Consider the following 72,089-nt stretch of genomic DNA (forward strand, 5'->3'; position numbering starts at 1 on the left):
GATGTCACAGGGGGGCTGTATAGTCTGGATGTCACAGGGGGACATATAGTCTGGATGTTACGGGGGGCCGTATAGTCTGGATGTCACAGGGGGGCCGTATAGTCTGGATGTCACAGGGGGTGCCGTATAATCTGGATTACATTACACAGGGGGTGCCGTATAGTCTGGATGTCACAGGGGGGGGCCAGTCTGGATGTCACAGGGGGGCACCAGATATAAGAAGGACTATTGGGGACACAGATATAAGGAGGACTGATGGGGACACAGATGTAAGGAGGACTCTGCTGATGGGGACACAGATGTGAGGAAGGCTCCGCTGGGGACACCTGATGGCATCTGGTGGCAGGCGACGTGGCAGGTGACACTCAGGGCTCCCACTGATTCTGCATTATGGTGAGTTGAATGATTTAATTTTATATTACAATGTAATAATAAAAATAATGCGCTTCAATCATCCTGACACCATAACAATCATGGTGCCGGGATGATTGAAGCGCTAACACCAGGTGTTTGGAGTATCTTTATCTGCTGATTGTTAAACTCTGGTATACACATTTCTATTGTGGTGTAGGATCGGGGGCTGCTGTCCCTCCATCCCTGTCCCCCCCCTCCCCGTCCCCCCCTTTCCCCCTTTTCCTCTCCATCCCTCATTCATCTCAGACTCCAACCACACCCCATTTGAGCCACGCCCATTTAAGCCACGCCCACTTCTGCAGGTAAACTACGCCCATTTATTTAAACTATTTCATGCCCACAAATGCATGCCCCGCCCCCCGGTTATAATGTGACTCCGCCTACAGTCAAAAAAGTGTCCCTAAAAATATTTACAATGTTGGCAACTATGCTATACTGTCTAAGTCAGTAGCCTAATTTTAATTACTATGGTTTATTTTTTACCTCTCCTATGTCTTAAAACATGAATTATAAAACATCATATTAAATAAATCTGTACACACACATATATCTTGCTGTTTTTTTTTTTATAAGTATCCCCCAACATATAAATGAGAGTTCTTGGCCCACATCATGCAAATATCAAGATAAATAACATAACGTATCTTATAAAGCATCAATATCATAAATTCTTAGCAAAAATGTCATACTCATTACATTACACCTCCCCACTTTTTTTTTTCCTCAAAAAAAGATAAAACTACCGTATTTGTTTATGACGATTGAACATTTTCTCAAAGTGAAACTCTACTCACAAAAATGTGATAAAATAAGGTTCATTAGCAAGAAAAATTCATTCCACATTAATTATTATGCTGCCATTTTACTGAAGCCCAGAACCTTTGATCAGCAGTAGAATTTCAGGCTGTCAGCGGACTGGCCTCTAGATTTTAATCAGTGCAAAAAAAATAGAGCACAACTGAGCCTGTGCTGAGCAGGGTGGAAAAGTGGATTTTAAACAGTATAGGCACTTATTTTTTACTGTGTTTCATAGCTACACCTGCAAAAGGGGTCAGCCTCACGTGACCCAGCAGGACTTCATTTTCTGACCAAAGTTCCACTTTAAGGTGTTCACAATAATAATACTTATATTATATATTACAATCAAAACAACGGTAATTCTCTACATACAGAGTATCACATACATTTGTGAAGGAATGTGATGTAAATAATAATAATAATAATCTGAAAATGTCTATTTTCTTATGTGCATACATATTTTTCTCCTTACTCATTATATAAGTATACAGATTAGCTCTGTTCCTATATTTTCTCAAGATGGCGGGTACCCCCTGCATCCCACACATCAGAAGAACGCGGAACTGAAGATAAAACCAAAGACAGCCAGACCTCGTTATGAAGATTCTCCATTTTCTTTTTCTATCTTAACCAATGAGATGTACCTATTAGACTAACATAGCAATGACGTATTTGTGTGTATAAAACATTAGCACCGCCTTGAATAAATTAGAAGTGTAAGAAGTAACGGAGCTGAGCGTGTCTCAGAGTGTTTACTTTATATGCATGCATAGCCACACTTTCAAATTAGAGGCAGTAGCAGATAACCTTGGGCTCGATTGGAGCTCTTAATCATTTCCTTAACACAATTATTTAGAATTGTCCATTACTGAAATACTTCTAATGTCTTTTTCTGCAAGAGTCTCTTGTATGCATTCCACTTGCACATATGTGAATAACACTTCTGCTAATCTCACTCAGACTGTGACTACTATAGAAACTGAAAATGTCACTGTCACAAATGTGGATTTAAATGGGCAATTGAATTGTGAATTCTTCCACTTCCTTTTATGATCTTTAATGTACTTGCAGTCATCAAGAGTTACTGACATAATACATTCCTTTAGTGGCTTTGATTGGAAGAAGAAATCACATCTAAAACAAGGATCTGTTTAGAAACAAAACTACACCAATTTAGTTAATTCTTTTGAACATTTTATCTCCCACTGTACACCATTAAAGAGGAAGTAAACCCTGATTAATGTTTTCCGGTTTTACGTCTTTTAGATAAGTAGGGACATACCGTAGTAATGCACATTTCTTAACCTCTTTGGATTTAACAGACTGTGCAAGTGTAGTTTTATTAAATTTTTTTAAATTATGAACATTATCACAATGTAGTTTCATAAAATGTAGTTCTTCAAAGTCTATTTTGTGTGCCTGCATATAGACGTTATTGCAATGAAAGAACAAAGCTGTAGATATAGATATACTTTAATAAATGTCTGCTCCTTTTTAAAGTAAATCAACGTTTTTCATATGGTTCATGCAAATGTACGAGACAACAGCTAAATATCTGATGTGGGAAGTTTTTCCCAGGATTGGGGTGTACACAGCACTGATATCAGATAATTGTACCCATTTTTATGAAAAATCAGTTCCATTCTGTTCTATGCTTGGCATAGACGATAGAACCTCGTGTCCACACTCATATTCATTGGTGTCCAGGATGTATGGGCTGTTGTAGACCAAATTAAATACAATTTACTGGGCCATATGAAACTTTGGATAGATTTGTCACTAAGTTTAGGAGTTCTAGAGGCAAATGACAGTTGCTTAGACTTAAAGTGGTTGTAAACCCCTACAGACCACTTTGACCTACAGGTAAGCCTAGATTAAGGCTTACCTGTAGGTCCAAGAAATATCTCCCAAACCTACACGGTTTGGGAGATATTTGCAAAAAGATAGGCACTGCTGTCTACGGCGCGTGCGCCGTAGACAGCGGCGCGCAGGTGCACTGAGCATGCCGCTTCTAACGGCGATATGCCATTAGTGGCGGCTCCAGTGCGCATGCGCGGGAGTAACGTCATTGCGGCTCCGGCCAATCACAGCAACAGAGCCACGATACCCGGAAAGAAGATGGACGCTCCATGGCAGAGGGGACAGCGGTGACATCGCAGGCTCCTGTGTCAGGTAAGTGACACATAATGGGCTACTATGCGATGCATAGTAGCCCATTATGCTTTACCTTTGCAGGGAAACAAAGAGGAAGTAAACCTAATCAGTGTTATTATCAATGATGAAACAATGTCTAGATCAGCAGCCTACAAACTAAATATTTGAGTATACCATCACTAGCAACAAATACCACTGTTTATGAGCGAAAGAAAGCTTCACATTTTTATAAGACACACTTTCTGTTGACAATAAAAAAGGTACCTTTTTCTACTAGTAACTACATATCAGTACTCACCCTAAAAAATATTTAACTTAGGCTTTCCAGGGATCTGATAACCCCAAAGCCTCCTCCATATTGATTACCAATCCGGGAAACCAACATGCATGTATACGTATGTTCTCCAGGGGTCTTTAAATCCCCAAAACCTCATCCAGACAAAATTTTGCAGTCAAGGGAAACAACATGCATGTAAACATAGGTTCTCCAGGGGTCCTAAATCCCCAAAACCTCTTTCTGACTAATTTTTGCAGTCCAGGGAACCAACATGCATGTAAAACCTAGGTCTACATAGAGAGTAACTAAACCTCTACAGGGCTACCCCTTCATAAAAAAAAATTGAAAAAAAAAATTCTACCCAGGGTATCTCATCCTGTACAATGCACTTTAAGGCACCCACAGTTGAGAAAACCCAACCTGTCATCACAAAGATCTGCCTGGTGGACTGTGATACCCCAACAACAACCACCTGCCTCTCCTAGAGCTAGCAAAACACGGCACAACACAATGCAGAACTTTCAATAATAGGTGTCTGCTAACCTGATATACAGTGGGGACGGAAAGTATTCAGACCCCCTTACATTTTTCACTCTTTTTTATATTGCAGCCATTTGTTAAAATCATTTAAGTTAATTTTTTCCTCATTAATGTACACACAGCACCCCATATTGTACACACAGCACCCCATATTGACAGAAAAACACAGAATTGTTGACATTTTTGCAGATTTATTAAAAAAGAAAAACTGAAATATCACATGGTCCTAAGTATTCAGACCCTTTGCTGTGACACTCATATATTTAACTCAGGTGCTGTCCATTTCTTCTGATCATCCTTGAGATGGTTCTACACCTTCATTTGAGTCTAGCTGTGTTTGATTATACTGAATGGACTTGATTAGGAAAGCCACACACCTGTCTATATAAGACCTTACAGCTCACAGTGCATGTCAGAGCAAATGAGAATCATGAGGTCAAAGGAACTACCTGAAGAGCTCAGAGACAGAATTGTGGCAAGGCACAGATCTGGCCAAGGTTACAAAAAAATTTCTGCTGCACTTAAGGTTCCTAAGAGCACGGTGGCCTCCATAATCCTTAAATGGAGGACGTTTGGGATGACCAGAACCCTTCCTAGAGCTGGCTGTCCACCAAACTGAGCTATTGGGAGAGAAGAGCCTTGGTGAGAGAGGTAAAGAAGAACCCAAAGATTACTGTGGCTGAGCTCCAGAGGTGGTGGCAGCATCATGCTGTGGGGGTGTTTTTCAGCTGTTTTTCAGGACGACTGGTTGCAATTGAGGGAAAGATGAATGCGGCCAAGTACAGGGATATCCTGGACAAAAACCTTCTCCAGAGTGCTCAGGGCCTCAGACTGGGCCGAAGGTTTACCTTCCAACAAGACAATGACCCTAAGCACACAGCTAAAATAACGAAGGAGTGGCTTCACAACAACTCTGTGACTGTTCTTGAATGGCCCAGCCAGAGCCCTGACTTAAACCCAATTGAGCATCTCTGGAAAGACCTAAAAATGGCCGTCCACCAACGTTTACCATCCAACCTGACAGAACTGGAGAGGATCTGCAAGGAGGAATGGCAGAGGATCCCCAAATCCAGGTGTGAAAAACTTGTTGCATCTTTCCCAAAAAGACTCATGCCTCTATTAGATCAAAAGGGGGCTTCTACTAAATACTGAGCAAAGGGTCTGAATACTTAGGACCATGTGATATTTCAGTTTTTCTTTTTTAATAAATCTGCAAAAATGTCAACAATTCTGTGTTTTTCTGTCAATATGGGGAGCTGTGTGTACATTAATGAGGAAAAAATGAACTTAAATGATTTTAGCAAATGGCTGCAATATAACAAAGAGTGAAAAATTTAAGGGGGTCTGAATACTTTCCGTCCCCACTGTAAATTGCGCAATATTGTGTTGAGCTTAGTGCCTCACCAGCATGGAGTTAGGCAAGATCGGAGTTGAGGTGATGCTGTCCCCGTACGGGCCACCAAACGAAGTAGAATAATAATGTATCAAACCAGGCAGGACTTCAGTGATGCAGGTTTTCTTTATTAGACTCGTACGAGGAGACAAGTTACAACAAAAGGACAGATATTTTCCCATAGGTTCTGACCTCTATGACCCGTGCAATTGTCTGTCTAACAATTGTAAAACTTGCATTTATATACCTTTTACAAGCCTTATCTTAGCCATCTCTCCTAGATATGATTGGTTGCTAAAATCTACGGCAATGTAACTATCCATAAATTTGACACCTGTTCTACAACCATACAAACTTATTCATTCCCAGAATTCCTATATGTTCATTAAAGTGATTTATAACTGGTTTTGTCCAATTAAATTCACCTGTGTAGAGACAGTATGGCAGCCAGCTGTGTTAAATCAACCCTCCTAGTCCTGATAAGGCTTATCCAACTTCAAGGATATAAATATATATATACACACATACATACACACACAAAGCTAACTACTCTATTCAATGCATCTTAACAGTTTTTATGAGGGCACAAGTAGACCTTTGTTTGACCCTGACAAACTTAATTAATGTACTGTACATAACTTTCCCATATTCCACATAATTATTTCTAAACCACCTGTATAAGATGTTCTTATCTTATCAGGTTGTAATTCAACTTCTGTCAAAAGTTCTCTCTTCTTCTAATTAGTGAATTTAAAAACTATGAAGTATCTTAATGAACTTTCACCCAGTAAACTATCTTCTAAAAAATATCAGAAAAAAGCAGAGAGGTCATCTTAAGTTCAACATTTAAAAATGAAGACTTTCTATATCTATGGAATACATAGTATTTATTAAAAATGATTAATAACTATTGCTTTACTTATTGAATAATAATATTGATAAAACCACTACTATATAATAATAATAGTAATATGAATAATAATTATATTATCAATAAAACATATGGAAATTAATATTGATAACATAAAATATATATTGGTTAATATGAAATTCTACTACAACGTTCCAACAGTTAAGGCTCCTTATACAATTTGAGGAGCAGACCGTTGGGTTAATACTCGTCCACCAACATGGGACACACTAAAACCAACCACATGGCTTCCAGTACCACAATGGGAAACAACTGAATTCAATTTTCTGTCTGTGCCACAGTGCTGATGTCCATATCAGTTAGTCGTGTCCTGTCAGTGGCAGGTGCTGTGTCCTGTCAATGTCAGTCATTGTGTCCCATCAGTCTTTGTCAGTCATTATGTCTGATTAGTGTCAGTTGTATTCAGTCAGTGTCAGGTTTTATGTCAAGTCAGAGGCATACCTAGAACCTTTAGGGCCCCAGTGCAAGAATCCATGAAGGCCCCTCCTAACCCCTGGTTGGGGCTCTTTCCTCCAAGCCCAGGGCCCTTTCCACTGATCCTTGGGCCCTTTATTCCCATCATGGGGCACTTTATTACAGTCCCACATCGGGACCCTTTCACATGTTCTGCAGTGAGCTCCCTTCCTGGTGTCTTGGAATCTCCCCATGGAAGGCCAGGGCCCGGTGGTAAGTGAGACCTTTGTGACCCTGGTAGTTCCACCAGTGGTGTCAGTAGTTTTTTTATTTTAGTTACTTTATTTTTTTTATAATTTTTAACCATTTTTATTTATTTATTTTTACAATTTAATTTTTTGTTAAATATACCTCTGATTTTTGTCAAAAAACAAAACAACAAAACTTTCCATCTCACCCAGTCTGCAACAAACCACATTGTCCTAACAGGCTCTCAAAATTTATAGAGTTAGGACCGCAGTACACTGCTGCTGAGATACAACAGTGGAGATGAGGACACCTGATCCCTGTGTGTAGCCTCCAGAGAAGTTTCTGCTTCCTGCAATGATCTGGGATCTCTGATCTGAACATTTTTCAATCTACTTACTAGTATATGGCCTGGATGGATCCTCACCAGAGAGACAGAGGGCCTTCCTGCTTAACTCGTTAGGTTCAGAAAACTCAGTTTCTCAACCCTGGGAGAAGGGTTCTTCATACATTACAAGCCCTGGAACAGTATTTTACTTTAGGCCACTTTAGCAGCTTTAGTGGCCAGAGTTTGTTTTCACAGATGCTGTCAGGGTGAGGGAGAATCTATCCTCCACCAGGGCTGGACTGGGACAAAAATTTGGCCCTGGACTTCACCCAGACTGGCCCACTTTGACAGGTCTCTCCCATGCCGGCTTGCCACCCAAGCCCCCCTAATAGCTATTAGCCGTTCTACATTATTTCTCTTATAGGCAGTACCAGTGGGGAAGTTAGACATTATTTCACCTGGGGCAAAGAATCAGTTTGGCGCCCCCCCCCAATGGAACAAGATTAGGCAGGAAAGTGAGGCCGCCCTCCTTCCAGATCGTATGATGAGCTTCTAAGTGTTGACTCCTGAGCATCATGTCTGTATTCAGGCGCGCTGCATAACTAGCCAGGGAGAGGAGGTGAGCACTGCGGGGGGGGGACAGAGGACTGGAGGGAGGCAGAGGTCCACTGTCACTGAAATCGGCCCACTGAGCCATCGGCCCACCGGGAAACTCCCTGTAGTCCCAATGGCCAGTACATGCCTGTCCTCCACTGTGTTCTGGGCTTAAACATACAGGCATTTTGCTACACCTAGGGCACCACTGGTGCCATGTTGCCCTGTGCATCTTCCCATACAAGTTAATGGGTGTACAAGGCTGTACTCTTGTAAAGGTTGATAATTCAGTGCATTGGCAATTACCCAAGCCATTCACTTGTATGGGAGGCTGTACGCAGCACCTGCAGCTCCCCAGATGCAGGAATTTTACACCAAGCATATCTTCAGCTTCTCAACGTTGTTGAGTCCTTAGTGCCATTTTAAAAAGCAGCTATTCGTCCCAGAGCCGCCAAGTGCCATTTCAAAATGGCGCCGAGGTTCTGCAGCTTCTGTGGCCCCCGCTGGATTTACCCCTTGGAATTGCGGGTTTTGTCCATGAAAGCTGGAATCTAGTGCTAAGCCCAGAAGCTGACAGCTCCTGTGCTTCCAGTCGTGCTACACAGCACTCCATATAATTTAATTGGTAAAAAAACTTTATGTACTCTGGCACTGTATTGGATTTTGATACATTAAACAGTCTGTAAAGGGATCGGATTTGTCAATATTTCTTTCCACTTTTTTCTTAATTTCCCTCATTTTTTTTTTAAATTAATGGTCATTAGTAGATGACAACTCTTATGCCCCGTACACACGGTCGGACATTGATCGGACATTCCGACGGATCCTAGGATTTTTTCCGATGGATGTTGGCTCAAACTTTTCTTGCATACACACGGTCACACAAAGTTGTCAGAAAATCCGATCATTCTGAACGCGGTGACGTAAAACACGTATGTTGGGACTATAAATGGGGCAGTAGTCAATAGCTTTCATCTCTTTATTTATTCTGAGCATGCGTGGCACTTTGTGCGTCGGATTTGTGTACACACGATCGGAAATTCTGACAACGGATTTTGTTGTCGGAAAATTTTATAGCCTGCTCTCAAACTTTGTGTGTTGGAAAATCCGATGGAAAATGTGTGATGGAGCCTACACACTGTCGGAATTTCCCACAACAAGGTCCTATCACACATTTTCCTGTCGGAAAATCTGACCGTGTGTATGGGGCATTAAAGTGTTTGTGAAGGTAAAACATTTTCTGCTATAGTTCCCTCTGATATAGAACAGTACGCTCCTCAGTGGATGTCCTTTATAAAAATATGCTGTATAATAGCTTACTTCAGAGCGCTCAGCTGACTGTTCGCTGGTCTCCTCTCCCGATGCGATAGCTGCAGGGGGAGGTGCTGGGAAGCCTCCATTGATGTCAGCCCAGACAAGGAGAGGAGGAGACCGGCAGGCAATCACATGAACACCAAGCGGCACTCTGAAATAAGCTATTATACAGCAAATTTTTCTAAAGGACATCCACTGGGGAACTTAGTGTTATATATCAGAGTGAACTATAAAAGAAAATCACTGTTATTTTTAGTGCAGTAGGGGGGGATCAGGGAGGAGCTGGGAGGAGGACAGAAGGAGACACAGGCACAGGAGAGCAGGCTGCAGATGATGGAGGCACGTACTATAACCACTGTGTCAGGGCTCAGCAGCCCCAAATATTGTGGTCAGTTTACAGATGGGAGGGTATAACCAGGCAGGATCAGCCAGGTATTACAGGTGTTACAGGGGGCCAAATTACACAGCACATGCACTGTTCTATATAACATGCTTTAAAGAAACAGGATCAATATTTTTTTTTGTTTGGGTTAACAAACACTTTAAATCCTCTTAAAATGCAGGTGTGCATCTTTTGTACCAACTTCTTCACAGTCACTTTCACCTCGTCTTCAGTGCTGGTTTACCCTTCTTTACATGTCTTCAGCTATCTGTGCACATTGCTCTAGTCCAAGGTGTCATCTCTATAATCATTCTGTAGCCTTCTGTGGATGTGGGACAGCCTGCACCCCTCCTTCATCAAGAACTCAATGATGGTATGTTGCTTCTGCTTAAATTTCATTATTTAAATGCAACAAAAAAGAAGAGCTACTATAGAGCAAGTGTTACTCTACCAACATGTAAAATTTGAATGACCTTGTGACGGGAGTCACTTTGGGTGGGGGGTTTGTGTAACTCAGCTTACCTTGGAGAGCTCTGGAGACTCCGTGTCCAGCTTCCCTGGCCCCTCTTATGTGTAAATCACCCTGTTTCCATTAGGGGCACAGGGTGACTGAGAACCCTACTATGATCTGTGCTAGTCGGACTTGCTGTACAGCCACACTGGAATGTCGTATATATGTATATATTGTGTGTTGTCTCATGCTGTTGGACTCTTTGCTGGGATCGTTTGGGGGGGTGTGGTTGTATTCCATTGTTTTATTGTGTCTGTCTGCCTTGGAAGAAAAGTATATTATGGGATGTGTATCTCTATGGAGGGGATTCCTCCAACAGCTCTCCCTGCTGATAAGACTGTTTACTGATGAGAAGTTTGAATACACCCAGCCTGTGTGTCTATTGTTATTGGACAGTTTACCCCGCCCTGAATCCAAGGAGGGGGGGGTACCTCTGAGTTATATATCTGTTGTAACATGGGCTTGAATAAAGAGAGTTTTGATGTTTTTCACCCTACACTGAGCTACGGCTGGTAACTGGGTGGGCTAAAGGGTCTTGGATAGTGCTGGTTCTGGACAAAGGAAGCATTTACGGAGGACATAGTCCTGTTGAGGACAAGGGTTCATCACAACTGGTTGGCAGCAGCGGGATCGTGCTTCCTGGCTGTGAACACGTTCAAACCTCCACCTGGATCCAAGATCAGGATAGCAGACTTCAGTCACCCCAGCGGAGATATGGATCTGGCATCAGAGTTTCCCGGGCTGCTACGGATCGTCCTTTCAGCATACACCAGGTCTGTGTCTGTGGATGAATACCTGGAGGTCAGGCAGCAGATTTGGGTAGGACTCAGGATTAGAGCCCTCCAGGTTGCTGGTATGCAACAGGGCAAGTGCTTTCCAACCCCAGAGCAACAGGCCTGTGAACAACTGGCATTACGGATGCAATTCCTGGGAGAGTGGCCCCAGGAGCAATGGGTGACTGAGTTGGACAGGCTGGCCCAGCAGGAGATAGAGCTGGACAATCGGTATCGGGCTCTGCAATGGCACGCAGAGGAGGAATATTTAGGGGAGACAACAGAATGCTCTTCGGAGGGATATGATTTTGGTGGCCCTGGTTTTCTGTGGGAGAGCTTTACAGATTGTTTTGTGTTTGGCGATGAAGGGGAACCTACCCTTGAAGACCTGCGAGAATACAGAGAAGCTATGCTTGGTCTTGCAGGGCTCTTAGAGCTTAAACCTGACATAGACTATTTGCTAAGGAAGGAACAGTATCTGGGAAGGGCATACAGAAAACTGCTAGAACACGTTCAGCAGCATGCCAGAGAATCGGCAGTGGAAACTCCGGAGATTGCCATCTCCAAAGCTGAAGCACTGACAACTGGACAGAGGGTCCAAGACCTCTGCCCCACACCTGCGGCGGTTCCAGAGACCCAGGGTGACAAGGAGATGGTCACTTTCCAGCAGCAGATGGCACCCCAGAATGATGCCACCAACCCAGCAGGAGAACTGGCATCAAGGCCAGACATCACTGAGCTCTGCCCGACACCAGTAACCTCTTCTTCGTTCTACGGATAGGAGATGGTGAGTCGCTATCCCCTGACACCAGTTATAGAGATTGGGGATTTGATAGACTGTTCTGTTGAAGAAGAACAACCTAGTGAGCCTCCAGCAGAAGAGCTGGTATTAGGACCAAACTTCACTGAGCTCTGCCCAGCACCAACAGTCACATCTGTGGAGTTACCAGAGACTTCCCCAGCTGAAGCGCTGGCCACCGGACAGAGGGTCCAAGACCTCTGCCCCACGCCTGCAGCAGTGCCAGGGGGCCATGGTGAGGAGGTGACGGTCACTCCCCAACAGTTAGCCAGAGTGCATGTGGGGTCCTCAGCTGAAGTGCTAACAGGGCAGAATGCTACTGGCCTCTGCATACAACTGCAGCTTGAGTTGATATCGGTGGATGGGACTGCGGTCTCCACTCAGCAACCCAGCAGACGGGCTGGCAACACGGCAGAGCGCTGCTGGCCTCTGCCCTCAACTAACAAAAGAGGGAGTTTCTGTGAAAGTGGAGGGGACTTCAGTCTCCACTGACACAACCCCAGAAAATGGTGCAGCACTGAGACATGAGGATGTCAGCCATGCTTTGCAAGTACGGGGGGATTTTCACCTACCAAAAGTGGATGGGACGTCAGTCTCCATGTGTATACCCCAGGGATGCTGGGCAGTAGCCCAGATCCCAAACAGCATGACGGAGTGAGCCCAGTCACCCTGTCTTCTCTCCAGCAGCTGAAAGGACTCCAGGGAGAAGTCCACGCCTCTCCCCAGCGGTGGGCATGTTCTCTGACTGAGGCAGAGGTTGGCTGGGTGAGTAATGCTCTGATTGAGACAATTTATTTGGGGTACTGTGTGGATACCGGCATTGGGGGACTGGAACTACTGACTAACTTCGGAGTCAACCCATCTGGGGTCTCCTCCGGCGTTAGTCTCCTGCCGAAAGGGGAGATGTGTGACAGGAGTCACTTTGGGTGGGGGGTTTATGCAACTCAGCTTACCTTGGAGAGCTTTGGAAACTCTGTGTCCAGCTTCCCCAGGCCCCCGTATGTGTAAATCACCCTGTGTCCATTAGGGGCACAGGGTGCCTGAGAACCCCACTATGATCTGTGCTAGTCAGACTCAATGTTGTATATATGTATATATTGTGTGTTGTGTCATGCTGTTGTGGACTCTTTGCTGTGATCGTTTGGGGTGTGGTTGTATTCCATTGTTTGTGTCTGCCTTGGAAGAAACGTATATTATGGGATGGATGTCTATTTGGAGGGGGGGATTTCTCCAACAGCTCTCCCTGTTGATAAGACTGTTTACTGATGAGACGTTTGAATACACCTGACCTGTGTGTCTATTGTGATTGGACAGTTTACCCCACCCTAAATCAAAGGGTGGGGGGGAAGTGTCTCTGAGTTGGATATCTGTGGTAATATGTGCTGGAATAAAGGAGTTTGATGTTTTTCACCCTACACTGAGTTATGGCTAGTGACTGGGTGAGCTAAGGGGTCTTGGATAGTGCTGCTTCTGGACAGAGGAAGCATTTACGATGGACATAGTCCTGTTGAGGACAAGGTTTCATCACAGACCTATGTAAGTTAAAAAAGGTTTGCCCACTTTTGCATTACTTTTTGGTACAACCCTCATATAAAAGAGGTTGGTTGTCCTCTGAAGACATTATTTCTCTTGAATAATTTGTTGTATAACATGCTGGAGAAAGATAAATATCACCTGAAGACAAAACTTTCCTTTTTTTACACAACATGAAACAAGAGTGAGTAGGGAAGGAGCCCTGTCAGGGAGACTTTATGGGGCCACATGATTTCTACCGGCGGCAATGAATGGATGGCACACAGTGCAACCGGGGAAAATCCTGGAGCACCGTTAAACTGGAAGATATCATATTAACAACTAAAATTTGGGCACAACAGTATGACGGCATCCCTAGAAGTGATTGGATGTAGATTTATATGTTCCTGGCAGCTCTGTACTGTGCTGAGCAGAGGAATTATCAGAAGGTTTTCTAAAATAATAATAATAATAGATTTTGGTCTTATTGTAAAGCAGACGCCTCCTCATGCATTAGGAGCAGGTGACTTCTCACATCATGATTTCTCTTCCTAATACCACTTCCTGAGCAGACGCCAGTGCAAGAAGTCTGCATGTCTACTATTGTGGGCAGAGATGATGGGGGCTGTGCATGTGCTGCTGATCCTGGGAGTGCTGCCAGGTGAGAGCCGGGGGTCTGTGTATGGGGGTGAGGTGTTCCCACTCTATATGAGGGTCTGTATGTTTGGCAGGGTGTTTCTATGCTATACGGGGTCTGTATGTGGGGGCAGGGTATTCCTACAACATATAGGGGTCTCTATGCCAGGGTAGCTTGTTTTTTCTCTTTGTGGGGGTCTACAAGTGGGAGCAGAGTGGTGGGCACCCCACTCTTTTTGGGGTCTGCATGAGGGGGCAGGTTGTTCCCATATTGTGCAGGCATCTAAGCCATAAACAGAGGATAGATTGGTACCATTTATTATGGGGTCTGTATGCAGGGGCAAGGTGCTCCCACTCTACACAAGAGTCCATCCAAAGTTAAAACAACAAGGGCAGAATATTTAATAGATGGAAAGTTAAAAAAATGACTGAAGTTCTGCTTTAACAATCAGCTATTCTTTACACAGAATTCGAATTGGTATATCATTTTCCGACCGATCCAAATTCGAATTGTTCTGAAAATTTGGAATTTGTTAGAAAATTAATAAACAAAACGAAAATTAAATGAAACTAAATAAGACTAAACTAAACAAATTCTGAAATGCAGCACCAAAACAAAATTAGCCCAGGTTCACACTGGTTTGAAAGTTCAGCTGAACTCGCATGATTGCAAACCGGCAATTTGACAGACATCTGTGTGGGTTCATGCACAGATGTCTATTCAAATCGCCCCTGAAGTAGTAGAGGAACTACTTTTGGGAATCGGTGCTGCTCCGCAAAGTCGGTGTTGCACCGATTCGGCCGGTGCCATTGCCAGCAATGGCCGCCGATTTGGCATGCGATTTGACATGTCAAATCGCATGCCAAATCGGCCCGATGTGAACGTGGGCTCAGTAACATAACAAATCTATCCGAAACAAAATACGTTTTTCCATTCTGCACATGTCTAGTGTGAGTGCACAGGTGTGAAGGTTCGTTATAAGCAAAGCTTGAGGATATCTCAGGGCTCCCATTTTGGAAACAGAGCAATATCAGGAGAGCTGTGTGTTCCTGACTTAGATTGCAGCCCATGTTGGAGGGGATTCCTTGCCACAGGACTGGGAATGTCGGGACAGCTACGTGAGTCTGGGAGAGGAAGGAATGGAAGACTGGGAAGGCTGAGGCAACTGGTGACTCCAGTCGGCTGGAGAACTCAGATATAGAGGCCAGGAGTGGTCCTGTGCATTTAGATGCTGCAACTAAGGCTGAGTGAGCCTGAAGAAGCAGAAAGTTGGGAGCTGAGGGCAGTGGTGCTGCTAAAGTGTAGCCAGGTGGCTTGGTATTTTTAGGTTATTGTGTTTTGTTGGAGAGGAACCCCTATGTGGACAGCATTACCATTGGAGAAGTGTACTTTTCATTTTAAATAACAGTGGACTGCCATGTCCTAAAATACAATTCTAGACTGGCATAATTCATTAAAAATGTATCTACCAAAAACGTAATCACCCCATATCACAGGTAGTTCTGTGTATGGAGGCTGGATGTTACAACCTTATTGGGGGTCTGTATGTGGGGACAGGGTGTTCCCACTCTGTATAGTTGGGGGGGCTGCCTTCTGGAACTTTTTTATTTTTCAGAACATATTCATGTAGTCTGTGCTCCTGTATGTGAAACTGACAAGTTACAGGTATTGGTCTCTGCTCTCTGTCAGGATCTTTACTACAGACAGTCAACAATACGCAGACAATCCATGTATGGCAGACTCCAATTATATGGGCCACAGAGGGTAGTTCGGTCACCTTACCGTGTGACTACAGAATCATCGGAGAGAACGCTTCCAACGGCTCCTACAAGTGGTACAGACACATAGTGAGGTATGGGGTGGAGATCTCTGAGAATAATAAGTATTTCTCAGGAAGACTATCCAGAGTGGACCAAGATCAGTTCATCCATGGACGATCGGCCGCCATCACCCTGCACGGTGTGGAGTTGTCAGACTCCGGGATGTATTATTGTGAAGTTACATTTCAGATCAGCCAAGAGATATCCAAAGATGGAAATGGGACGTTCCTCAATGTGACAGGTGAGATCTGTATTTACTGTCCTGGTTGTGTATTTATCAATATAATTACAAAGTTAACAGAGATAACAGAGAATACTGTTCCTATTAGTTAGAGACCTCCCCTAATAGTGATGTAATGAGTGAGTCAGTTCCCACATATAAGCCAGGTTGGGAGGAGCCTTATGCCGTGTACACACGGGCGGACATTTAGACCGAACTCGTCCGCCGCAACGAATCCGTCGGACAATCCGACCATGTGTGGGATTCATCGGACTTACGATGGACCTTTTCGGTCGAAAATCAGACAGACTTTAGATTTGAAACATGTTTCAAATCTTTCCAACAGATTTGAGTCTGGTTGAAAAATCTGTTCGTCTGTATGCTAGTCCGACGTTAGGGCAGCTATTGGCTACTGGCTATCAACTTCCTTATTTTAGTCCGGTCGTACGTCATCACGTGCGAATCCGCCAGACTTTGGTGTGATCGTGTGTAGCCGTTCATTCGAAAGTCTGTCGGAAGTCCATCAAAAGTCCGTTGAAAGTCCGTCGGAAAGACCGTCGGACCTTTGATGCCAAAAAGTCTGCCCGTGTGTACACGGCATTAGTGCAGTTGGGGCATGGGAGCCAGATACCCCACCAGCATGCAGATGTAATCAGCTAAGGAGAGGCCCTGGACAGGGCTGCAGGACAGGGTCAGGTAGTTCTGCACTCAGAAACGCCAGCTGTAGTCATCCTGTCTCTTATGGTGATGGAGGCCATAGCAGGTTGTGGGCAGGTTGAACTAATTAGTTAGCTCCTGTCCTGGCCGGGGAAGGTGAGGGTTCATTTTTGTTCTACTTCCTTGGTCCTACTGCTCTGGGTCAGGTCCACTTGCCTGTATGATATACATTGGGGCAGCCAAAGAGATTCCCGGAGAGGCTTACAGAAAAGAGAGTGCCAGCGCAGATGGGAGATGTGAGGGCTGTAAGGAATGAAAATGGATGAAGAGACCCATAGAAGTAGGAGAATGTAGTCTGTCATGGTCTTTTAATTTGGGGTTCACCATGAAGACACCAATGCTGGAGAAATGCCTCTGAAGGACTATGATTACTGGACCACACTTTTGCAGGAAAGCCGGGGCAGCACTTAGCCTATAGTTATAGTTAGGAGTAGGGAAGTATCATGTCTTGTCTGTTGGACTGTCAAATGTCTATTTTTGCACTTTTGCCAAGTAAAGTATTGAAATGTTGTCCTTGACTGGTCTGAAGTTACTAAAGAGATGTATCATAAATAACCAGCACACACACAGTCAACCAGTGGGTCGTAACACTTTGGGGTATGAAAACATTGGTGTAGAATGGAGTAATATGAAGACACATGTGGTTACCTAGAGTAACGGAAGTGTAACAAGCAGCCTGTCGATAGCGTTTACCTGTTATAGATGACATGGATGACATGGCCTTTAGCAATTAGGGAGATGTTGTCGGCACTCTTTCCGCCAGCGGTTTGTCTCCCATAGCAACGGGAGTAGATTGCACTGCAGAGGTTCCCATCCTGTACAGAGTATGGAGTTCAAGAGTTAAATGAAGTGCACATGCAGAGCCCGCTACTTGGGAGTAGTAATGGAAAACTATGAACAGGTGGCTGTGGCTCAGCGTGTCCCTCCAGACTGCAAGTTATAATGAAAGTGTGCATTGTCACAGGGAACCGAGAGTTAACTGGAGAACAGTTGCATGCAATGTACAGAGTGTATGTTCATCTCTAAGTGTAGAGGTCCGCCTTAAGGTTGAGTATTTCCCCAGCCCCAGCCTTGTCCCAGGGCATTGATGAAATCAGCACAAAGTAGAGATACCCCATGTGTGTGTGTGTGGAGGGACCCTGTGCAAGGTGCCTAACGTAGCCCAGAAGTACCCACATGGTGCAGGGCACAAATGTCTATTTAAATCGCCCCTGAAGTCGCCAAAAGTAGTGCAGGAACTACTTTTGGGAATCGGTGCTGCGCCGCAAAGTCAGCGTTGTGCCGGTGCCATTGCCAGCAATAGCCGCTGGTTTGGCATGCGATTTGACATGTCAAATCGCATGCCAAATCGGCCTGTGAACGTTGGCTCAATAACATAACAAATCTATCCGAAACAAAATACGTTTTTCCATTCTGCACATGTCTAGTGTGAGTGCACAGGTGTGACGGTTCGTTATAAGCAAAGCTTGAGGATATCTCAGGGCTTCCATTTTGGAAACAGAGCTATATCAGGAGAGCTGTGTGTTCCTGCCTTAGACTGCACCCCATGTTGGGGGGGATTCCTTGCCACAGGACTGGGAATGTCGGGACAGCTACATGAGTCTGGGAGACCAAGAAATGGAAGACTGGGAAGGCTGAGGCAACTGGTGACTCCAATCAGCTGGAGAACTCAGATATAGAGGCCAGGACTGGTCCTGTGCATTTAGGTGCTGCAACTAAGGCTGAGTGAGCCTGAAGAGGCAGAAATTTGGGAGCTGAGAGCAGTGGTGCTGCTAAAGTGTAGCCAGGTGGTTTGGTATGTTTAGGTTATTGTGTTTTGTTGGAGAGGAACCCCTATGTGGACAACATTACCATTGGAGAAATGTGGTTTTCATTTTAATTAATAGTGGACTGCCATGTCCTAAAATACAATTCTAGACTGGCATAATTCATTAAAAATGTATCTACCAAAAATTTATTTACCCCATATTACAGGTAGTTTTGTGTATGGAGGCTGGATGTTACAACTCTATTGGGGGTCTATATGTGGGGACAGGGTGTTCCCACTCTGTACATAGTGGGGGGGGCTGCCTTCTGGAACTTTTTCTATTTTTCAGAACATATTCATGTAGTCTGTGCTCCTGTATGTGAAACTGACAAGTTACAGGTATTGGTCTCTGCTCTCTGTCAGGATCTCTACTACAGACAGTCAACAATACGCAGACAATCCATGTATGGCAGACTCCAGTAATATGTGCAACAGAGGGCAGTTCGGTCACCTTACCGTGCGACTACAGAATCATCGGAGTGAACGATTCCATCAGGGCCTACAAGTGGTTCAGACACATAGTGAGGTATGGGGTGGAGATCTCTGAGAATAATAAGTATTTCTCAGGAAGACTATCCAGAGTGGACGAAGATCAGTTCATCCATGGACGATCGGCCGCCATCACCCTACACAGTGTGGAGTTGTTAGACTCCGGGATGTATTACTGTGAAGTTACACTGCAGATCGGCCAACAAATATCTGGAGAAGGAAATGGGACTTTCCTCAATGTGACAGGTGAGATCTTTATTTACTGTCCTGGTTGTGTAATTATCAATATAATTACAAAGCTAATTTTCTTATGAAAAACCTATCCATAGACATGAAAGATCCCATTCAGAGATCAGCTGAAGGGTAACCAGAGGGGGGGGGGGGGGGGGGGGGCAACAACATACCGACCTTCCCCATGTACAGTAAGCAGGTGCAGTTAGCTAGTCTGCCACCTGGTATCTTTGACCCAGAATAGAGTGTGGTAACAGAGAACACTGTCCCTATTAGAGACCTCCCCTAATAGTGATGTAATGAGTGTGTCAGTGCCCACATATAAGCCAGGTTGGGAGGAGCCTTAGTGCAGTTGGGGCATGGGAGCCAGATACCCCACCAGCATGCAGATGTAATCAGCTAAGTGGAGGCCCTGGACAGGGCTGGAGGACAGGATCAGGTAGCTCTGCACTCAGAAACGCCAGCTGTAGTCATCCTGTCTCTTATGGTGGTGGAGGCCAGAGCAGGTTGTGGGCAGGTTGAACTAGTAAGTTAGCTCCTGTCCTGGCCGGGGAAGGCGAGGGTTAATTTTTGTTCTGCTTCCTTGGTCTTTTTGGTGGGTACTGCTCTGGGTTAGATCCACTTGCTCGTATGATTTACATTGGGGCAGCGAGAGAGATTCTCTCAGAGGCTTACAGAAATGAGAGTGCCAGCGCAGCTGGGACATGTGAGGGCTGTAAGGGATGAAGATGGATGAAGAGACCCGTAGAAGTAGGAGAATGTAGTCTGTCATGGTCTTTTAGCTTGGGGTTCACCATGAAGACACCAATGCTGGAGAAATGCCTCTGAAGGACTATTAATACCGGACTACACTTTTGCAGGAATGCTGGGGCAGCACTTAGCCTAAAGTTATAGTTAGGAGTAGGGAAGTATAGTGTCTTGCCTGTTGGACTGTCAAATGTCTATTTTTGCACTTTTGCCAAGTAAAGTATTGAAATGTTGTCCTTGCCTGGTCTGAAGTTACTAAAGAGGTATATCGTAAGTAACCAGTCCAGCACACACACAGTCAACCAGTGGGTCTTAAGACTTTGGGGTATGAAAACATTGGTGTAGAATGGAGTAATATGAAGACACATGTGGTTACCTAGAGTAACGGAAGTGTAACAAGCAGCCTGTCGATAGAGTATACCTGTTATAGGTGCCATGGCCTCTAGCAATTAGGGAGATGTTGTCGCCACTCCTTCCGCCAGCGGTTTGTCTCCCATAGCAACGGGAGTGGATTGCACTGCAGAGGTTCCCATCCTGTACAGAGTATGGAGTTCAAGAGTTAAATGAAGTGCACATGTGGAGCCCGCTACTTGGCAGTAGTTGTGGAAAACTATGAACAGGTGGCTGTGGCTCAGCGTGTTCCTCCAGACTGCAAGTTACTGTGAAAGTGTTCATTGTCACAGGGAACAGAGAGTTAACTGGAGAACAGTTGCATGCAATGCACAGAGTGTATGTTCATCTCTAAGTGTAGAGGTCCGCCTTAAGGTTGAGTATTTCCCCAGCTCCAGCCTTGTCCCAGGGCATTGGTGAAATCAGCACAAAGAAGAGATAACCCATGTGTGTGTGTGTGTGTGTGTGTGGAGTGACCCTGTGCAAGGTGCCTAACGTAGCCCAGAAGAACCCACGTGGGGCAGGTCCATGTGACCCAGTACGTGGTGCCCAACGAGTTAAGGGGGAAAACATGGAGGATCTGACAAACAACCGCCACCGCTCCTCCTGCCCACAATGAACACAGTGAGCGATCAGTACCAATTGCTCACTGTGGGGGTGCAGATATGGCCTCCGTGCCGCTATTCACATAGTATCACGGGCGTTGTATTCTAGCAAAAATATTATTTTGATATTTTTGGAGGAGGGGGCCCTGTCAGGTAGGCTGTAAGGGGCCCCATCATTTCTAGCAGCCACCCTGCACACACCTGAAGGTCCAGACTGAAAAAAACACTTGAAACAATTTCTTTCACCTTTGGAGGCATTTAGGACTTTTTATTTATTGATAGAGATGGGCCGAACACCCCTCATTTTGGTTTGCACCAGAACTCCCTAACATAGCAAATGTTCAAACCTGAACATCGAACCTCATTGAAGTCTGAATGAAGTGAAAAATTAAAAGTGCCCATTTTGAAGGCTTGTATTCAAGTTATTGGCAATAAAAAGGGTATGGGGGCCTGGGTATCAATGCAAAAATGTTTTTTAAAAAAGATTGTTTTTAAAGGAGCAGTGATTTTAATGATGCTTAAAGTGAAACAATAAAAATGAAAAATTCCTTTAAATATAGTGCCTGTGGGGTCCCCTTAGTCTGCCTGTAAAGTGGTGCATCTGTACCGCTGCAGCAATATTGACATTTATAAAGAAAAAAATTACATTTAAATTGCCGGCAATAGAAAAATATGAAAAAAAAATGGCGTGAGGTCCCCCCCATCCATACCCATGCCAAAACTAATAAAAAAGGCGTGGGGTCCACTCCAAAATCCATAGCAGACCCTTACCTGAGCATGCAGCGGCAGGCCAGTCAAGGGGGGAGCGAGCGCCCCCCCATCCTGAACCATAACAAGGGCCTCTTCCCAGCAACCCTGGGCTGTGGTTGTGTGGGCAGGGGGCTTATCAGAATCTTGAAGCCCGCTTTGACAAGACGCCACCAGATCCCGCCCCTATGTGAATGAGTATCGGGTACATAGTACCCCTACCCATTCACCAAAAACGTGTCAAAATGTAATAATAACACATAGAAATTCCTTTATTAAAAATAAAAAAACAATGTCCCCCAATGTAGATCCATCGTCAATCACAACAACGCAATCACTACTTGACCCAAAAAAAAAAGAAGCTCCGCTGTCAATGAAGGCTGACCGCCTACTGCAGGCTCCGCCGTTTTAGTAGTTCTTATATAGGTAAGGGGCGAAGCCACCTGGTGGCACCGCTCCCTAGTGATGTCACCGACCCAGCATGCACCAGTCGGTGACGTCACAAGGGGGCGGTACCACCAGGTGGCTTCACCCCTTACCTATATAAGAACCATCAAACAGTGGAGCCTGCAGTAGGTGGTTAGCCTTCATTGATGGCAGAGCTCTTCTTTTTCCGTGTCGCTGTGATTGATGATGGATCTACTTTGGGGAACATTGTTTTTTTCATTTTTTAATAAATGAATTGTTAAATACTCTTGTACTGTCTTTATTTACTTTTACACTTTTTTTGGTGGGGGGGGGGGTGTTCTGAGGGCAGGAGGCAGAATCAAATGTTTTTAGGTTATTTTCTCTTCTGGTCAGATGTTCCTCAAATATTATGGACAGTAGTAAAGGTAGGTTCATTCATAATGAACAGAGAGTGAATTGAGAAAATACTGCATTACAGCCACTAGATGGAGCTCAGGATCATAGCAGATAAATACACCTTAATTAGTTACCATTTTACTTAAATTAGGAAAATCGCATATGTATCCCATACCAGACATTATAACCAGATTATTGTGAACAGAGCGTGGACATGTTCAGGGAGAGCAGGTGTCAATAACAGATCTAGAAGGGAACGGAATCAGAAATGTGAGATAAGAAGCAGAATGAAGTGAGGAGGCATGTGTGTTTCTGGACTGCCATGTGAGATTTTTTTAGTTTTCACTCTTTGTATCTACAGACAAACAAATGTATATCTTCTGCTCAATTACTATCATATATCTTGCTTTTCTTCAAGAAAATAAAAGAAACCTTTTGCTTTTGTACTAGCTTCTGCAAATAAAGGATCAGGACCTAAAGGTCACCTGTCCTTGTACATCCATGGTGGATTTGTTGGCGGGGTCCTCCTTCTGTCGCTTTTGTCAGCAGTTGTATATTATATGTACACCAAACAAGGTAGGTACTACCAGTGATGACCACATTATCATATGATGGTAGGAATTTGTATCTGTCCAATCATACAGGTGTGGAAGAATAGAACAGATTCCACTGTAGTATAAACGATGTCCCTCTGGAGTTTCCTCAATACTTTGTCCTCCTCGGCACAGACTGACTAGATGTGTTATGTTTACAGACAGGTACTGTAGATGGTCATAGTGGGGTCATTGTAGATATGTTGGGGGGGATCTATATAATATGTGCAAGATATAACAGCTTCACATGTCCAGTGTCTTCTGTGCACAGACAGGTATATAGTCACAATGGGGTCATTGTAGATATATGGGGGGTATGTATTCTATATAGTATATACAGGATATAACAGCTTCTCATGTTACATGCCTTTAGTATATAGACAGGTAGATGGTCGTAGAGGGGTCATTGTATCTAAATGGGGGGGGGGGTCTGTATTCTATATAGCATATATAGGGTATAACAGATTCTCATGTTACTCGTAATTTCTTATGTTTCTCATGATTCTCACGGACAACAACCTTCTTGACCCCCTACAGTCTTGCTTCCGTCCACAACATTCCACTTAACTGCCCTACTGAAACTCACCAATGACCTACTAACTGCTAAAAGCAATGGCCATTACTCCATACGCATACTCTTAGACCTCTCTGCGGCCTTCTACACAGTTAACCACCTGCTCCTCCTCAGCAAACTACACTCCCTTGGCCTCTGTGATTCTGCTTTATCCTGGTTCTCCTCTTACCTATCTCACTTACAACTCCATCTCCTCCGCTCCTCTTCCGCTTTCTGTTGGGGTACCCCAAGGCTCCGTCCTTGGGCCCCTCCTATTCTCGCTCTATACCTCTTTCCTGGGCCAGTTGATAACCTCCCATGGCTTCCAATACCACCTCTATGCCGATGACACCCAGATCTATCTCTCCACTCCTCAACTCACCCCGTTGATCTCCTCACGGATCTCAAACTTACTGAATGACATATCAGTATGGATGTCAAACCACTTCCTCAAACTCAGTCTTTCTAAAACTGAGCTTGTTATATTTCCTCCTTCGCGATCCCCACCCCCATGACTTTACCATTAAGATCAACAACACAACCATTGGTACCTCCACACATGTCAGGGTTCTGGGTGTAATCCTCGACTCTGACCTCTCCTTCAGCCCCCACATCCAATCACTGGCTAAATCCTGTCGCCTTAACCTCCGCAGCATCTCCAGAATTCGACCCTTCCTGACTGACACCACAAAGCAACTTATTCACTCCTTGATTATTTCCCGCCTTGACTACTGCAACTCTCTCCTTAATGGCCTACCCTTACGCAGGCTATCCCCCTTTCTGTCTATTATGAATGCTGCTGCTAGACTAATACACCTCACTAACTGATCTGTGACTGCTGCCCCTCTCTGCCAATCCCTCCACTGGCTTCCCTTACCCCACCGTACAAAATTCTAAATGCTACCTACAACATACAAGACCACCCACAACCGCCCCCAGCTACATCACCAACCTCATCTGCAGATATCGCACAAATCGTCCCCTCCGCTCCTCCCAGGACCTCCTGCTCTCTAGCTCCCTTGTTACCTCCTCTCATGCTCGCCTTCAAGACTTCTCCAGAGCCTCTCCCATCCTCTGGAACTCCCTGGCCCGGTATGTCCGATCAGCCCCTAACCTGTCCACCTTTAGGAGATCCGTGAAAACTCACTTATTCAGGGAAGCCTATTCCACATCCACCTAACAACTGTCCCTGAGCCACCCCCAACAAATCATTCCCTGCATCTATTACCTTTTGTACCACCACCCCCTCCCTTTAGAATGTAAGATCTACGAGCAGGGCCCTCCTGTCCCTTTCTGTATTGAACTGTACTGTCGGCGCTATATAAATTGTGTATAATAATAATAATGTTCCAAGTCTTCAATATGTGGACAGATAAAGTAGATGGTCATAGAGGGATCATTGTAGAAATATGGGGGTCTGTATTCTATGTAGTATACATACAGTATAGGGAATAACGCAGCTTCTCATATTCTATAACATTGTGCCTTTCTCTTCTTCACAACGTCCTCCTCCATCCAGGATGTGTAAGTTCTGCCTTATACGAGAGCCTATGCTCTTCTGTGATTCCCCAGCATCCACCCAAAATTTACACTTTAAAGAGGTTGTAAATGCACAAAAAATAAATAAACCCTGCAAAACAAAGGCATAAAGAGCTAGTATGCTTAGCATACTAGCTTATTATAAAATACTTACCTTAGATCGAAGCCCCCCGCAGCGGTCCCCGTACACTGCTTTGGCCAGCGACTTTGCTCCTGGAATTATTCTCGATGATGTCGGCACATGCTAATACAAAGGATATCTCCTAAACCATGCAGGTTTAAGAGATATCCATGGTAGCTACAGGTAAGCCTCATTATAACCTTACCTGTAGTAAAAAGTGGATTGTAAGGGTCTACAACCACTTTAAAGCAGCCACTGTCAACCAGGGTTTCTTGGAATTTCTATGGTTCCTCCAGAAATTGTTAGGGGGTTCCTTGAACTATGGCAGATTGACCTCCTATTTGATGGTATATCCATAATTCTGGAGCCAATACCACTTGGCAGAGTCAGCACCATGACACCAATTATCTTTTTCGCTGTCTGTAAGGCTTACCATAGAGGTTACAATCTGAATGTATAATCTCTGTACAATCAACTTTAGATTTACTAAAACTATACAATATGAGAACCTACCTAATCTATCCAATCAATCTTTATCCAACCAAGGCGACTTTTGCACTACATACATGCCAGTAGATATAAATGAGGTTACACAGATTGTAGGGCGTATGGTGAGCGTAAGGGTGCCATTCTCACCACCACTGTAAGGGGCAATCTTCCCCTAGACAACCAATGGAAGGGGTATTCTTCCCACCGACCACCAATGTAAGGACCATTCTTCTTAATGACCACCAATGTAAGGACCATTCTTCTTAATGACCACCAATGTAAGGACCATTCTTTTCACTGACCACCAATGTAAGGAACATTCTTCCCACTTACCACCAATGTAAGGAACATTCTTCCCACTGTCCACCAATGTAAGGAGCATTCTACGCACTGATCATCAATGTAAGGAACATTCTTCCCACTGACCACCAATGTAAGGGACATTCTTCCCACTAGCCTCCAATGTAAGGGGCTTTCTTCTCACTGACCACCAATGAATTGGTTTTAGTAGGGGTTCCCCAAAACCTGAAAATTATTTCAAAAGGTCCTCTGGGGTAAAAAGATTGAGAAATGCTGCTTTAAAGATTCTACTGTATAAAAAGCAGACCTATATACATGTGATTTAGGTTACTGATGTTTTGCATTGTGTTGCAGAGGTCCAATTGTCTACACCAACTTCATAACACAAAGTAAGAAACTATTTCTTCTGTTATTATATATGAGAAAAGTGAGCTGTTCATAAATGGGTCCATTTTGGAAGCGGGTGTTGTATTAATTATCTCATCCACATAACACATACAGTAGATACACCAACTAGAGATAGAAATATTTGATATGAGACATTCCACCCACATAATAATACAACAATGGTGATCTACACCCACTCTGGGAAACTTCCTGATACAAGTAGAAGGTGAAGGCAAACTTTTGGTAATTTATATTTTATAATAAATAAACACATTGTCATCATCACTAATGATATTTGAATTCTTTGAGAGAAGTTGATTATAATGTTCTGTCATCTGACATTCCATTTCACAACTCCATATATGCTGCTATGTCATAAATACTTCATAATTCAAGAATTTCTATAGATGATTGTCCACCTTTTCTCTATTAGGGTCCACAGATATAGCTCACACCAGCTCCACACCACAGGAACAGCCGGTATGATTTCTTGCTGTCGTGAAGCCTCATTGTTGCTTGGCATTATCATCATCATGGGTAGGACCTCACAGAGGTTGGAACTCATAGATGTTCGATGTCATGTTGCTTGTATGGAAGTCTCAATATTGGATCTTACTGGTATTTTCATGCTTAGGATATCAAACATGTTGGGTGACATGAAGTTTCATTGTTGGTAGATATTATTATGATGATCATGGGTTGGCACTGGTATCATCAATGTTGGATGCCAGGTTGTCTTATCATCATGGTTAGAATTTCACAGATGTTGGATGCCATTTTGTTGTATTGAAGCCTCATTGTGGGTTGGCATCGGTATCATCTTTGTTCAATGCCATGCTGTGTGATTAAAGCCTTGGCATTGGTTGGTATTATCATGGTCAGGATCTCGCAGATGTTGGATGCCATGCTGCTGTATTGAAGCCTCTGTGTTGGTTGATATAATCATCATCCTGGTCATAGCTTCACAGATGTTGGATACATGTTGCTGGGTACAGCAAGGTCAGATATGGCCACCATTCTACCTGTCTGTGGGTCCCTCTCACTTCCACACTGCACTTCCCATTCTCCTCCTATGCACTTGGTGCATTCTGGGAATTTAGGAGATGACATACCTGCAGGCATTTAAAAAGCAATCTAGCTGTCATTTGGTGCTGGAGAGAGACAGGTAAGTGACCAGCAGACATCGGACATTCTCTTAGCATTAGGCCTGGGGCCATACTGTAAGGTGGTGGGATGGCTCTCCTTACCCGTGTGTTAGGCCACAACCACATTGTCCTTTTAGCAGTGCAATGGGTCATTTGTTTGACTCATATGTTGTGAAGCTTGCTTCTAGGTTCATGCCAATGTTTTTGGTCCTGACTATAATTAGCACTGTTAGGAGGTGACAGGACCTCTTTACATGGCTCACAAAGGCTCATGACAAAGATGAGATGGGAGAGGGAAGGGAAAATTTTGTGGAATTGTGTGTGATCACCTCAGGAGATTGGTGTAAGCTATAATCTCAGGGGCTGGTGTCCACGCTCTACAGGTCCTCTTAGGATGGACAGTGGCAGTGATTGGCCATAGAAGCAGGTAAACAACTATGGAGATTCTCATTCTTCAGTGTATGGGAAGTGCGATGGAGTGTGAGAAGCCCCACACAGTCACTGCCCAGTGTCATCACCTCTATCAAGGGATACAAGCAGAGAACCTGAGAGCAGCCGCTGTGTCCAGGGGTCTGTCGTTGTATGTATTTCATGGCTTGGAGCCTCAGTGAGGCCTCCCTGCCAGATCCCTGTCCTTCCTTGATGAGCTGTCCTCTGGGAAAGGACCAGATATGGAATATACAGTATATTGGCACCTTCTTCTTTGGTGCAGAGTTTGATCAGCTTGTTGTCTCCTGTCAGAGGTTTACAGTAAGGCCGTTATGTGTTGATTCATCCTGCATCCTCAACCTTATACCACCAAAGGACATTTCCATAGTCCAGGCTCTCTGTACAATGGGAGGACCAGAACCATGAATTAGAGTTTGAGTTATCACTCATCCACCAACATGGGACACTCCAGAACTTGACACAGTGGCCTTCAATACCACAAAGGGAAACAACGTCATTCACATTTCTGTCTGTGCCACAGTGCTGATGTCCACGTCTGGTCAGTGTCAAGTGCTATGTCTGCTCAGTATCGGTCATTGTTTCCCGTCATTGTCAGTCATGGTTTACAGTCAATGTCACTCATCATATCCAATCAGTCATTCATTATGTCCAGTCAATGTCAGTGGTCATATCTGGTCAATGTCAGTAGTCTCTGAGTTCTCTGAAGGGTAGCCAGGAAGAAATGCTCTCTGATCAATCAGATCCCGGCTGCCATCCCTCCAGTGGCAGATGGGAGATAAACTGAAACATCTGATTGGTTGTTAAAGAGGAATCATTTCCACCAGGTTTATAAATGTAATGTGTGACTAATGAGAAGAGTGATGGGAATATCGAGTCTCTCCATCCTGTGACATCACTTTGTTGTCTCTTTCTTACTTTTAGTGTCCGGACATTTCCCTGTACAGTATGGAGAACCAGCACTATACGTACTTCCAGCACAGAGACATCAGGAGGATGCCAACTTCCCTGAGGAGATGGATCTATACACTGTCATACCATAGAGGAAGTGCTGAAACCACAGATATGGCGTCATTCTTCTGTACAGCAAATATTTACTCCGAACAGACTGATAATTCATCTATAAAAATAAACATGTGGGACGGAGTTATTTTATGTCTTTTTTGGTGATCCTTCTGATCGCACATACAGTAATAGATACAATATAATACCAAAAGTATTGGGACGCCTGCCTTTAAACAATCATGAACTTTAATGGCATCCCAGTCTTAGTCCGTAGGATTCAATATTAAGTTGGCCCACCCTTTGCAGCTATAACAGCTTCAACTCGTCTGGGAAAGCTGTCCACAAGGTTTAGGAGTGTGTCTATGGGAATGTTTGACCATTCTTCCAGAAGCACATTGGTGAGGTCAGGCACTGATGTTGAATGAGAAGTCCTGGCTCGCAGTCTCTGCTCTAATTAATCCCAAAGGAGTTCTATCCGGTTGAGGTCAGGACTCTGTGCAGGCCAGTCAAGTTCCTCCACCCCAAACTCGCTCACCCATGTCTTTATGGTCCTTGCTTTGTGCACTAGTCTAAATCATTTGGTGGAGGGGGGCACCAGTGCACAAAGCAAGGTCCACAAAGACATGGATGAGTGAGTTTGGGGTGGAGGATCTTATTTCTGGAGGCCCCAAAAATGTCAGGACAGTACAAATATCCCCCAAATGACCCCTTTTTGGAATGTAGATAGTCCAAGGTATTTAGTAAGAGGCATGGCGTGTTTTTGGAAGTTGTACTTTTTTGTCACAATTTTTTGGAAAATTAAGAAATTAAATAATTTTTTTTCATAATTTTTTTTTACATACTGTCACCAATGCAGTAAAGACATCATCATATACAGTAACTGGTGTGGCAGTGATCAGGGACACTGACTGGGGACAGTATGCAAAAAAATGAATGAAATCATATTTTGTTAAATTTTTTATAACATTTTTTCTTTTTTTTCTTTAACACTTTATCTTTTTTTACTATCTTTTTTACATACTGTCATCAGAGTAGTTCAGTGTCACCATGTTAATACTGTGCTATTTTGTAGGAATGATCAGGGATTTTTTTTTCTTTACACTCAAACTTATTGTTTATAATGCCGGCCATACACGGTTCGAATTTTGAAAGAATTTTCTTTCAAATTTATAAGCAATTGTCATAACTGTCATGAACGGCTTTCATTCATGACAGCTTGCTTACTATTGTGATGCTGTGATTGGCTACAGCTAATCACACGGTGCAGGGTGCCAGGTACCACGTGATAACCGTGGGCCAATCATAGGCCATTTTTTGTGATACGGCACTGCGTCACTTTAACTGATAATTGCACGGTCGTGCGACGCTGTACGTAAATAAAATTATTGTCCTTTTTCCCCACAAATAGAGCTTTCTTTTGGTGGTATTTGATCTCCTCTGCGGTTTTTATTTTTTGTGCTATAAACAAAAAAAGACCGACAATTTTGAAAACAAATAACTATATTATATAACAGTCTAGGGGGACAATGCAGGGTGGGGAGGATCAGAGAAGACAGGATCAAACAGCCTTTTTACACAATGCAGAGGGTTAACCCCTTAGGTTCCACAGTGAGTATAACAGGCATGCTTTACTGCATATACACACTGATTTTACTGTTGTGGGTTTAGTAACACTTTAAGTGGTTAAGGGGGAACTCTATGCCAAAATCAAGAAAAAAAAAAACAGCGAGAGGTCCCCCCAAAAATTCCATACCAAACCCTTATCTGAGCATGCAGCTTGGTTCAGATTGAATATTGAGCTCGCCTCTACTGAGGACTCCAGAAATCTTGACCATTGAGCCACTGTGCTGCCCAATTACAGATGTACTTTACAGGTGGAGCTCTTGTTAGGAGATGAGTTGTCATCAATATTCATAGAAAAGAACAGGTATTGGTGGCACCTCCCCTGGCAGCCGGTCCATCTTATCAAAAACATTGACATCAGCCTCGAACCGGGGGCAACCAAACAAAATGGATTTTTCTAATTTTCGATACAGCGGAGAAGGATTGAAACCTGTATGAGTGTCCCATTGGGGGGGATTTTCTATCACTTCCTGTTCTGGTGACACACTATGTGCTTAGGGTGGAGCTGGAATGGGAAGGGAAGGATAATCTCCCCATTAGGGATATGGGATCCAATAAAGACACGATGGTGGTTACCAATTTATGAGGTATATGTGGCCTCAACTGTGGCCCCTGATGTTGCCATTGGGGCCAAATATAATATTCATTACATATAATGCTACAGAAGACTGTCAGAGACTGAAGAGAAGATGGTCAGAGACCGCGGACATACTACAGCGGTGGTTGCAGAGTGCAGTCATGTGGCAGGAAACGGTCAGAGACTGAAATGTTACCTGAGGCTGCTAGAGATGACTGCTATTACATATCATAAATGTTCTTACTACTGAGTGCTGGGGCCCGAGAGTCACACTGAAAACAGTAAAGGGCCACATGTGGACCTCGGGCTGGAGTTTGGGCGCCAGGGTTGGAAACGCCTTCAATCCACCCCCCCAAAAGAAGGTTGGAGTTATGCTGTGATAAGCTATGAGATATACATTACTGAATACAGAACTAGAAATAGTATGATGTAACGGGATCCAAGAGATGGAAAGATACAAATGTAACAAATAAAATAATTAAAAGTAAATAATAATAATAAAAAATAAAATTCCTGATATTCAAAAAAGTTGATGTATCAGTACCGGGATCCACCAAATAGAAAGAATGAACACCAAGAAAGACAGGTAGAGGAAACACATACCACACCCAGCACAGTGTACACAACACATAACATACCCAGCACAGTGTACACAGCATACACCATACCCAGCACAGTGTACACAGCACATATCATACCCAGCACAGTGTACACAGCACATATCATACCCAGCACAGTGTACACAGCACATATCATACCCAGCACAGTGTACACAGCACATATCATACCCAGCACAGTGTACACAGCACATATCATACCCAGCAGAGTGTGCACAGCACATACCACACCCAGCACAGTGTACACAGGACTTAACATACCCAGCAGAGTGTACACAGCACATATCATACCTAGCACAGTGTACACAGCATACACCATACCCAGCACAGTGTACACAGCATACACCTTACCAGCACAGTGCACACAGCACATACCATACCCAGCACAGTGGACACAGCATACAGTATACCCAGCACAGTGTACACAGCACATATCATACCCAGCACAGTATACACAACACACACTATATCCATCACAGTGTACACAGCACACACCATACCCAGCACAGTGTACACAGCATACACCATACCCAGCACAGTGTACACAGCACATATCATACTCAGCACAGTGTACACAGAACATACTATACCCAGCACAGTGTACACAGCACAGTTTACAGCTCTGGGGAGAGGGGCCGACTACCCTGGAACTCCGCAGTTGTTACCGGTACTGGGAAGAGGTTGGTAGCACTCTGCCTTGTTGCCAGCACTTCTGCTGGGGACCCCACATAATCCACTAACAGTTGGGGAGGGAGGCTTGCTTCTTCCACTCCAAGACTGTGGATCTCACACTGGGGAGGACCACATTCTCTTCTGAACTGTGTATCTGCCTCTGGGGAGATGAGCCGGTTGAAAAGTCAATCAAATCCATGCTTTCTGTAATCTTTGGCTGGGGAGTGAGGATGGCTTCCTGTCCTCCCTGATTCTTGAACTGCTGTTGGGGAGATGAGCTGACTGCTCCATCCCCTGTTCCCTCATCCGGCTGTTGGACAGACGCATTCCTCCATCCAAGCTTGTTCTGTGAAGAAACAGAATCGTCAAGGTGAGTTAACACTTGCTGTACCTGCCATAAGGGCACCGCTTCCGTAGCTGCAGGTAGAGGTGGGCAAAGCACACTGTTTAACTGCCCCATTGCCGATACTTCAGCCAGTATTTCAGAGCTGTTGGCTGGTACCTCCTGATCATCCCAGGCAAAGGAAGCCGAGACCTACTGCTGAGCAGAGTCTAGCAGCCATCTGTAGGCGATCTCCTGTTCCCATTCCTGAATAGCCAGAAACTCCAAATGTTCCTGTGCCCAAAGCACTTCCAAGATGTTCAGCATCCGGTCTCTGTACTCCAAGATTTCCTGTAAACACCACTCCAGACCGCTCCCAAAGTCAGGGTCGAAGGACAACCTCAAGAACAACAGCCCCAGGCCATCGTCCGGCTGTCGTCTGCTGTCACTTATCACATGCCTGAGGAAGGGTTCCTGCGCGGCTCCACAACGCTGCACTAAACCATTTTGTGATTGGATCTTTCTTGACTAAAAACTGTTTGGATGAAATTGATGATCCTTGGTGCGCTGACGACTATCTACTTATAGACTGCAGGAAGCATCCCACTGCTGCCACCAAATATGACGGAAGCACAACTAGGTGCTTCCTTCTGCCAAACAGTGCCTCCTGCCCTCCAAACCGTTCTGTGCAGACCGAGAGCTAATACCAGACCCTTTTTACCCCAAACATCGTACACAGACAAGATGTTGCAGTAAAATCCAAAGGAATGATTGTTTATTGAAACTCAGACCCTGATCATATTACCCTAACAATACAAACTGTAAACAAGAATATAATTAACGTAACTAAGGAACAACCAACATAAACTATGCTACTCCCCCTCTAGCAATTAATAACTTACAGTGATATACTTAACATGAGCTAATTAACTAGACACTTAAACCAGCCTAGGTGGAGGGGACAATGCTAGCAGACAGATACAAACAATAGGAAAATGGGAATATATAATGGGAGACACATAATGGGGAAATGATACAATGGGACAAATACACATAACACCTTAATAAACATACTATAGCAGTTGATCTACTTACAATAAACACATTATGGCAGGGGACCCCAGTGGTTTGAGTGGATTACCTTAACATCTACAGTCATTGCTGGTTTGAGGCATAGAGGCCCCAAATGTGGATATGGAACCTCCAGTTCCCAGAGTCTGTGTGTTTTGGGGAGACATGAGCTTGAATCAGAAACAATACCACTCCACTGATCCCCCAGGCAGTCACCTCCCAAAGAGTAGTGTTCCCTTAAATGCCAGGGCCCATAGTCATTGGGTAAGAGGCTTGCTCCTAGTCCTCTCCAAAAAGCCCTGTCCCAGGTGAGTCTGTCACAAGCATCTGTGACAGGAGTCCCTTTGGGCGGGGGGGGCCCATGGGACCCAGCTTACCTTAGAGAGGTTGGGAAACCCCTGTCTATGTTCCCCCGGGACCATCTTATGTGGAAGTTACCCTGTGTCTTTTAGGGGCACAGGGTGACCGAGAAAAATTATGGACAACTACTTAATGGATGCTGAGAATGTGGTTTGGATTACTTCAAATGGGACAGTAAGATTTATCAACAATATCCCTCAAGAAATATATGAAGATAAATGAATTCCACCTTTTCAGACTGAGAGACTCAAAGGAGATGTTTATATTGCTCACTTGGCGCCACTCAGTGGTGAGCAGGTCAGGCTAACGGGAATTCTCTGTCCATGGGTTTGGCTAATAGGTTTTCTACATCTGTGGATTTGGCTAACAGTAATTCTCTGTTAACTATAACTATGTGCCTGGGCTTTTTTCTTCTTTCCTGACAGTAGGCAGATCTACCCTGCATACCGGACACAGTACACATTGTGACAGGAGTCACTTCGGACGGGGGGCTGGTGGAACCCAGAATCCCATGGAGAGGTTGGGAAACCCTTGCTTCAGCTCCCCATGCACCTCTTATGTCTAACTCACCCTGTGTCTATTAGGGGCACAGGGTGACCAAGAAAATAATGTACATTAAGAATGTGGCTTGGGTTACTTAAAATGGAACAGCAATATTTATCCACAATATCTCCCAGGAAATATATAAAAACTATTCCTGGTTTGTTTGATTCTGAACTATACATGTTAATTGAAAGAGCTGGTCACCTTGGCCTCTGGAGCCGGACAGTCTGCTACTGGGGACTCCTGCTATTGTTTGAAGGTTTGCTGTGTTTATGCTTTTGATAATGTGTATTGTCTGCAGTTAGCTTGAATTCGGCAAGGCTGGTCTGCAATGTGACATCTGAGTCATCCAGGTGGATGGGATTAACCATGGGTCAGTCCTACCTCGTTAGCTAAACCATTGTGTGATGTTTTGGGTAAATATTTGGGTTATTGTGTATGTAGGGACTGATATACTTTTCAAGTGTATAAAAAGGCTGCATACTTGTCCAATAATTCATTCCATGTTCAAGCTGTGTAACTTAGCTAGTCTCTCCTGGTTCTTAGTTACAATATATGAGCTGTAATATCTGATGTCTGAAGGTCCAGACTGGAGGAAGCAGTGTACTGATGGAAGCACTCAAGCGTAGTGCGACGGGGTTCCGTGACATGCATAATGACATTGTGATACATGCAGTGCCCACTGTGCTGGGTATGGTGTGTACTGCAATGTGGGGATAAAAAGTGTAGCGCTATTAAACAACGATACCATAAGTAATAGAGAAATCTGAAAGTGTACGACATATAAGTGAATGTGGATGAATGTACTAAATAAAACAATACTGAATTATTGTACAATGTAGTGCATCTGAACAAAACAGATACAATTCAATAAGTGCAAATGAATGCAAGATAAAACATTGAAGTGCATATGAAATAAGTGAGTGGTCACTAGAAAGTGAATACCACAAAAATGAGTCAATAAAACAATCCAAGTCCACCATATGCTAATGGAGTGTCCCCAAACTGAACCAGACTGGAACAGGTGGAAAGCTGTAAACAAAGCCTATGCCCAGAGAACAAAATGAAGAGCAGTGAGCTGGAGCCAAATCACCCGGGGTAATGTGTCCTTCACCTGGGGGAGGGGATTAGGTACTCTTACTGGAGACTGTGGACCCATGTGCCAGCGTCAGCGAGCCAATCAGGCTTAGGAACGGAAAATCAGAACTCTGGTAAGGGTCACCTAGCGATGCACTCCGCAATCCTGGTGATGCCCTCAGCAATCCCAGCGAGGTACATGGAATTCTCGTCCAACCGATGCTTGAACACGGGGGTCCTATAAGGTGTTTTATTGACTAATTGTTGTGGTATTCACTTTCTAGTGACCACTCACTTACTGTATTTCATATTTTGAATTTTATCTGTTTTGTTCAGATGCACTACATTCTACAATAATTCAGTATTGTTTTATTTAGTACATTCCTTCACATTTACTTGTTGTGCTCATAAGTTTACATACCCTGGCAGAATTTATGATTTCTTGGCCATTTTTCAGAGAATATGAATGATAACACAAAAACTTTTCTTTCACTCATAGGTGTTTGGCTGAAGCCATTTATTATCAATCTACTGTGTTTACTCTTTCTAAATCATAATGGCAACAGAAACTACCCAAATAACCCTGATCAAAAGTTTACACACCCCAGTTCTTAATACCGTGTATTGCCCCCTTTAACATCAATGACAGCTTGAAGTCTTTTGTGGCATTTGTGGATGAGGCTCTTTATCGTCTCAGATGGTAAAACTGCCCATTCCTCTTGGCAGAAAGCCTCCAGTTCCTGTAAATTCTTGGGCTGTCTTGCATGAACGGCATGTTTGGGATCTCCCCAGAGTGGCTCAATGATATTGAGGACAGGAGACTGCAAGAGAACTCACATTGTCAATGCCCGTCTCCGTGCAGCAGTGGCCAATTCCCGTTCCGCGAATGCTAATGGGCATGCGCGGTGTCCCCAACAGAGACGAGCGAGATCCGGAATAAACGTGTGCACTGGCACACCCATACGAGCATGTGTGCATTAGCGTGCGCATCCACCAATCCCGGCGCATGGCGCCCTATATAAACAGAGACTCCGCCTGATACCAGTGCTGGATCGCTTCAGCTCGTCCCTGTGTTCCTGATTGCTGTTCTGACCTGTTACCTTGCTCCTGACAAACCCGGCTTCCTTGACTACGCTCCTGGATTACCTCTGCCTGTTATCTACCTCTACTGTTAATACACACCTTAGCTTGGATTCACTCCGCTTCCTGATTCTGTACCTCGCTGCCAGCCCTTTGCCAACCTCTGCCTGTCCTTGACTACGATCCTGCCTTCCGTTTATGTACCTTGTTGCCAGCCAGTTGCCAACCTTTGCCTGTTCCTGACGCTGCAGTTTTTCCTGAGTCCATACCTACCTGCCTGGCTTCCGCTGAACAGTTCTGGTCTCCACGCCTTCCTCTGAGAGGTTCCTGTGTCTCCAAGCTCCAGCCTTCTGCCTGCAGGCACCTGCACCCTTTCGTTGCCCCAGCACTCCCTGTCCCCACTACCAGGGGTGTTGGGACCGGAACCGTGCAAGAGGCCACCCTCCGCATTTCGGACTCCCTAGTAAGGTATGTGACAGAGACTGAGATAGCCACTCCAGAACCTTCACCTTATTCTGCTGTAGCCAATGACAGGTCGACTTGGCCTTGTGTTTTGGATCATTGTCATGTTGAAATGTCCAAGTACATCTCATGCGCAGCTTCCTGGCTGATGAATGCAAATGTTCCTCCAGTATTTTTTGATAACATACTGCATTCATCTTGCCAACAATTTTGACCAAATTTCCTGAGCCTTTGTAGCTCACACATCCCCAAAACATCAGCGATCCACCTCCGTGTTTCACAGTAGGAATGGTGTACCTTTCATCATACGCCTTGTTGACTCCTCTCCAAATGTAGTTTTATGGTTGTGGCAAAAAAGCTCAATTTTGGTCTCATCACTCCATATGACTTTGTGCCAGAAGGTTTGAGGCTTGTCTCTGTGCAGTTTGGCGTATTGTAAGTTGGATACTTTGTGGCATTTATGTAGTAAGGGCTTTCTTCTGGCGACTCGACCATGTAGCCCATATTTCTTCAAGTGCCTCCTTATTGTGCATCTTGAAACAGCCACACCACATGTTTTCAGAGAGTCCTGTATTTCACCTGAAGTTATTTGTGTGTTTTTCTTTGCATCCCAAACAATTTTACTGGCAGTTGTGGCTAAAATCTTAGTTGGTCTACCTGACCGTGGTTTGGTTTTAACAGAACCCCTCATTTTCCACTTCTTGATTAGAGTTTGAACACTGCTGGAATTCTCAATTCCTTGGATATCTTTTTATATCACTTTCTTGTTTTATACAGTTCAACTACCTTTTCCCGCAGATCCTTTGACAATTCTTTTGCTTTCCCCATGACTCAGAATCCAGAAACATTAGTGCAGCACTGGATGAAAGATGCAAGGGTCTCTCAGGAGTCCAGAAACTCATTGACCTTTTATACACACACTAATTACAAGCAAACAGATCACAGGTGAGGATGGTTACCTTTAATAGCCATTCAAACCCCTTTGTGTCAACTTGTGTGCATGTTATCAGGCCAAAATCACCAGGGTATGTAAACTTTTGATCAGGGTCATTTGGGTAGTTTCTGTTGCCATTATGATTTAAAAAGAGTAAACACAGATAATAGATAACAGATAATAAATGGCTTCAGCCAAACACTAATCATGAGTGAAAAGAAAGTTTTTGTGTTCTCATTCATATTCTCTGAAAAATGGCCAAGAAATCATAAATTCTGCCAGGGTATGTAAACTTATGAACACAACTGTGTATGTTGTACACTTTCAGATTTCTCTGTTACTTATGGTATCGTTGTTTAATAGCGCTACACTTTTTATCCCCATGTATACTCAGATTGTCACATTGTAGTATTAGCTGCTGTTTGTTCACAATTTTGTGGTAAGCGCAGTAATTTCCTTACGTACATGTGTATGTGCAATGACCAGTGTGCTGGGTATTGGTGCGTGCTGCAATGACCACTGTGCTGGGTATTGTTGTGTCCTGCTATGACCACTGTGCTGGGTATTGGTGTGTCCTGCTATGACCACTGTGCTGGGTATTGGTATGTGCTGCTATGACCACTGTGCTGGGTATTGGTGTATCCTGCTATGACCACTGTGCTGGGTATTGGTGTGAGCTGCTATGACCACTGTGCTGGGTATTGGTGCGTACTGCTATGACCACTGTGCTGGGTATTGGTGTGTACTGCTATGACCACTGTGCTGGGTATTGGTGTGTACTGCTATGACTACTGTGCTGGGTATTGGTGTGTCCTGCTATGACCACTGTGCTGGGTATTGGTGTGTACTGCTATGACCACTGTGCTGGGTATTGGTGTGAGCTGCAATGACCACTGTGCTGGGTAATGGTGTGTCCTGCTATGACCACTGTGCTGGGTATTGGTGTGTCCTCTTATGATCACTGTGCTGGGTATTGGTGTGAGCTGCGATGACCACTTTGCTGGGTAATGGTGTGTGCTGCTATGACCACTGTGCTGGGTATTGGCGTGTACTGCTATGACCACTGTGCTGGGTATTGGTATGTGCTGCGATGACCAGTTAGCTGGGTAATGGTGTGTTCTGCTATGACCACTGTGCTGGGTATTGGCGTGTACTGCTATGACCACTGTGCTGGATATTGGCGTGTACTGCTATGACCACTGTGCTGGGTATTGGCGTGTCCTGCTATGACCACTGTGCTGGGTATTGGTGTGTCCTGTTATGATCACTGTGCTGGGTATTGGTGTGTGCTTCTATGACCACTGTGCTGGGTATTGGTGTGTACTGCTATGACCACTGTGCTGGGTATTGGCGTGTACTGCTATGACCACTGTGCTGGGTATTGGTGTGTACTGCTATGACCACTGTGCTGGGTATTGGTGTGTACTGCTATGACCACTGTGCTGGGTATTGGTGTGTACTGCTATGACCACTGTGCTGGGTATTGGTGTGTCCTGCTATGACCACTGTGCTGGGTATTGGTGTGTCCTGCTATGACCACTGTGCTGGGTATTGGTGTAAGCTGCTATGACCACTGTGCTGGGTATTGGTGTAAGCTGCTATAACCACTGTGCTAGGTATTGGTGTGTACTGCTATGACCACTGTGCTGGGTATTGGTGTGTCCTGCTATGACCACTGTGCTGGGTATTGGTGTGTCCTGCTATGACCACTGTGCTGGGTATTGGTGTGAGCTGCTATGACCACTGTGCTGGGTATTGGTGTGTCCTGCTATGACCACTGTGTTGGGTATTGGTGTGTCCTGCTATGACCACTGTGCTGGGTATTGGTGTGTCCTGCTATGACCACTTTGCTGGGTATTGGTGTAAGCTGCTATGACCACTGTGCTGGGTATTGGTGTGTCCTGCTATGACCACTGTGCTGGGTATTGGTGTAAGCTGCTATGACCACTGTGCTAGGTATTGGTGTGTACTGCTATGACCACTGTGCTGGGTATTGGTGTGTCCTGCTATGACCACTGTGCTGGGTATTGGTGTGTCCTGCTATGACCACTGTGCTGGGTATTGGTGTGAGCTGCTATGACCACTGTGCTGGGTATTGGTGTGTCCTGCTATGACCACTGTGCTGGGTATTGGCGTGTCCTGCTATGACCACTGTGCTGAGTATTGGTGTGTACTGCTATGACCACTGTGCTGGGTATTGGTGTGAGCTGGTGTAGGAAACCGGAAAACAAAAGTTATTACAAGAAGCCTGCATAGATTCAGGTAGAACCCTGGTGGGAAATGAGCACCTGACCCATTTCTAGGAGTCCCCATGTCTGTGTCCACTATAAACCTGATGACTATGGCGGTGTCTCTGGGACTATACAGAAATGATGGATCCCAGACATGGGACTGACCACCTGAGTGTATTCTGCTTTTTGTGACGTATTGTGCAGAACCTCAGCAGTACAAGGACTGTGATGTATGGGTGGAGTTCCTGTTTCATGTTATGTGTTCTTCCACCTCTCTCATCAGATGAGTTACAAGGAGCTTCCATCAACCAGACATCATGAGAAGATTGAGGCTTCTCCTTCTTCTGCTGGGACCCCTGCAAGGTGAGGGCTGGGGACCCCACTGTTATGGTTGAAGAGGGGGGATTCTATGATGGGTGAAGAGGGGGACGCTGTGATGGTTGAATGGGTGAGTACTGCAACTGGCTTACTGGGGGGGTCCCTGCTGTGATGGGTGAAGGAGGTTGGTGTGATAGGTGGATGGAGGGGGTCCTGTGGGGGGATCTCTGTTGCTATGGATGAATTAGGGTCTCTGTGATGTGACAAGTGGAGGGATTCTGTTGCTGTGATGGGTGGAGTGGAGGGAAACCATGATTAGGGCATGCTTTGATGGGGGACATGGCATGGTTGGGGGACATTGTGATGGGGTTGGTGTGATTGGGGGAAACTATGATGGGGCATGCTGTGATTTGGGGATATTGTGGTGGGGAGTGGTGTGATTGGGGGACTCTGTAATAGGGCATGCTGTGATTTGTGAATGCTGTAATTGGGGGGACAATGTGTTTGGGGGTTGGGGAAGTTTACTTGTCCATGTATATAAAGCCTTTTTCAAATAAAATCTGATTTACAATAAAAGCATTTTGGGGGGGGGGGGGTGTAACTGGAGGACACTGTGATGGGAGAATGGTATAAGTGGGGAACATTGTGATGGGGGTGGTGGTGTGATTAGGGAACATTGTGATGAGGGGATATGAGGGGATATTGTGGTGAGGGGGGATTAGGTAGGAAATACTGTAATGGGGCATGCTGTAATTTGGGGATGCTGTAATTGGGGGGGGGGGGCACTGTATTACCTCTCCAGAGCCGATACAGATCAGTTCATCAATAAACGATCAGCCGACATTGTTCTACACAGGGTGGGATCCTTGGATTCTGGAATGTATTACTGTGAAGTTTCCTTCCAGATTGGCAGTGACATCTCTTTACGTGGGGATGGGACATTTCTTAACGTGACTGGTAAGAGAGTTATTTTAAGGGGTATCCAAGGGGAGATTGGGGGACACCCTGATGAGGTGATTGTGTGACTGGGGGACATTGTGATGTGGTGATTGGGGAATACTGTGATGGACGATTTTGTGATTGGGGGACTCTGTAATAGGGATGATGTGAAGGGACATGCTGAGCTTGGGGGAAATTGTGATGGGTATGTGGTTAATAGGGAAAACTATGATGGGGATGCTGATATTGGGGCACACTGTGATGGGGGATTTTGAAATTGGGGGACACTGATGGAGAGGGTAATGAGAAATCTGTCTTCTTAGCATTAGAGAAGATCTTCATCTTCAACTTCTGGGATTTACTAATCAGCAAAACAGACATGTAAAATCTCTTATCATGGGTTAAGGAAAAAAACTGTTGGTAAGCCTTAGTTGGTTAGAAATGCAATCATAGTCTGACCACCCTCAAGGTGAAAAGTCTTCAGAGTCCGCTGAGTGTTCAAGTTTATGTAATACTCTTGGTAGGAGATGCTTTATGCGGTGACTTATAAGCATAAAACAATACCTGGACACAATCGACAGTACCTGCATTTACCCAAAAACATTTGATATCACTCAATCTGGCTGCTTCCATAGAAACTTTTTTTTCTGTCATCTCCTCCATGCCGGCCTCCTTACAGATCAGTAGATGATGGATACAGTGGCCATATGGAGATGAAAAATACAACAACAAGCATAGTGACCTCCTAAAAAGGCCAGTGCTTGCCATTCCCTATGAGGGGTCACCTTTATCATTCGTTTGGAAAATATGTTAAGAAACTTATTTCTTCATTGTGTATGAAAGTGTCCAGATGATTCCTTGTGTTTTTTTAAATTTAAATAAATGACCTTATCTCCGAGGGGTAGGTGAGATATGGTTGACAGCTCCTGGGGGTAGGTAAGCTTAGGTGACCAAAACCTTGGGTTATGTGAGTAATAGTGATAAGATACGGTGACCGGCACCAAGGGGTTAATGAAATATGGTGACGGCACATGGAGGAGGTGAGATTAAGTGACCAACACCCATATAACTCTCATTCCAAAAGAGGGGAAGGACCCAGCAGCTCCAGCGAGTTACAGGCCAATATCCCTGTTAAACACAGATATAAAGATTTTTGCTAAAATAATTGCAGAGAGATTAAAACCGCTATTACCAAGCCGGGTACATAATGATCAGGTAGGATTTGTAACAGGGAGAGAGGGAATGAATAACTGCCTGAAGTCAATGTTTTTGATTCATAAAGTAAAATGGAGGGAGACCCCAGTCGCATTTCTGTCAATAGATGCCGAAAAGGCTTTCGACAGGGTGGACTGGGGGGTTTATGCTTGGAACATTAAGATACCTGGGTATGGGGGTGAGGATGATGAAATGGATATCTGCCTTTTACCATCACCCAACAGCTAAAATCAGAATAAAGGGAAACTTATCTCCTTCCCTTGAACTGTTTAGCGGGACAAGGCAGGCATGCCCCCTTTCTCCAATGCTGTTTGTAATGGCATTGGAACCCCTGTTAGCTTCAATCCGTAAAAGTACAGACATTAGAGGGGTGAGAGTAGGGGAACGGGAATACAGAGTAGCCGCTTATGCGGATGATTTGCTGTTTTATGTCTCCAACGCTGAGATAGCAATCCCAATTATACTAGAGGAACTGAGTAGATATGGAAAGTTGTCTAATTTTAAAATAAACATGTCCAAATCCGAGATCTTGAATATTACTATTCCAAGGGAGGAACAGCTGGCAATTCAACCTAAATTTCCCTTTGTATGGTGTAAGCAGGGACTGGGGTACTTGGGAATAAAATTGACTGCATCAATGGGGACCATGTTTGAGGCCAACTAGTGCTTAATAAGATCAAGAAACATCTGAACAATTTGAGACATAAGCCCCTTTCATGGATAGGTAGAATTAATGCCTTAAAAATGAATATCCTACCCAGGATGATTTACATCTTTCAAATGATTCCAATAGCTGTACCTCAGGGATATTTCAGGAAATTAAGATCAATGGTACTAAAATATATATGGGCACATAAACACCCTAGGATTGCATATGCAACATTGGTGAAGGAAAAAAAGGCAGGGGGACTAGCAGCATCGGATTTTAAGAAATATTATCAGGCGACTTCTGTTTCCCGGATTGCAGAGTTGATTCATAACAAAGAAGGGAAGAGCTGGGTAAATATAGAGATAATACAAAGTTAAGGCAGATCTACGAAAGATGGTCTGGATACCACGGCAATACCGGGATTTAGTCACTAGCACAAACCCATTAACTAGAAACACTTTTAAGATTTGGGATGGATTGGGGAGATTGCACCATTGGGATTATAATTCACTATTAATGTCTATACTGGCCACAAACTATTTTAAGCCAGGGAAAGAGGAACACATATATTTCACTAGATGGGCGAAAAAAGAGGAAATATTATTGCAAGATGTGATGAAGGGTAATAGGATATATACATATGCTGAAATGACACATTAATGGGGAAACAAGCCACTAGACAAATGGAGGTATACACAATTAAAGCACTTTACACAATCATTACCACAACCACTGCGGGGAAAAGGACACATGAGGTTAATAGAGAAACTATTCTGCTCCCCTCTCAGTTTAAATCAAAGTATATCTAAAATGTATAAAATTTTGATCAAGGAAGTGGAACCTGAACTCCCCCCCATTTGGGAAAATGGGAAGAGGTTTACTCAGGGATTAGGAACATAAAAGGAAAATCCACAGAACAGCTTGTTTCTCCTCAAGTGATATAAGGACAGAGAAAATGTGTTATAAACTTCTGGCGAGATAGTATATGACCACTCAGAGGGCACATATGCTTGGGGCAGAAGGCCCCCCCAACTTGTTGGAGGGGACGTGACGCTTTGCGCATCTGTGGTGGGAATGTACAAAGATACAACCCTACTGGGGTGGAATAGCAGTGATCCACCAAACAATGGGAGAACTGATTCAGAATGATGTCTGGGAATGTCTATTTCATGATACAAGGAAGACGGCCTCCAAGAATACCTTAGTCCCATACCATTTAAATGCAGCTAAAGGTCTGATCCCGAGTTTATGGAGAACCCAAGAAGCGCCGAATATGAAGGAGTGGGTAGCAAGAGTGGAAATGGTGAGAGCCATAGAGGAAACAATTCATACAGCAGAGGATTCATTAGAGATATATAGGAATATATGGGGAAAATGGATGGAGTTTAAAAAATCTGAGGGCTGAAGGAATTTGATGGAGGTTTAAGGGTTCAGGGGGAGGAGAGGGTTTTTTTTTGGGGGGGGGGTTGGGGGAATAAGGAGAATAATTGTATATTGCAAGTGACCAACACCCAGAGTTAGTTAAGATATAGTGACTTCCACAAGGGTTTGGGTAAGATATGGTGTCTGGCACACAAGGGCTTGGTGACTGTGACATTTAAATATAGAAGATAGATATTTTCTTAATTCTGTTGTCAATAGTTCACACGAATGTTCACATTTTAGAATTTGAAAAAACAGTGGAGGCCTACAGCCTACTGCCGAGTCTCTGGCAGGATCAGTAAGCTAGTTGCTGTAGAAAAGAATAATCAAACTATCACCTCACAAGCTCTAAAAAGAATCCTACAGACATTCTGACTGCAAAAGCAGAAAGTAAGGAGAGGTCTTTAGGAACGGAGACTCTGCACTGTAAACAATAATAAACAAAAATGGTATTACACTATTGTGAGTCCCCTTTGTTATAGTGGGGTCGTTTGGGGGAAATGGACCAGAGGAGGAGGAAATAAGAAAAGTCCACGGCACCTAATCGCTTATTTACGTTCTTATATCATAGGGGTCACATTGAGTCTGGTGAGTGGTGCTCACTAAGGGTAGAAGGTGCAGGTGGTCACGGGCATTGGTGTGTTTGAAGAGCATCTTGCAACAGCTCTGTAAGCACTTTATTTTCAGTGCATGCACCTGTGGTTAACTATGGAAGCACTTTAGTGGACTGAGATGGAAATTGATAAGAAATAGACAATATTGAACTGGTTTATTGCAATTATATATATATATATACGCACTTTATTTTTGGCATGGCATAAGAATTTTTAGCTCTTTATAACATAGTAACATAGTAAATAGCTATTGCATGATTTTTTGTGTTTTTATTGCACATTATTGATTCATTGCACAATTTATGCTATTGTTTGCACTTTACAGCACAGCACCAAGTTTTATTAATCATTTTCTCCTAGTCCTTACACTAGGTGTGATAACACCTCAAAAGATTACTGGTCAAAGCTTAGAGTCCATCTCACATCCATCCATATTTGTCTAGAGTGAGTTTTCAAAGACATGCCATTGAGGGAACTTCTGGCGTTCTTCCGCCAACTGGATAAAGTAACACTGCCCCAGGGGGCTGGAGGTCTTTAGAGGGCAGATGGCTAATTATATATCAGAAAGGTTTAGGTGAATTTCAGGCTGTTTGCTCATATTTATGGTCCAATGCTTTGTAATGCCAATTTGTATCCATGTCTCCCAATGTTAGCTCTGTATTTGGAGGTCTTGGGTTGGGAATGAGGTCAGATAGCTTCATCCCCTCAATAGACCAATCTTACGTCCTCCCAGGGATACGTGTGTTGTGCCATAATTATTTGTTCACTATCTAATGAGCATTATTTGTCTATGCCAGGATTTCTATCACAGACGATCCATATATCGCAGATTCCGGTAATATTCGCAGCAAAGGGCAGTTCGGTCACCATCCCGTGTGACTACAACATCAGCAGTGAGCAGGAAGCCACCATCGGGTCCTACAAGTGGTATAAACACTCAAAACATTACAAGATGGAGATTTCCAGCAGCAATAGTGAATTAACAGGCAGAATCTCCAGAGCCGATACAGATCAGTTCATCAATGAACGATCAGCCGCCATTGTTCTACACAGGGTGCGATCCTTGGATTCTGGAATGTATTACTGTGAAGTTTCCTTCCAGATTGGCAGTGACATCTCTTTACGTGGGGATGGGACATTTCTTAACGTGACTGGTAAGAGAATTCTTTTAAGGGGTATCCAAGGGGAGATCATGTCACTAAGGGGAGGTCCTGTGTTACCTGTGTCCAGGGGAAGGTTCCTTGTCACTTTTGTCTGGGGGAAGGTCTAGCATCAGCTGTGTCTAGGGGGAGGTCCCATGTCACCTGTGTTTATGGGACGGGTCTTTGTCACCTGTCTCCAGGGAAAGGTCCTATGTCACCTGTGTCCAGAGGGAGGTTCCATGTCACCTGTGCTTAGAGGGAGGTCCCATATCACCTGTGTTCAGGGGAAGGTCCCATATCACCTGTGTCCAGGGGAAGGCCCCATGTTGTTTTGGATCAGAACAAAAGTCCGATATTATTAACTCGCACTGAGACTGCTTAGTTCAGAGTCAAATTACTTTCTGTTTTAATTTCCTCTTTTCCAGACTTTTATACATTTTCGTTTAAAGATTAAGATACATCAATAAGACTAGCGCATGCAAACCACAAAGCAACCACAAATATAAAAATACATATAGTGACAGAATATTGGCTTTAGCTGGGTGCCCATTTGCTCTTGCAGCGGCATTCTTCTTCTGAAATGTTGGTGTTAACTTTGAGTGTATTCTTAGTAGAGGTGCGATTCTTCTGTTAAGTGTCCTGTTAACTCTTCAGTTCCACAGCAGCAAGGGAGGAATAAGCTAAGCTTTGCAAATATCTGAATACGTTTTAAGGTTGATATACTGTATGTTAGATATATAAAGGATGTACTCATATATACATTGGAATAGACGTTTCATGATTCCCTTAATCACATCCATTACAATGTCACCTGTGTCCAGGGGGAGGTCCCATGTCACCTGTGTCCAGGGGAAGGTGCCATGTCATCTTTGTCCAGGGGAAGGTCCTTTGTCACCTGTGTCCAGGGGGAGGTCCCATGTCACCTTTGTCCAGGGGGAGGTCCCATGTCAGCTGTGTCCAGGGGAAGGTACCATGTCACCTTTGTCCAGAGGAAGGTCTCATGTCACCTTTGTCCAGGGGAAGGTCCCATGTCACCTTTGTCCAGGGGAAGGTCCCATGCACCTTTGTCCAGGGGAAGGTCCCATGTCACCTGTGTCCAGGGGAAGGTCCCATGTCACCTTTGTCCAGGGGGAGGTCCCATGTCACCTTTGTCCAAGGGGAGGTCCCATGTCAACTGTGTCCAGGGGGAGGTCCCATGTCACCTTTGTCCAGAGGAAGGTCCCATGTCACCTTTGTCCAGGGGAAGGTCCCATGTCACCTTTGTCCAAGGGAAGGTGCTTTGTCACCTGTGTCCAGGGAGAGGTCCCATGTCATCTTTGTCTAGGGGAAAGTCCCATGTCACCTTTGTCCAGGGGAAGGTCCTTCATCACCTGTATCTAGTGGAAGGTTCTTTGACACTCCAGCCTTTCTGCCAGTTCAAGTGAGAGAAGGAGGCAACAGAGAGACCAGATCTGAGAGCCTGCTCTAAGGCTGCCCTTAGATTTCACATAATGTTGCAGCTAGATGTGTGCATGCCAGAACTTTTTTTTTTCATTTAGTTTAGTTTCGGTTGCATGAAGTAATTTGTTTCGTCATATCCATTATGTTGACCCGATTTGTTTTTGGAATTCATTTTGTATATTTGTTGGTTTGGGTAGATTCTAAAAATTTTGCAGTTTTTCCCAGAAGATTGCTATATATTCGATATATTTGTTATTTGAATCTGAATTATTGAATGAATTCCGTGATACTTTTGAACAAATTTGAAAAGTGAATTAATTTCCCCATGGGCCCGAACTACTATCACATCGTGTGACATCATCTGAATGAAACAAATGCATTTATTAATTTCATTATAACTTTTTTTTTGGATTCTTTGACATTCATTACTATGTCTATTCGGAGATTCGGATGCATCCGAATCTACAAAAATGACATTTTTGTCTGAAAAACTAATCGTATCGAAATGTCTGGTTGTAACAGTTATGCAGTTTAACGTTGCTCAAACTCTACAAGCAACATTCACCCAGCTGGGACTCAGCACTCATTATGTATGTGCCAGATTCATCCAGCTGTAAGAATAGTATCTATACAGTATGATCTGCATTTAGTCAGGAATAGAGATCACACAGTACAGTTCCTTGAAAAAGTATTCATATCCATGGAATTTTGCACATTTTGTCATGTTACAACCAAAAATGTAAATGTATTTTATTGGGATTTTATGTGATAGATCAACACAAAGCGGCACATAATTGTTAAGTGGAAGTAAAATTATAAATGATTTTCAATTTTTTTTGCAAATAAATATCTGAAAAGTGTGACATGCATTTGTATTCAGCCCCCTTTACTCTGATACCCCTAACTAAAATCTAGTGGAACCAATTGCCTTCAGAAGTCACCTAATTGATAGAGTCCACCTGTGTGTAATTTAATCTCAATATAAATACAGCTGTTCCGTGAAGGCCTCAGAGGTTTGTTAGAGAACCTTAGTGAACAAACAGCATCATGAAGGCCAAGGAACACACCAGACAGGTCAGGGATAAAGTTGTGGAGAAGTATAAAGCAGGGTTAGGTTATAAAAAAAATACCCCAAACTTTGAACACCTCACGGAGCTCTGTTCAATCCTCGAAAACGGAAAGAGTATGGCGCAACTGCAAACCTACCAAGACATGGCCGTCCACCTAAACTGACCGGCCGGGCAAGGAGAGCATTCATCAGAGAAGCAGCCAAGAGGTCCATGGTAACTCTGGAGGAGCTGCAGAGATCCACAGCTCAGGTGGGAGAATCTGTCCACAGGACAACTATTAGTCGTGTTCTCCACAAATCTGCCCTTTATGGAAGAGTGACAAGAAGAAAGACATTGGTGAAAGAAAGTCATAAGAAGTCCTGTTTGTAGTTTGTGAGAAGCCATGTGGGGGACACAGCAAACATGTGGAAGAAGGTGATCTGGTCAGATGAGACCAAAATTGACCTTTTTGGCCTGAAAGCAAAATGCTATGTGTGGCAAAAAACTAACACTCCACATCACCCTGAACACACCATCCCCACCGTGAGACATGGTGGTAGGGTTGCCACCTGTCCGGGATTCACTCGGACAGTCCGGGTTTTGAATCATGTGTCCGGGTTTCAGTCCACCTGAAACCCGGATACATTATTCAGACAGGAATGTGGCTTGGAACAGGGTCTGACAGGAGGGTGCCCAAAGGTATCCCAGGTCTGTTACAATCCTATAGTGTATACTAAAAAGAAAAAAAAATTACTGTGTGCCTCTTAAGTGTTCGGGTTTGGCTTGAAGAAAAAGTGCTAACCCTACATGGTGGTGGCAGTATTATGTTGTGGGGATACTTTTCTTCAGCAGGGACAGAGAAGCTGGTCAGAGTTGATGGGAAGATGGATGGAGCCAAATACAGGACAATCTTAAAAGAAAACCTGTTAGAGTTGCAAAAGACTTGAGACTGGGGTGGAGGTTCACCTTCCAGCAGGACAACGACCCGAAACATACAGCCAGAGCTACAATGGAATGGTTTAGATCAGGGATCTCCAAACTTTCTGAAGAAAGGACCAGTTTACTGTCCATCAGAGTTTAGGGGGGCTGGACTGTGCCCAGTGGGAGTAAATAATGCCCAATATTTGATATTAGGGGAAGAAAAAGTTGGTGTAGTTGGGAGGAATAGTGCCCCATCATTGGTGTCAGTGGAAGGAATAGTGCCCTATTGTTGGTGTCAGTAGCAGGAATAATGCCTCAAGGGCCGGATAAAAGCAAGCACGGACACATCCGGCCCCAGGGCCGCAGTTTGAAGACCACCTGTTTAGATTAAAGCTCCTGTATTCATGTGTTAGAATGGCCCAGTCAAAGTTCAGACCTAAAACCAATTGAGAATCTGTGGCAAGACTAAACCTATATTGTTCCTATATTGTTCCAGCCGTGATTCCCCCCCCCCCCCCCCCTCGTCCCCAGGTGAGGAAGTGAGACCTGCACGTGCTCATACTGGAAGGGGAAGCAGAACGGGTGTAGGACCCAACCTCACACTATATCAGGAACCTGCGCTGTAAAATGAGGAAATGGCTCCATGTTATTTATAAGCACTTTTATTGTCAGGAACAGCCTGCCATGGGAGGGGGGGGGGGGACAATTAAACAAGATTTGTAGATTTTTCCACCCATTGACCCTTCTGCCTTTACTAAGTATGCCATTTCTACTTGCTCCCTCTCCTCTTCCTTCTCTAGACATCCACCGACTGACTACCAGATGGTCTACCAACACCCTTCACCTTTGTCCACTCAATATTCACCGCCTCTGTTATCCAGCTCTCCACGCCATTTTATCAGTTCATTTCAAGTTTTTATCAGACTGAAGACCCCAGCCAGCTAGTTTCTTCACCAGTTTCTCTTACCTTTGTAGGCAGGTGCAGTCTACTTTCTCCACTGCAGGTGGCGCTCATCCGCAGTGACAATGCAAGTAAGGGAGGAATTCAGGAAGAACCTAGTTCATATGCACCTCCATATGCTCTTCGGCGGTAGGGGGGCTTCCACCACCTTCCAGGGGATGCTTTAACCTATGTTTTTTTCTGCCATACCACTCAGAACTCAGGACCTTGTCTGCTGCATATCAGCCCTGCTGAGTTTGTTCCGTTTTCTGACCTCGCTGGGCGTCCTTCTGTTGAGCCCCAGTGATGGTGAGTGGTTTTTGGCGCATGGGTTACCCCTAGTTGGACTTGGCTGTTTTTTAATCTATGTGGCTAATATGCGATTTTTTTCATCGTCAACATTATGAATGCTTGCATCTACTGATACGACCCTGAAGAAGGAAGCAATTTCTGAAACGCGTTGGGTACGGAGCCTGCATTCCATCTTGTGGTGTCTTAGGCCCCTATAACATTTAGCCATTAGGTCATGTTGTTGTGTAACTATATTAGCAACGTTTTCTTTAGCAATTATTTGTTTGTCATTTAGTCTTTGAACTGCTTATAGCATAATACATTTCTATTTTTATATATAATACGTATATTGTTTGCTGGTGCTATATCACCACTAGGGTCTTTAAAACCCCACAAGGGGGAACCTTGTTCTCTGTATACTGTACACAGGGATGTTGGCCCATCCTTTCGTAATCTCTATCTCAACTGTTTTCTGTATGATCACAGGGAAGCAGCTATCCCAATTGGATGCTGACACCTCATGTGACTTTGGTGGCCATCTTGGGTCAGGCAGAGTCTATTTAAGACCCTGGCTCCTGGTTTTGGCACACATTTTGAGAGTAGCTAGAGTAGGGACAGGTCATCCATCTGTTAGGGACAGTGCTTAGCATCAGGGAAAGGTTCGGGAGGAGTAGGGAAAGTGCAGGGACACTCCATCCTCCCTGGAAGCCTCCCCATTTGGTTGCAGACTGGCCAGGCCGCATTTCACGCCTTAAGACAGATGCTGTCAGTTCATGTGGTCCAGCACACTACTGCTTTGCTGATACAACTTGTGAGTGCTCCCAGGCGGGCCTGTGTGTTTTTTGCTGGACTTTATTATACTAAATTCTTGAAATTGCATCTGAACTCTGTTGCGGGGATTTACTAAAACTGGAGAGTGCAAAATCTGGTGCAGCTCTACATAGACACCAATCACCTTCCAGGTTTTTTGTCAAAGCTTAAAGGGGTAGTAAACTGTGTTTTTTCACCTTAATGCATCCTATGCATTAAAGTGAAAAAACACCTGGCAGTGACCGGCCCCCCAGCCCCCCCCTTTTACTTACCTGAGCCCTGGAACTTGACCCGGCGGGGACGCGCTGTCTTTCTGCCCGGGGTTCTCGGCTCTTGTTTGGATAGATTGATAGCAGCGAAGCCATTGGCTCCCGCTGCTGTCAATCAAATCCAATAACGTGGGTGCCGGGGGGCGGGGCCGAGTCATACATTCGGCAGCTATGGTTGCCGAATGCTGGACTCAGGAGCGCGCCCGTAAGGTAACCCCCTCGAGAGAGCGCTTCTTCTAGGGGGTTATCGATACGGGGAGGAGCCGCGAAAGCCATCGGGGGACCCCAGAAGACAAGGTTCGGGGCCACTCTGTGCAAAACGAGCTGCACAATGGAGGTAAGTATGATATGTTTGTTATTAAAAAAAAACAAAACAACCCTTACAATCACTTTAATGAAATCTGAAGTTAGAAACCGATTGGCTACCATGCACAGCTGCACCTGATTCTGCACTCTCCAGTTTTAGTAAATCAACCCATGTGTGTTTTCTGCACCACCCTACACCTTGACATATTTCATTTGAAAGATTAAGACCCCATACACACTATTAGATTTTCTGCAGATTTTTGTCTTCAGATTTACCAAAACCATATAATATGAGGTCAAACCTTAAGAGTTTCAATTTGTATGCAGGCCCTTGCACTACATGGTTTTGGTAAATCTGAAGACAAAAATCTGCAGAAAATCTAATAGTTGTTTTGGTTTAGACCCCATACACACTATCTCTGTAGATTTGCTACCATACTTCATCGCAAGTTATGAACATTGACACTGTTACTTTACAAGATATGTAACATCTGTATGAATATTTCTTGCTAAATAAATGTAGCAATGGCCCCGACACCTAGAGGCCAAATGGTGACCTCCAGAGTCAGGAACAGCCAACATCCTTCTGTGTAGATTGAGTTACGAGGCATGGTGGGTGTAATGCAAGATAGATTCATGGGCGCCAGACACTTCTTGAATGCAAAGAGATTTATTGTCTCTTAAACAGTGAAAGAGAGGGTTGGAGCCAGGACACCCTTTAGTAGTTGCAAAGTTAATTTAGCAGACTCCGAGACTTCTATAGGTAGACAGCCATGCAGGGAAAGGCATCCAGCTAGAGACCACATCTGCAGGACTAGGACCGCTGTCTCCTATGGCAACAATCTTGAACAGTTTCTAAAAAAGGTTGTAATGAACTTCCTCTACAATCTCCCTTCTAGATCTTCACTCAACTGAGCTCTCAGTCTTTCACTAGACTTGCTGATCCACTGCCACTGGATCCCCTGAGCTCTTCCAATCTTCTCCTTCAGTTTCTTCCTCAAGCGTCACCCCCTGCGTCCCTTCTGGGTTCCTAGCTTGGCACGCACAGATACTTCTTCAAGCAACACCCCATTGGCCTGCTCAGTCTCTGGCTTGGCACACAATATTGCACTGCAAGCGTCACCGCCACTGGCTGGGTCCCTGGCTTGATACCTGCTGAAGTTTTCCAATTCTTCATCGTCCCCGGTTGGTGAGAATACTGCTCTGGTACTTGCTTCAGCTACTCACTGTGGTCCCCGGTAATAAGGTGGATGGTCCCTTAGTGGCGGCAGCTTCCCCTCTACCTCCGACCACGACAGGTTCTCTGGCCATCAAAACTGTTACCTCTGGTTGGACTGCAAGCCGTAATCCCAACCCTACGCTGCTCTCTTGCTTCTGGATAGGCCCTCACACAGCCTAGCAGCAAGATGTCCTCGGGATAGGCCTCAGGCTCTGGCCTAGCAGCCTGGGGCAGCACAACACACGTCCACCCAGACAGCCGTCCAGGTGGAACAGAACCCCAATCACCTGACTCCACCCAAATACATAGGCTCTCCCAGCAGGCCAAGGGACCTAAGAAAATCCCTGCCCATTGGCTGAGACACCCCATTCATACCTAATCTGTCCTTGCAATGCCCTTGTCTTATCTAATGCCACCAGATACCCGGCCACCTAGTGACAGAAGAGAGAAGTGCAGCAATTTCAGAATTAGGGGGAAAACAATTGGCCAAGGCAACTATCGCTTGGCAGATAAATTTAAGAGCAACCCTGCCTAATAATAAAGGGTGCTACATAAAGTTATTTAAAAAAAATATATAAGACTTGTAGAATGGCATGTAAAAAGTGCAGTAGCCCATAGTAACCACTGACTGCACTGAGCAGATGAAGGATTACTAAAGATCTCACACTAAAGAGTTGACATGAGAATTAATTGTTTAGTTGGAAATGGCCGCTTCACTTTTATGAGATGCTCCATTGTTCTTAGCTAACTCCAGCCTATGTTGCAGGTTCCATGGATGAGCTGTGGCAGGAAAATGACTTGGATTGCAACTGCTCAAGTAAGTAATGTCTTTTCAAGGTCAGGGAGAATGTGATGTAAATGTCACCTAATTAGTAAATAGAGTCCACCTATGTGTAATTTAATCTCAGTATAAATACAGCTGTTCTGTGAAGCCCTCAAAGGTTTGTTAGAGAACCTCAGTGAACAAACAGCATCATGAAGGCCAAGAAACACACCAGACACGTCAGGGATAAAGTTAGGGAGAAGTTTAAAGCAGGGTTGGGTTATAAAAAAAATATCCCAAGCTTTGAACATCTCACGGAGCTCTGTTCAATCCATCATCCGAAAATGGAAAGAGTATGGCACAACTGCAAACATGTGGAAGAAGGTGCTCTGGTCAGATGAGACCAAAATTAAACTTTTTGGCCTAAAAGCAAAACGCTATGTGTGGCAGAAAACTGACACAGCACATCACCCTGAACCCACCATCCCCACTGTGAAACATGGTGGTGGCAGCATCTTGTTGTGGGGATGCATTTCTTCAGCAGGGACAGGGAAGCTGGTCAGAGTTGATGGGAAGATGGATGGAGCCAAATACAGGGCAATCTTAGAAGAAAACCTGTTAAAGTGCAAAAGACTTGGAGACTGAACCTCCAAGAGACTGGGTCGGAGGTTCACCTTCCAGCAGGACAACGACCCTAAACATACAGCCAGAGCTACAATGGAATGGTTTAGATCAAAGCATATTCATGTGTTAGAATGGCCCAGTCACAGTCCAGACCTAAATCCAATTGAGAATCTGTGGCAAGACAATTGCTGTTGCATTTAGGGTAGACTAGATATTCAGTGCAGACTCTATATTCAGTCAGTTCAGGCAGTGTAGTATATAGAACACAGCGTATTGAAGTGGTTAAGGGGAACCCCACTGCCAAAATGTAAAAAAAATGGTGTGGGGGTCCCCCCAAAATCCATACCAAACCCTTATCTGAGCAAGCAGCCATGGCAGGCCAGGAAAGGGGGGGGGAGGGAACAAGCGAGTGCCCCCCCTTCTGAACCATACCAGGTCGCTTGCCCTCAACATGGGGAGGGTGCTTTGAGGTCCCCCGCAAAGCACCTGGTCCCCATGTTGATGGGGACAAGGGCCTCATCCCCACAGCCCTTGCCCGGTGGTTGTGGGGGTCTGTGGGCGGGGGGCTTATCGGAATCTGGAAGCCCCCTTTAACAAGTGAGCCCCTGGATCCCGCCCCCCCCATGTGAATGGGTACTCCTACCCATTCACCAAAAAAAGTGTCCAAAAAGTAAAAATGACAGGAGACAGTTTTTGACAATTCCTTTATTTAAAAAATAAAAAGTGTCCCGCGATGTCCATCCATCTTCAATCACGGTACCTGAAGGACCCGAAAAATAGAAAAAAAAAGCCTTGATGGGAGGCGTCCCACCGACTGCTGTCTCCCCCTGCCCGCAGACCCACACAACCACCGGGCAAGGGTTGTGGGGCTGAGGCCCTTGTCTATCAACATGGGGACAAGGTGCCTTGAAGGGCCTGGCATGGATTTTGGGGGGGACCTTTTTTACATTTTGGTGTGGAGTTCCTCTTAATATCAATACCAGACCTGAAGGGCCTGCTATGGACTGGGAGGGGGGGGGGAACTGCACGCCGTTTTTTTTCAATGGTTTTTTCTATATTGCCGGGATCCGGCAATACATTACAGCCGCAAGCAATTTTAAATTACATTTTTTCCTTTAGAAATGTCATTTTGCTGCGGTACTGTAATAAACATCGGAAAGATGCGTTACCCTCAGGCACGATATTTAACCACTTGACATCCGCACTATGGCCGAATGATGGCCGCAGCGCGGACCTGAATTCCCGGGAGGCCGTCATGTGACGGCCTCCCCTGTGCACAAGCCCTACAGGGCGCGCGCCGAGCGCACTGTGATCACCGAGTCACAGACTCGGGTGATCACCGATCCGAGTAAGGGGCCGGTCCTGGCCCCTTACCATGTGATCAGATCACATGATGTAAACAAAAGATCGGTAATCGTTTTTTTTTTTCAACTCACGCTGATAGCGTGAGTAGATAAAAAAGCCGATCACCGGCTCAGATGCGAGGGACATCGGTCCCGAAGTGGAAGAGGCACATCTGCCTCATCTGTGCCACCTAACAGTGCCCACAGTGCCACCTATCAGTGCCCACAAGTGCCACCTAGCAATGTGCACAAGAGCCAGCTATCAATGCCAACCAGTAGTTCCAATCAGTGCCACCTAGCAGTGCTGCCTATCAGTGTAACTGATCAGTGCCCATTATTGCCACCCATCAGTGCCAATCACTGCCGCCTATCAGTGCCGCCTCATCAGCGTACATCAATGAAGGAGAAAAATTACCTGTTTTAAATTTTTTATAACAAAATATAAAAACTGCAGAGGTGATCAAATACCACCAAAAGAAAGCTCTATTTGTGGGGAAAAAATGATAAAAATGTCATTTGGGTACAGTGTTGTATGACCGCGTAATTGTCATTCAAAGTGTGTCAGCGCTGAAAGCTGAAAATTGGTCTGGATAGGAGGGGGGTTTAAGTGCCCTGTAAGCAAGTGGTTAAAGGAATATTTCATTTTTATTGTTTCACTTTAAGCATTATTAAAATCACTGCTCCTGAAAAAACGGTCATTTTTAAAACTTTTTTTTGCATTGATCCATGTCCCCTGGGGCAGGACCCGGGTCCCCAAACACTTTTTATGGCAATAACTTGCATATAAGCCTTTAAAATGAACACTTTGGATTTTTCATGTTTGTGTCCCAAAGACTTTAATGGTGTTCGCACAAATTTTTTGTCTGTTTGCATCTTCTGGGGGGGGGGGGGGGGTGTTCGGCTTATCCCTAACCACCAACACCAATCACTGCCACTATCAACACTATAGTTACCAGAACCATCTGCACCACCAACATCAATCGGTGCCACTATCAACACCATCGTTACCAAAACCATATCTGCACCACCACCACCAATCCCTGCTACTACCAGCACCATAACCATTACCAGAAGTCCTGACACCATCATCAAATACTGCCACTACCATCACTTCCAACACCACCAGTACCAGTTTCATCACCAACAGGACCGCCAATACCAAAACATTGCCACTACCAACACCACCGCTATCACTACTAACATCACTGCAGGTTTCCTGGTGTTTCATTAGGAATTCTCCCTTTTCATATAGCACTTCACATGCATTCCTGCTGATAGAGGGCTGCAGAGGAGGCATGGGTACATGCCAGCTTGATGTCTTACTTTAAGCCAATTATTACTAATTAAATGGATTCCAAGAGATGGGAAAATCTGTGTTTGGGTCTCTCACATCTGTTGTGGTGCCATCTCTGGGAGAGGTGTTGGGTTTTGTGTAGCTTCCTCTTGTCTCTTCACGTATGATCACCCGGTGATGATGTCTCTCTGGTCTTATCAATTCATTACATTGCAAATCAGATCTAATGGGAACTTTGAAGGCAGAAGCAAGTAATTCTCCATCACTCACTAAGCCACCAGATGGACCAATCAGGGAAATAATTGGGCATATGTGGGTTCTGATTCGGTTGTCTTATAAGGAAGGCCCCTTGATTGGTAATGTTTTTCTTATTTATGTTCTCAGATGATTCAAAGAAGTCTCACATGATTTGTATCCTGCTGAAGGCTGTGGGGCTTGTGGTAATTCTACTGACTGCCCTATTCGGCTATCTGTATCCCAAAATCTGTGAGTGAAAGCAGAAACCGTGGACCTCTCCGGGGTGACCTGCCCATAGTATGGCCATCAGAACTCACCAGGAAATGTCCATATGGCTGGAAAAACTCCAGAACATTTCACAATATGTCTGATATGGCGGAACATCCAAAATTCCAACCTGGTTCAATACACTTCTGAGGAAATGTTCAGCACTGACTGGAATATCAACCTCCTATATGGGAGTATCTGCATTGCCCTCAGCACCTTATTCCTATATTCTAATGTTTTCATCAGTACAACTCAGAGAGAGTAATAATATGGAAGGTAATAAGGTTCCTGAGGGCAGCCCATACTCAATAATAAAATCCCCTGGTGGGTTGGGCCTCCTCATTATATGCCTGTAGTAATCATCCTAATCTACAGCTATAGATCCCAATTTTTCTGCAGCCAATGAGATGCATGTGTCCATGGAATAATGTGTTTCCTCTGATGGTACCCAGGAGAGCATTAGTCTAACACACGGGTCACACCAGAGGGACCCGGGCCATTTCCCAACACTTAGGGCTAAAAAAAAAAAAAAAAAGACTGAGCTGAATGACTGGAGCTTGTATAAGTGAGGACACAGATTGCACCGACTGAGGACACCTTTCCCTTTAATGCCCCATAGGAGATGATAGCTGTGCCCAGCACTAGGGATATGAGATTTCATTGTGTGTCATGGCTGGAGACTGAAAAACAATTCTGCCACATTGTGGTTTTATTGAGGTCATGGTCGAGCTTTAGGGATCACCGGAGAGAATATGTATGTAAAAAAAGAAAAGAAATAATAATAATATGCAATAAAATGTATCTGTAAAATAATATTGTATGATGCTCCACCCACAATACCAGATGATGTGTAATGTGTGTCAGGAGTTCCAGTCACAGTAATGAAAGGTGTACAAGGCGTGCGGATAGTGAGACGAAACACGGAGGGTAAAACACAGAAATGACTTTATTATAAAACAAACTTTGACATGTAATAACATTAAATGTAAAACGTGATAAATAACATTGTGATGATAAATAAAAGAACGAAAGGGACAGCGCAATCCTGGAGACAGCCTGACCCCAGAGACAGAGGTTAGGGTGGCCCCAGGAAGAGACAGCACAGTGTGACCCCAGAGACGGAGGACAGCGCAATCCTGGAGACAGCATGACCCCCGAGACGAAGGACAGTACGATCCTGGAGACAGCCTGACCTCAGATACAGAGGACAGTCTGACCCTAGAGACAGCATGACCTCAGAGACAGCCTGACTCCAGAGATGGAGGACATCACGATCCTGGAGACAGTCTGACCTCAGAGACAGAGGACAGTCTGACCCTAGAGATGGAGGACACCACGATCCTGGAGACATCCTGACCCCAGAAATGGAGGACAGCATGATCCTAAAGACAACATGACCTCAGAGACAGCTTGACCCTAGAGATGGAGGACACCATGATCCTGGAGACAGCCTGACCTCAGAAACGGAGGACAGCATGACCCTGAAGACAGCATGACCCTAGAGACAGCCTGAATCCAGAGATGGAGGACATCACGATCCTGGAGACAGCCTGACCTCAGAGACAGAGGACAGTCTGACCATAGAGACAGCATGACCTCAGAGACAGCCTGACCCTAGAGATGGAGGACACCATGATCCTGGAGACAGCCTGACCCCAGAAATGGAGGACACCATGATCCTGGAGACAGCATGACTCCAGAGATGGAGGACATCATGATCCTGGAGACAGCATGACCCCAGAGACAGAGGACAGCCTGACCCCAGAGACAGAGGACAGCCTGACCCCAGAGACAGAGGACAACGTGGCCCTAGAGACAGGCCTGATGCCAAAGACAGAGGACAGCATGACTCCAGAGAGCAGAATGGCCCTGGAAAGAGGTCTGACTCAAGAGGCAGATCACAGTGTGACCCCAGGGACAGAGGACAGCACTACCCTGGAGACAACATGGCCCCGGAGACAGGCCCGACTCCAGAGACAGAGAACATGACCTCAGAGACAGCATGACCCTGGAGACCATATGACCCCAGAGATGAAGGTCATCCTGACCCCACAGAGGGAGGACAGTATGACTTCATAGACATATCCTTACCGCTCTACAGGGGATGGATAAGGAAGGGGTACAGGTTGAAAAAAAAATGAGGAAAGGAGGGGTGTTTAAGGTAATATGGTAAAGGAATAAAGTCTGCTCTTCAGTCTTCGATCTTAAATAGTTGCTAACATAAGGACACTATACAGTCCACAGTTATAGAATATCCAGGTATGTGGTGCATCAGCCAGTAAAACAACACCACAAGGATAAAGATACACAAATGTGACCTCCATCTTAATGCTCATAGGTGGAACTCCACAGAGAAATTAGGTCGGTATGCTCATACGATGTATAACTCCAAAGGGTGGTTGCCCAAAGTTGCTAATCTTGCCAAAAGCTTCATCTCACAGGTCCCGTTTATGTCTGCAGATTACTCCCATGTATCTCTAGATGCCTTTATTGTGACACTAAACTAAAAAAAAAAATAATTATATTCCAGTGTGTATCCTTAAAAAAAGCCCCTTCTATTGCTCTCAGCCTCCTCCAAATCCTCAAATTCCTTTTATTGTTGCTTTGATGTGACTTCCTGTTAGAGGGTGGCTATGTTCCTTCTCCATGGTCCCACTATATGTAGGAATATTTCACAGGTATTCTATCCCTACTTCAGGGAGCCTCAGCCGCGGGTATTGACATCGCAGCTCGGGCTCCCTCCTCCTTGGCCGCCAGTAGGTGTCTTAGCAACATCCTAGCAACAAGTTAGGATGGGATAATGTCATCTCTGGGAGGTTTTTGGCCATGCTTCAGGAGGTACGTAAATGGCCTACACCTACAGCAAAGGCATTATTTAACTTTGGTCAAAGTTGCACAATTTGTGTCTATCTATGGGCACCCCTTACCTGCATAGGCAGTTGCTTGGTAAAGGTGAACTGACCTTCTAAAGAAAATTCATCCCCAGGCCATAGGAAGATGTCATCGATAGATCACCACCAACAGACTAAACTAGGGTGAGATATACCATAAATTACCTCCTCTTCCCACTTTTCCATAAATAAATGGACAATGCTGGGCCCATTGCCTTTTCTTTCCCCTTGACATTAATGGCGTCTCTGTCTACAGACATAAGCGGGACCTATGAAGAGGCACTGGTGGTGGTGGGATAAGCTGGAGCTTTCTTTGTTAGTGGTGGAGAGATGGAACATCCTTGGATGGTAACCCTCTGGACTTATGCACCACATACTGACCTAATTTCTCTATTGGGATCAATAGGTCTGGAGAGTTACAACCATGACCAAGGTGGAGGTGACATTTGTGTGTAGACCTTCTTGGTGTTGAAGCGCCACATACCTGGATGTTGGGGTGCAGGTTGCATAGAGGGGTCCTAGTTTGGAGGGAGGGGTGCAGGTTGCAGAGAGGAGGGTTCTCCTCCCTCTTCCAGCTCTTCTTTTGGTGTTGAAATGCCACATACCTGTATGTCTCCTTGAAGGTAATGTGGGGATGCAGGTTAAAACGGAGGGGTCCTAGGTTGGAGGGAAGGTTGCAGGGGCGGGGGGGGGTTCTCCTCCCCCTTCCAGCTCTTCTTTTGGTGAGGTAAAAGCTAGATGTCTTTCCAGGTCTTCACCCCTGTCTGGTCTCCATTGTTAGGACGCCCCCCGCTTCCTGTCCTATGTATCACAGCATGACCAGGTGTCACCAAAACAGGAACTGAAGGGACAGAGACAACAATAAAAAGCTGGCAAAGCTTCTCTCCCCTCATAGTTTATTAGTGTAAGTGTCCCAGCTGGATTTCTGGTCATTGTGACGGGACAGGAAGTGGGAGGAAATCCTTACCAATGTATCAGCTGGAAGAGGTTCCAACCCTGCCCCACCTGGCTGGAGTTCTAGTTTAAAGTCACTGCGATCAGCTACTGAACACATGATCTGAGTGCGTGGGAGGAGAAAAGAGCGGAGGGATGTGAACTCCAGGAGTGCATCGAGTCTCAGAACATGGCCGTCTGCAGCTCTCGCTTGAACAGCCCCTCGAAGTTGAGGTCGGCCCCCATCAGTTCTTCTTCCAGGTCATCCAAAGCCCACTGATGATCCGTCAACTCCAGAGCTTCCCACTCCGTCTGTGCAGAAAAGTGACCAGATAAGACATGTCACCGGAGGGGGGAAAATCCATGGAGTGTTGTGCAGTGTGTAGTGTAAGGAGGGGTGGTGGGTAGTGCAGTGCGTAATGTATGGAGGGGTGGTGGGTAGTGCAGTGCGTAATGTATGGAGGGGTGGTGGGTAGTGCAGTGCGTAATGTATGGAGGGGTGGTGGGTAGTGCAGTGCGTAATGTATGGAGGGGTGGTGGGTAATGGGTAAAGGGGAGTGTAATGTGCAGTACAGGCATATAATGTGGTGGATGTTGATTAGTGCACTGTGTAGTATACAAAGTGTGGTGTCGAGCAGTGTGCCATATATGATGTGTGGTGGGTGATGGGTAGTGTAGTATATAGTATACGGGGTATGGTGTATATGGTATGGGGCAAAGCAGTGTGCAGTGGATGTTGGGTTGTGCAGTGTGTCATAAACAATATACATATTGTTACATACAATATACAGGACTGGGTATAGGGTATGAGGCGGAGCAGTATGCATTATATGGTGTCTGAAGGATAGAGCAGTAATATATGGGGTGTGGTATATAGTATTTAAGGTATGAGGTAGAGCAGTATACAGTGTGTGGTGGATGTTGGGTGGCACAGTGTGTAGTGGGTAGTGCAGTGTGTTGTATACGGGGTGTAGTGTATAGAGTGTAGGATATGGAGCAGAGTGGTGTGCATTATGCTGTGTGTGGTGGAAGCTGGGTAGTGCAGTGTGTAGTATACAGGGTGCAGTGGGTGATGGGTAGCGCAGTGTGTAGTAGGGTGTGGTGTGTGGTGGATGGTGCAGTAGGTAGTATATAGGGTGTGGCAGATGTTGGGTGGTGCAGTAGGTAGTATATAAGGCAGTGATGGTGAACCTTGGCACCCCAGATGTTTTGGAACTACATTTCCCATGATGCTCATGCACTCTGCAGTGTAGTTGAACATCATGGGAAATGTAGTTCCAAAACATCTGGAGTGCCAAGGTTCACCATCACTGATATAAGGTGTGGCGGATGTTGGGAGGTGCAGTAGGTAGTATACATGGGGTATTAGATGAATGGTAGTGCAGTAGGTAGTATATAGGCTGTGGCGGATGTTGGGTGGTGCAGCATGTAGTATACATGGGGTATTAGATGAATGGTAGTGCAGTAGGTAGTATATAGGGTGTGGCGGATGTTGGGTGGTGCAGTAGATAGTATATAGGGTGTGGCAGATGTTGGGTGGTGCAGTAGGTAGTATATAGGGTGTAGTGGATGTTGGGTGGTGCAGTAGGTAGTATATAGGGTGTAGTGGATGTTGGGTGGTGCAGTAGGTAGTATATGTTGGGTGGTGCAGTAGGTAGTATATAGGGTGTGGCGGATGTTAGGTGGTGCAGTAGGTAGTATATAGGGTGTGGCGGATGTTAGGTAGTGCAGTAGGTAGTATATAGGGTGTGGCAGATGTTGGGTGGTGCAGTAGGTAGTATATAGGGTGTAGTGGATGTTGGGTGGTGCAGTAGGTAGTATATAGGGTGTGGCGGTTGTTAGATGGTACAGTAGGTAGTATATAGGGTGTGGCGGATGTTGGGTGGTACAGTAGGTAGTATATAGGGTGTGGCGGATGTTAGATGGTGCAGTAGGTAGTATATAGGGTGTGGCGGATGTTAGATGGTGCAGTAGGTAGTATATAGGGTGTGGCGGATGTTGGGTGGTGCAGTAGGTAGTATATAGGGTGTGGCGGATGTTAGATGGTGCAGTAGGTAGTATATAGGGTGTGGCGGATGTTGGGTGGTACAGTAGGTAGTATATAGGGTGTGGCGGATGTTGGGTGGTACAGTAGGTAGTATATAGGGTGTGGTGGGCAGTAATAGAGACAACACAAGGAGAACAGCGATGACAAATGTCACATCAATTGTAATTTTACCTTAAAAGCTTTGTTGGTGTCGGCCGGCATCGCCATGGCAGCTCCGGTCATCTGTTCCTGCATGACGCGGGATTGGTCAGCGGCTGGAACATCAGATACACAAATCATTAAAGGAACCCAGTGCTGAGAGATATATACAAGCTGCCATTGCTGACTTCCTGAAACTGCTCTGTGCCTGGCTGCCTCTGGCTTGGACTACACACAGGGCAGGAACGCTGCAGGAGGGGACTAGAAGAGGTAGGAGGAGCCTGACTGATGACAGCACCTCCCCCTGCTGAGCAAAGAGCCCAATGGAGTGTGACGGCTCCCCCTGCTGGTGACATTTCAGCCTCTGATAGAAGACTCCGGAGATAATCTCCTGTGTAGCGGAGACCAGATATTCCACCTGCAGGTAAAACTGGATTTTTTTTGTAATTGCCATAAAATCTTTTTCTTGGAGTCCACTGAGGGACATGGGAAGTCTTGAACTGTTGGGTTACACTGCCGCCTACAGGCGCGTGTGAACATTGGCAAACAGATTAACAGTGGACCAGCCCATCTTACCCCCAGGAAGCCTCAGTTTTGTGGAGAAGCACCAAAAAGCATGACCCCGAGGGGCAGAGTACCAAAATCCAATTGTTTTCTTGCTCACAGAAGGATACAGGAATCCATAGACTGTTGGAGCTTCTCAGAGCAACAAAAACACCAAACAGGCCCACAGAGATCAGACCCTCAATGGTGCCAAGGGCCAACTGGGGGTAAGGCCAAACCTTCCTGCGATAGAAATTTCATGCCTGGCACCATGTGAAGTATACCTTTGGAGATACATTACTTAAAGGGACGCCTGCCTTTACACACACTTGAACTTTAATGACATCCCAGTCTTAGTCCGTAGGGTTCAATATTGAGTTGGCCCCGCCCTTTGCAGCTATAACAGCTTCAACTCTTCTGGGAAGGCCGTCCACAAGGTTTAGGAGGGTGTCTATGGGAATGTTTGACCATTCTTCCAGAAGCACATTTGTGAGGTCAGGCACTGATGTTGGACGAGAAGGCCTGGCTCGCACTCTCCGCTTCAATTCATCCCAAAGGTTGAGAGCACACTTAGGAGGCTTGCAAAAACTATGGCATGCTGGGAGTAGGAGAGGTCATACTTGGCTGGCTTTAATTTTTTTGCTAGTCAATGTCCAAATCCTCCTGTAGGCGGCAGTATAACATAAGAGTCTCTAAATACCTGTGCCTCAGTGGGCTGACTGGCAGAGGGGAGAGGGACAAAGAGACAGTTGTGGGTGACCTGCAGAGGGGGAAGGGACAGTCCTGGGTGATTGGCAGGGGGGGGGGGGGCATTCATGGGTGATTGGCAGAGGGGGGAAAGGGACAGTCGTGGGGGACCGGCAGAGGGGGGGAAGGAACAGTTGTGGGTGATTGGCAGAGGGAAAGGGACAGTCGTGGGGGAAGGGACAGTCGTGGGGAACCAGCAGGGGGGGAGGGACAGTCGTGGGGGACCATCAGAGGGGGAAAGGACAGTCGTGGGGGACCGACGGAGGGGGAAAGGACAGTCGTGGGGGACCGGCGGAGGGGGAAAGGACAGTCGTGGGGGACCGGCGGAGGGGGAAAGGACAGTCGTGGGGGACCGGCGGAGGGGGAAAGGACAGTCGTGGGGGACCGGCGGAGGGGGAAAGGACAGTCGTGGGGGACAGGACAGTCGTGGGGGACCGGCGGAGGGGGAAAGGACAGTCATGGGGGACCGGCAGAGGGAGGGAAAGGGATAGTCGTGGGAGACCGGCGGAGGGGAAAAGGACAGTCGTGGGGGACCGGCAGAGGGGGGCTAAGGGACAGTCATGAGGGACCGGCAGGGGGGGGGGGGGGGGGGGACAGTCTTGGGGGACCGGCAGAGGGGGGCTAAGGGACAGTCATGAGGGACCGGCAGAGGGGGGGGAGGGGAGGGACAGTCTTGGGGGACTGGCAGAGGGGGGCTAAGGGACAGTCATGAGGGACCGGCAGGGGGGGGGAGAAGGGACAGTCTTGGGGGACCGGCAGAGGGGGGCTAAGGGACAGTCATGAGGGACCGGCAGGGGGGGGCTAAGGTACAGTCATGAGGGACCGGCAGGGGGGGGCTAAGGTACAGTCATGAGGGACCGGCAGGGGGGGGGGGGGGGAGAAGGGACAGTCTTGGGGGACCGGCAGAGGGGGGCTAAGGGACAGTCATGAGGGACCGGCAGAGGGGGGGGGGGGGGGAGTGAAAGTCTTGGGGGACCGGCAGAGGGGGGCTAAGGGACAGTCATGAGGGACCGGCAGGGGGGGGGGGGGAGAAGGGACAGTCTTGGGGGACCGGCAGAGGGGGGCTAAGGGACAGTCATGAGGGACCGGCAGGGGGGGGCTAAGGGACAGTCATGAGGGACCGGCAGGGGGGGGGGGAGAAGGGACAGTCTTGGGGGACCGGCGGAGGGGGAAAGGACAGTCGTGGGGGACCGGCGGAGGGGGAAAGGACAGTCGTGGGGGACCGGCGGAGGGGGAAAGGACAGTCGTGGGGGACCGGCGGAGGGGGAAAGGACAGTCGTGGGGGACCGGCGGAGGGGGAAAGGACAGTCGTGGGGGACCGGCGGAGGGGGAAAGGACAGTCGTGGAGGACCGGCAGAGGGGGAAAGGACAGTCGTGGGGGACCGGCGGAGGGGGAAAGGACAGTCGTGGGGGACCGGCGGAGGGGGAAAGGACAGTCGTGGGGGACAGGACAGTCGTGGGGGACCGGCGGAGGGGGAAAGGACAGTCATGGGGGACCGGCAGAGGGAGGGAAAGGGATAGTCGTGGGAGACCGGCGGAGGGGAAAAGGACAGTCGTGGGGGACCGGCAGAGGGGGGCTAAGGGACAGTCATGAGGGACCGGCAGGGGGGGGGAGAAGGGACAGTCTTGGGGGACCGGCAGAGGGGGGCTAAGGGACAGTCATGAGGGACCGGCAGGGGGGGGCTAAGGTACAGTCATGAGGGACCGGCAGGGGGGGGCTAAGGTACAGTCATGAGGGACCGGCAGGGGGGGGCTAAGGTACAGTCATGAGGGACCGGCAGGGGGGGGGGGGGGGGGAGAAGGGACAGTCTTGGGGGACCGGCAGAGGGGGGCTAAGGGACAGTCATGAGGGACCGGCAGAGGGGGGGGGGGGAAGTGAAAGTCTTGGGGGACCGGCAGAGGGGGGCTAAGGGACAGTCATGAGGGACCGGCAGGGGGGGGGGGGGGAGAAGGGACAGTCTTGGGGGACCGGCAGAGGGGGGCTAAGGGACAGTCATGAGGGACCGGCAGGGGGGGGCTAAGGGACAGTCATGAGGGACCGGCAGGGGGGGGGGGAGAAGGGACAGTCTTGGGGGACCGGCAGAGGGGGGCTAAGGGACAGTCATGAGGGACCGGCAGAAGGGGGGGGACAGTCTTGGGGGACCGGCAGAGGGGGGCTAAGGGACAGTCTTGGGGGACCGGCAGAGGGGGGCAAAGGGACAGTCATGAGGGACCGGCAGAGGGGGGCTAAGGGACAGTCATGAGGGACCGGCAGGGGGGGGGGGGGAAGGGACAGTCATGAGGGACCGGCAGAGGGGGGGGGAGAAGGGACAGTCTTGGGGGACCGGCAGAGGGGGGCTAAGGGACAGTCATGAGGGAGCGGCAGAAGGGGGGGGACAGTCTTGGGGGACCGGCAGAGGGGGGCTAAGGGACAGTCTTGGGGGACCGGCAGAGGGGGGCAAAGGGACAGTCATGAGGGACCGGCAGAGGGGGGCTAAGGGACAGTCATGAGGGACCGGCAGGGGGGGGGGGAAGGGACAGTCATGAGGGACCGGCAGAGGGGGGGGGGGGGGGGGGGACACAGTCTTGGGGGACCGGCAGAGGGGGTCTAAGGGACAGTCTTGGGGGACCGGCAGAGGGGGGCTAAGGGACAGTCATGAGGGACCGGCAGAGGGGGGGGGGACAGTCTTGGGGGACCGGCAGAGGGGGGCTAAGGGACAGTCTTGGGGGACCGGCAGAGGGGGGCTAAGGGACAGTCATGAGGGACCGGCAGAGGGGGGCTAAGGGACAGTCATGAGGGACCGGCAGAGGGGGGGGGGGGAAGGGACAGTCTTGGGGGACCGGCAGAGGGGTAAAGGACAGTCGGGTGACCAGTGACAGGAAGTAAAAAAGGGTAATAGCCCACACAAGCCTTTCTTACCGTTATCCTGTCCAAGGATCAGTGAGTAGATGCTTCTTAAGCCAAAGACATTGAGGAAGTACCAGGAGGCGGAGCTCACCCTGTGAAAACAGAGAGGAGTCACATGGCAGCTGCCATCACTGTGTGAAGGCGGGTAAACTTCTTTATACCCTTCACATATTACTGGTCTGATATCAGAGATAAGCAGAGTACAGCAACCAATCAGAAATCATCTTCTAGTTTTCCCAGAACTTTATACCCATGTCAACTAAAATTGTCTGCTACTGACACTGTACAGCTCTGGAGTTGGCTTAGAATCTTTCTAGAACAGACAAATGGTTTCCGCTGTACACAATCACGGAAATGTTCATCACCAGCGAGGAAAGGCTTGTGTCAACGGGCTGTTCACTTCAAGCGGTTTTTGGATACTTATACAAGTTTGTGCTCATTTTCATACAAGTCAATGGAAATATGCAACCTGCAACAAGCAGATCAACTGCAGGTCAGAGAGAGGTCAACTGCAGGTAACATACACCTGTCAATAAATTGTAAATGACCTCTAAAGCTTCTCAAACAAGGCTATCAATACCAGCCGGAGCCTGGCCAAACTGGTCCTTATAGAGCATAGCATGGCCAGAGATCAATTTTATATTTGTTTTTTAACATTTTACTTTTGTTTGATCCCTCCCCGTGTCTGTAGAGCTTTCCTAATGTCTGTAAATAGTAATCCAACCCTCCCTGCACACCAGCTGTCTATCTGAATTTCCCACAATTCTTTCTGCTTACCATGAGGCGTCCAGAGAAAGCAGTTCGATTCCCTGTTGCAGCATCGGTTTGAATCGAAGCGTCAGTGGAAATGGGACCTTCGCTGAAACACAAGACAAGGAAACCATCATCCAACAACCATCAAACAACCACCATTCAACAACCACCATTCAACAACCACCATTCAACAACCACCATTCAACAACCACCATTCAACAACCACCATTCAACAACCACCATCCAACAACCACCATCATGCCCTCATATCACCAACCATCAATGCACAGCCATCATCACCCCCCTCAGGTCCCCAACCGCCATCATCCACACCATATTGCCATCCTTGTACAACTACCATAATCCACCCTATATCCCCGACCGTCATTGTACAACTGCCATCGTCCACCCTATATCCCCGACCGTCATTATACAACCGCCATCGTCCTTTCCAACTGTAATTGTATGACCGCCTTTGTCCACCCCATATCCCCAACTGTCATTCTACAACCACCATTGTCCATCCCATTTTCCTGGCCGTCATTGTACAACCGCCATTGTCCATCCTGTCCATCATTATACAACTGCCACCATCCACCCCATATCCCCGACCATCATTGTACAACCATCATTGTCCATCCGCCTCCAACCACCCCATACCCCAGCCGTCATTGTACAACCGCCTTCATCCACCCAATATCCCTGATTGTCATCGTACAACCACCATCGTCCATTCCAACCATCGTCCATTCCAACCGTCATTATACGACCACCTTCGTCCACCCCATATCTCCAACTGTCATTCTACAACCACCATTGTCCATCCCATTTTCCCGGCCGTCATTGTACAATCGCCATTGTCCATCCCGACCATCATTGTACAACTGCCGCCATCCACCCCAACTCCCCGACCGTCATTGTACAACCACTATTGTCCATTCGCCTCCAACCACCCCATTTCCCGACCGTCATTATACAACCGCCACCGTCCACCCTATATCCCCGACCATCATTTTACATCCACCTTTCGTCCACCCCATATCCTCAATTGTCATTCTACAACCACCATTGTCCATCCCATATCTCCAGCTGTCATTGTACAACTACCACCGTCCACCTCATATCACCGACTGTCATTGTACTGTGAAGGAATGTGATGTAGATAATAATAATAGTAATCTGAAAATGTCTATTTTCTTATGTGCATACATATTTTTCTCCTTACTCATTATATAAGTATACAGGTTTGCTCTGTTCCTATATTTTCTCAAGATGGCGGGTACCCCCTACATCCCACACATCAGAAGAACGCGGAACTGAAGATAAGACCAAAGACAGCCAAACCTCGTTATGAAAATTCTCCATCTTCTTTATCTTCTTAACCAATGAGATGTACCTATTAGACTAACATAGCAATGACGTATTTGTGTGTATAAAACATTAACACCGCCTTGAATAAATTAGAAGTGTAACAGTAATGCTGCTGAGCGTGTCTCAGAGTGTTTACTTTTATATGCATGCATATCAACACTTTTCAAATTAGAGACAGCAGCAGATAACCTTGGGCTCGATTGGAGCTCTTAATCATTTCCATAACAGATGGTGCCGAAACCCGGGACCTCAGGCTACAGTCGAAGCCGTACCGCGATAAGCATTCGGGCGTTAACTGATTGATGAGACGGGGTTTGCGCAGCCCTAACAGTACCGGTGAGTTTGATTTATATTCTTACCACTGTACGACTCTCTTATCTTTCGGTTGACGGCTGGATTCTGTCGGTATGCTGAGACTGTCTTAGAGGCAGGTAATTCCTCGCCTGAGGTTGTTTTAACGAACCTGCCAATGGGTTTCTGCTGACTGTATTTTTTGTTCACTGTCTGCCATTCTTTGGGCTACGAAACTCAGCAGTCTAAGGGTGCTACATGTGTGAATGGGTAGTCTCATCTCCAGATGAGCTTTCGGCCTCTGGCATGAGATTGTTTCCCGTGTGGCAAACGTTATAGAGGGGTTACTCTGGGTTCGACGAACCTTTGAGGGGAATTTCAGCTGCTGGCTTTGCAGCCTGAAGTGCTACATGTGTGAATGGGTAGTCTCATCTCCAGATGAGCTTTCGGCCTCTGAGATGAGATTGTTTCCCTTGTAGCAAGCGTCTATAAACGGGTTTATTTTTGCAGGGTGGTCTGCCCTTGTGGTTATTTTAGCCTGCTGAAATTTTGCAGTTCGAAGAGTGGCAGGTGTAATGTCCTGTCCTAAGTGTATTTGTGGTTTATTGTTTGCTATACATGAGAGGGGGTGGGGACTGGTGAAAGTCAGAGAAGGAGGCTACCCGAAGGATCTGTTGGGTCGCGGGACGTTGCTC

General features: G+C 45.9%; 3 protein-coding genes across 4 annotated transcripts in view; 2 read left to right on the forward strand and 1 right to left on the reverse strand.

Annotated features, from left to right (window-relative positions):
* Nucleotides 1–13,906: 13,906 nt before the first annotated feature.
* Nucleotides 13,907–29,297, forward strand: LOC141102745 (uncharacterized). The gene is made up of 5 exons (XM_073591706.1): nucleotides 13,907–14,020; nucleotides 15,686–16,057; nucleotides 18,924–19,295; nucleotides 23,024–23,149; nucleotides 29,072–29,297. Exons 1-5 carry the CDS (start codon nucleotides 13,975–13,977, stop codon nucleotides 29,188–29,190), a joined length of 1,035 nt encoding a protein of 344 aa, XP_073447807.1. The 5' UTR covers nucleotides 13,907–13,974; the 3' UTR covers nucleotides 29,191–29,297.
* Nucleotides 29,298–40,940: 11,643 nt separating this feature from the next.
* On the forward strand, nucleotides 40,941–60,163 carry LOC141102748 (natural cytotoxicity triggering receptor 3-like). The gene is made up of 4 exons (XM_073591709.1): nucleotides 40,941–41,084; nucleotides 46,676–47,032; nucleotides 55,032–55,082; nucleotides 58,674–60,163. Exons 1-4 carry the CDS (start codon nucleotides 41,039–41,041, stop codon nucleotides 58,781–58,783), a joined length of 564 nt encoding a protein of 187 aa, XP_073447810.1. The 5' UTR covers nucleotides 40,941–41,038; the 3' UTR covers nucleotides 58,784–60,163.
* The window catches only part of EMC3 (ER membrane protein complex subunit 3), a 23,087-nt gene continuing 10,719 nt past the window's right edge, over nucleotides 59,722–72,089 (reverse strand). For both annotated transcript variants that reach the window (XM_073591708.1, XM_073591707.1), the window contains exons 6-9: nucleotides 69,757–69,838; nucleotides 68,992–69,071; nucleotides 64,836–64,918; nucleotides 59,722–62,929 (exon numbers count right to left, since the gene is read on the reverse strand). In XM_073591708.1, coding sequence (XP_073447809.1) covers nucleotides 62,801–62,929; nucleotides 64,836–64,918; nucleotides 68,992–69,071; nucleotides 69,757–69,838 — 374 coding nt within the window. In that variant the 3' untranslated portion in view covers nucleotides 59,722–62,800. The remainder of the gene's footprint in view (nucleotides 62,930–64,835; nucleotides 64,919–68,991; nucleotides 69,072–69,756; nucleotides 69,839–72,089) is intronic.

Source organism: Aquarana catesbeiana, linkage group LG07, assembly GCF_042186555.1.
Source record: "Aquarana catesbeiana isolate 2022-GZ linkage group LG07, ASM4218655v1, whole genome shotgun sequence".
NCBI lineage: Eukaryota > Metazoa > Chordata > Amphibia > Anura > Ranidae > Aquarana > Aquarana catesbeiana.

Coding starts and splice junctions, on each gene's coding strand:
- LOC141102748 (XM_073591709.1), top strand. CDS start 41,039: ATGAGAAGATTGAGGCTTCTCCTTCTTCTGCTGGGACCCCTGCAAG. Junction 47,033..55,031: donor GACATTTCTTAACGTGACTG/GTAAGAGAATTC, acceptor CCTATGTTGCAG/GTTCCATGGATGAGCTGTGG. Junction 55,083..58,673: donor CTTGGATTGCAACTGCTCAA/GTAAGTAATGTC, acceptor TTATGTTCTCAG/ATGATTCAAAGAAGTCTCAC.
- LOC141102745 (XM_073591706.1), top strand. CDS start 13,975: ATGATGGGGGCTGTGCATGTGCTGCTGATCCTGGGAGTGCTGCCAG. Junction 14,021..15,685: donor GATCCTGGGAGTGCTGCCAG/GTGAGAGCCGGG, acceptor GCTCTCTGTCAG/GATCTTTACTACAGACAGTC. Junction 23,150..29,071: donor TTATATGTACACCAAACAAG/GTAGGTACTACC, acceptor TCTTACTTTTAG/TGTCCGGACATTTCCCTGTA.